We start from the raw sequence: 54,328 nt of genomic DNA, 5'->3' as shown, positions 1-54,328 counted from the left end.
TTATCTGAAAATAAAACACAATTAAAATTATTTAATTATTTAAGAATCCATTTTTAATATAATTTGTAGTTAGTTAATAATATGAAATATTTATATTAATTTATAAAATAGTATAAAATTAATTGAGTTATAAACACATTATAAGATATTATAAATATAAAATATATAATTTAATGAGCGATTAATTTTTTCATTACAGATGTAACTACTCATTTTTATAAAATATTTCTTATCTTATTTTAATTATTTTTTATTCACAAAAATTTAGCTTTATAATTTTCTTTTGAATATGTCCACTTCCCCTCAAGAATTTACAGACATACCAATTTTTTCCTTAGTAAGAGCCATTAAGATGATAAAATAAAGGTTTAATGTCTCAATAGGTCCCTATTTTCGTCCAGAATTTCAAATAGGTTTCTTTATTTTTTGACGTCTCAATTGGGTTCTTATTTTTGTTAATTTGATGCAAATAAATCCTTTCTGTCAATTTCATCAAACGGCGTTAATGATTGTGTGACGTGACCTGGTGACCTGCATTTTTAATACACGTGTCTACCTTCTTCTCCTAAGTTTGCAACCATGGTATCTACCCTCCGTTTGTTATCCAAAGAACTTACATTTGAAGATGGTAAATTCGCTGTTTGTTTCCCAGGGACTGCACATCTTGAACATTTCCAAGCACACCACTGTGGAATTTAACCTTGCCAAACTTGTAATTTTCAGCTTCTCTAGAATCACCAAGCAACTTGACGCCACAAAAGGGAGATTGAGGTCTTCGAGAGGGAGATATACCAGTAGCAGCTGCTCTTGAGCGACGGAAGGGAGAGAGTCTACCTGGAAGTAATTCACCAGAATAGGTAAATCTATTTGATTCACTAGCCAATTTCTTTTTACCCTCTTGCTTGTCAGGTGACGGTGCCTTGGAGCTTGATTTGTTCCTATGAATTGCATCCCAAGCCTGCAGAAAATATTCATGATTGTAAGTAAATATGTCAAAAAAAACCACTTGAACTTGCTGATTCAGGGTTGAAGGGTGAAAAATTGGTCCATTTTTCTCACCTTCTTTACATCTGGAATTGGGCTAAAAGATCTAATATGAGAAGTTTTGTTAAGTTTCACAACCTCACTGGCTGAAGGCAAGGAAACCTGGTTTTTCATTTTCATCGCAGCCACAGGATTCATTAAGCACAATGAGTTCCTGATATGTAATATAGGTAATAACCCACAGCCTTTAGCTGCAATATTAGAAGAGTTTTCATATTTGTTACCATCACCTTCGTCTTCACTTTCTTCCTCTTGATTTCCCAGTTGCAGAGAAAATGGATGTTCCAACAAAAATAATAATATCATTTTCCATCGTTGCCCTTTCTTTAATTAATTTCAGCAAAAATTATAATATTGACACGTGTATTAGAAATGCAGTGTCACCAGGCCACGTCACACACTCATTAACGCCGTTTGATGAAATTGACGGAAAGAATTTATTTGTATCAAATTAACAAAAATAAGGACCCAATTGAGACGTCAAAAAATAAAGGGACCTATTTGAAATTCTGGACGAAAATAGGAACATATTGACACATTAAACCATAAAATAAATGTTTCTTTGAAATACGTTGGTAATATGAGTTTGAAGGTGTTTTTTTTGACAAACCGTCTTAAAAAAATAGAAGAAAACAAACAAAATAAAATTATTTTTTTATACATAACCTATTTTATATATTTTTAATCTTTAAATTTTTTATTTTTAAATTATATTTAAGTTAATTTTAACTCGTGGAAAATTTATTTTTGTATACTTTTCTCTACAAACCTTATGAAAAAGTTTGTCAAAAATAATTGATATTTTAAATAATGAATTATTAGATAATTTTGTAAACTTTTTAGAAAATGATGATTACAATATTTCTTATATAAAATAAGTATGTTCTAAAACTGTAATATGTTCGAAAGTTTAAAAAAGTGCTTTGTATTTATTTGCTATTTTTATCAATAACTAAAAACATTATTTATATTTTAAAAAAAGTGTACACATTATAGTGAAAATACTTAAAAAGTTTAATTTTTTTACCTATAGAACTCATTATTTACCAGATTTGAGTTTTATAAAGATAAAATTAAAATAAATAAATAATATAAAATACGTAAATAAAAGATAAATATTTATTCTTTAATTCATTGATTATTTTCTTTTCTATAATTAATTTTTTCTACATTTTCTTTGAAGCTTACAGAAAAATATCATTTTTGTTACTTTATTATATTGTATTTCTATTAGATGTTCTTAAAGTACTAACGAAAGCTTAAGCTTATATGCATGTTAAATCAAATATAATAGTGGATTGTGTAATAGAATTTTCTAAAATTTATTCAATATAACTCCAAAGATTCCTATAGATATATGAAACCGCAACATTATTAAACTTATTCATTGTAAATTAAAATATTTTATTTTCTATTTTTATAAATGACTTTATTTATTTTTTCTTAATTTGGCGCCAACCATGGTAATGAATTTGGATTAAATAACACCCTTTTATTTACGTAATTTATTTAATCGATTAAAAATTGCTATTTTGTTGTAACTATTCTGATATAGGTTTTTATTCGCTCTTATTCCTTTCATTGGTAATTTTTTTGTTTTAAAGTCTCTATTATATATTTTTCCAATGTAAGAATTAAAATGAAAATATACATTGAAAAGACTAAAAATAATAATAATAACTAAAAAGAGAATTTGACAAAGACAACATTTTGCATCAAATTTTATGATAAAATATTTTCGTTTAGAAAATAAAAAATATAGAGAAGCTTTCATTTAAAAGATAGTTTAATTAAACACACATAATACCTGGAGAAAAAATGGTGAAATATAAGCACGTGTGAGGACTTAGATGAAATGACAAAATTGGGTATAACACTTGGACAGCTCAGTACCACACATAACGCTACTTAACGCTCACGTGTTATAAGTGTGTCCATGATATGTGAACCCCGTGAAATGACGTCTACTATATCGTTTTCTTTCCAATTTAAACAGAAAACTCACTTCTTTCATACGCGCTTCTACGATACTGCTAAGTCACATTTTAAGGTTGAATACAAGTTTTTTTTCTTTTAAAAAAGACAGGACATATTAATTTATGATGATGTCACTAAGGCTTATTTTACTTAAATAAATTTAGGAAGAGTGATTGAAGAGATTTGAGAAAAAGTAAATTTTGTTGTTGTTTATTTGAATGAATTTGAAAATAAATAAAAGTGAATATGAAAGTAAATTTTATTAATCTGTCACATCAATCAAATCTTATATTAGTTTTTACAATTTTTACTTCCAAATTCACTCTTACTTACCTTCAAATCCATTCAAATAAACAATAACAAAATTTACCTTTAATTTATCTTAAATCTCTTAAATCACTCTCCTTTAAATGCATTCAAGTGAACAAATGACAAGTGAACGAGAAAATGATAAAAATCATACATTTAATAAAAATAATCTTATCCTTGAGAGTATTTTCCGGCTTTCAAGACTTCTTTTATTTTCTTCTCTCGTACATTTCTTATTATTAAAACATTTGTTAAAAAAATCAAAATCTTTTAGGTGGAGAAAAGGGTATTAAAGTTTTCAAACTGAAAAAATCATAATAAAGGTGAATTTGAGAGGGAGAAAATTAATGGATTTGAGTAAATATAAAAATAAATTAAGTGTTGTCTTTTTAAAAAATTTGAAAATGATTTAAATTTAAAAATAAAATTTATGAAAATTTGTGTAAGATTTTAGTGATGTGGTAAATTTAAAAAATGTTTTAATAAATAATGAAAATTATCAAATTATTAGTAATATAAAATTATTTTTGAATTAGTTAGAATTATTTTTTAAGAAAATGCTACTGAATAGTTATGAAAAAAAAATTATTGTAATAGAAAAATAATACAATTTATTTGATATAAAAATAAATATTAAATAAATATTAAATATTTATGTAAGTAAAATCCATAAATTATTCTTCTCCAACAAAAGTTATAAATTATTTTTCTCTAACAAAAATAATATAATTTGGTTAAAAAATTATCTTAAAACCACTTGAAACAAAAGCAAAATCAAAGTTATATAAGTAAATATGGGTTCATTTTTCGCAAATCTCTAATATCAATTGAGATTATACCAAATAACAATTCCGCTAATCTAACTTTTCTTTCCAAATAGTTCCATATAAATACAAACAATCAATTCAAAATCATTTTCTCATTTTTGTTTTAACAGTAAAGGACTGAATTGAATGTGAACACATTTGGAAGGTGCACAGAAGCCATGGGAGTCTTTTTCTTTCCTTTTCTTATCATATTTTTATTAATTTTCTTTTTCAACTTTATTTTTTTAATTTTGTGTGATTGACACTTAGCAAAAATTACTTTTTATTTCTTTATCTTTATATCTTTTTTTCATCTTAAATATGAACTTTTCATTTCCTTGCTTTCTACCCATACGTGCAAATCTATTCATGAAACAAACCAGGTCCATAAGGATGAAAGATAATGAAAGCTTTTCGACCTTTAGTAAAAAGGATTATAAAAAATATAATCAATAACATTGATTAAATTAAAATATCTTAAAAGTTTTTAATAAAAGGCAATTTCTTAAAAATGTTATTGATAAAACATGAAAATAACATAAAGATTTTTCCATTCCTTTTTCCTTCTTTCATAAATTAGTCTTTCTAAATTTCTTTCTTATTCTAAATATGATTTTTAATATATCAATTTTCAATTACAGTGTCGCTTTGATATGAAGAATTTTTTTAGACAGATTTGACATGTAGTAAAAAAAAATGTACTCTTTTATCTTGGTCAAATTTATACAAATTTTCTTTTGAATATTTTATTTTGAGTCTCAATAATTTAAGTAATTTTATTGTTTTAATCGAGTTTGAGGAATTACATGTAAGAAAAACTATTTATGTTTTTTTTATATTACTTCATGATATATGTTATGAGTGTGAATAACTATTTATGTTTTTTTATATTACCTCATGATATATATGTTATGAGGTTGAATGTGACTTAATCATAATATGAGTTTGAATGTTTGGAATTGAGTGAAGATGTCATTTCAGTTTATGGTTAATATATGATTGTTTTCAAAAACTTTAAACTTTATACTATTGTTAAGATAGATATCCACACTAAGATTAAAGTTTCTTAAACTAAATTTTAAATATCATTCTAATGACGTTTATGATAATGAGTTTAATGTGAATGAAAATCATATATTGAACTTTCATATTGTTAAATTGGTTTTGGGTAAAACATTGGAAATAAGTTTGGTCTTCTCCATGAAGTAGATTTTCATTTTCTTTTATTTAAGCAAAAATAAAGCGAAATTCAACATTTTAGTTTTAAACTATTAAAATAAGATGGTACAATTATTTTCTTTTATCCTTTAAGAATCTTTACTATATTTTATTTTTAACATATTTATGTCTTAGTATTTAGATCCAAATTAACATTTCCATAATCATTTAAGTCATTTTCATTTACGTGTTTCATCTTGTTAAATTTACATACATTATTTACATTTATTTCTCTTTTATTTCAATTGATTTTTATCATTTTAGCAACTACCTTAGTTTTTTTTTTCTCATTTAATACTCGCTTTTCTCTAATTCCTAAAGTTTTTATTATCAAAATACAAAATAAACAAAAATGACTACATTTTATTTATATAGTCATAATAAAATATATGTTATCAAGTTAAATCTACAAAAATGAAAAAAGAAATAGATAAAATATATACTATAGAAATCAATCATATACTTAAGCTAAGAAGGTGAAAACGATTCAAAAGGTGTAACATCCCAAAAATACAGCAATAAACTATATAATAGAATAATTACATTAATAATAATCCAGATCAGTCTTACATTAGAGTCGAGTGTACGCTCATGGCCGAACGGCCTTACAGAAGGAGTTACAAATTTAAGCCGTTCAAGATAAGCAACTCTGACCGAACGGTTTATAAAAGAAAATACCGAACGATCATACTTAAATAAAAGGAAGGTGATCGAACGATCACCTTACTATAATTAGACAATGGACCGAACGTTCTACTGTTCGATCTTTGCTTCAACTTCTTCCAAATTTTCTTCTTCCAGCGCCTCTTCCAGTCGCTCGTCTCCTTCTGCTCACATCCACACGGATGATCATTGCAATGACAAGGACGGACGTACAAAACCAGACACGACAGGAAACGCAGGGTAAGCTTATGTAATTTAATTCAAGTATAAACATACATTTCTCACATTCAAACACATAAGATACATTTCAACATATGTTTCAATCAAATCCTATTACTAGACTGACTGTCCGGACTGTATGAAATCTGTGTAGCTACAGGCGTTCGTGCACCCGGGTGATGTAGTAACTAGAATACTCTCATCAGCTGCCACCCGAGGTTAGTCCTATTCATCCAAAGTACCCATAAGGACGGGACCTCCTGCCGTTTCCACACATGACCTACCCTCCTCTATGTGAGGACGAGTACCCACGAAACATCAGGATGAACTGCCAGCATTAGCGTTCCCACAGTCATACCTTACAAATTCAATATTCACTCATGAGTCGTTCCTCCCCGGAACGCTCGTTCATAATTCCAACACATTTCATTCATATCATATTCTCCTCATCTTCCATTATCAATCATTTTAGTCTCATCTTTCATTATCAATCATTTTAGTTTCATCTTTCATTATCAATCATTTCAATTTCCTCTTTGATCAAAGATTTATAAGAGACACCAAATACCGAACGTTCAATCCTCACTCAGAACGAGGACGAACACTTGGAACGAGACATAGAGGTCTCCAGTTCCAGAATAGAATAAGACCGAGAGGGTTACTATCGGATTACGAAAGAATCCGAGGTCAGTTGCATACCGCAAAAAGGACTAGAACGGACGTTACTTACAAAGTGAGTCAATTAGATGAATTGATCCTTGAGAGTTCTAACCGAACGCAGAAAGAACTAGGCCAAATACTAAAGCTCTAAGTCGGAACCAAATGGACGTATACACTTCAAGACTTTCAGAGAAGAATACTTTAGAAGGATTCACCTGAAGAAACCGAACGCTTAAGAATATTTAGCTTATTTGAATTTACATCAAGAAATCCGAATGTCAGTCAATGACCGAGCACGGTAGAGAAGAAAATTCTATTGAAGTTAGACGAACGATATTTTTCATCAAAATAGATTACATAAGGAAATGAACACGAGCGCTTGGTGTAAGACCGAGCACTACTCAGTACGAGCGCATGGTGTAAGACCGAGCACTAAAAAACTTATAATAAAGGCTTGATAAATATAAAAAGATACTATCGAAGTAGTGTTTATGAACAATGAAAATATACCATTACATATATATATATATATATATATATATATATATATAAATTTAGTTTATCACAGGATACCCAGATACAACTGTGCTTGGCCGAACGCTCAAGCATAGTATTACCACACGAGGACGCTCGTCTTCAACTAGGATTCTCTCCAAATGAAAAATCCCATTTCAAGTATGTTTAACAGAAGAACCGAACGGTCGAAGACCGTTCAGTAACGAACATACACTTTTATATGAGAAATTTCATATTCATAATTCATTTATATCGGTCTCATTTCTAAACATATAGTTTCATAACTTTATACATTCATATTATAATCGACTTTCATACTTCATACAATCCATATCATATAAGTTTCATATATTTCATACATTATAACATAACTCAGCCATATTTCATTTCCACTCATTAAATAAACGAACGTTCATTCAATCCAATCATATCAGCCATCATGCATCAAAATCATTCAGTCAACTAAACGAACGTTCATACAGTACAACAACATACTAATTAAATTAAATAAGCTTCCCTTACCTCTGAGCGTGACCGAACGTTCCCAGACGCAGAAATACAATTTCACCACTACAGGTTCTTCTACCGTCAACGCTCGACAATTCAAACTACATCAAGTGACAACCCGACACTATTCAGAACCACTCATTTTAAGAATGGTGATCAACACACGAACCCAGAACTGGGTTTGCATGTTTAGGAAAACAAACGACAGAGCGAAGAGAAAGACTTACCAGCCCAGCTTCACAAACTGAACGGTTTATCTGGAAGCTCTTGACGCCGGAAGTGCTTCTACGGTGCCAGAATAGTGATCGGAAGAGAGAAAGTGAGTGTTTTCTCAGAGAGAAGATGAAGAGGATGTAGAGAGAAGGAGGAGAGAATGAGATTCTTCAGAAATCTGAAAAGAGGGTGCATGCAGAGAGTGGGATAGATTTTCTGAAAATCCAAGTTTTGCTTCACACGTCAAAACGAACGTCCCCTCTTCAGTCGACACCTGCTTTCCACTAACTGATTTTCGGATCATCTTCGCTTGACACCTGGCGTCCATCATCTGAGTGTCGAGCCTCCCTCTTGACACGTGAATTTCACTAAACAATACGTGCATGGATTTTATTGGTTCTGACAAAAGGTATTACTATTGTAAGAAATATAATATATTTGACTTGACATTTGACGTTTCAAAACCCAAAACCCTAAACCCTAAACATTTGACGTTTCAAAACCCACAATTTAGATGTGAACAAAAGAAACTATTTAAAATTGTTTTACCAACTTTTGCACTTTTAGCAGGTAAACAAACCTTTTCAGGACATTAACATATGTCATTCAGGATAATATACTTTTATATTATAATATATAATAACCATGCGAATAAAATATTTATACATTGTCAAATATTTCGTTGAGCTAATCAAGTGAAAATTAAATAACAGTGATCTTACTGTATGTATTTATTGTGAAAATTAAATAACAGTTATGGCACTATCTGATTTTAATGTGAAAAAGAAAAGACTTAACTAAATTTGTAGTTTTTAACATGGAGGACAAAAATGAGATTTCAAAGTAAATCACTCTAAATCTCTGCGTGTTAGCGGGTGACCACTTTTATAGATATCTTGCAAATTTACTCTTCTTAGTCGTCGAAAATCTGATCAAACGAACATAATGCATCCCACAAATCTATATTCATTTTCTCGTAAATATTGCTTATAGTTATAAACTATATTTCAATAACTTTTACTTCTTCCTGTATGCCTAGACCTTATGTTTTTAATAATTAAAAATGTATATTTTTTATAATTTAATATTATTTTCATCTTAATATTTTCATTTTTAGTAATTTAATATTCTTTCGATCTCAGTATTTGTATTTTTCCGATTTTTCTTTATATCTTAATATTTATTAGCAGAAATTAACGCGATCCATTTTAGTATATCAATGTTGTTATTAGAAGATGATATCTTAATATACTGATATGAACACCTTTATTCTTACACAATAACAAAATGTTTCACTCTCTACGACTACATTGAGATCACAGAAAAATTAAAAAAAATAATAATAATTACATAAATATTAAGAAACAAATATTAAACTTTTTAAAAAATTATTTTATGTATTCCGAAGATAATCTTTCAAATTCTCTAATTAAATTACTCTTAAAGAATTATATATTAATATATCCTTAATATCTTAAAAGTTGGTAACAAAAGGCATACTTCGTGCAAAAATTGAAATGTGAAATTTTACTTTTTAATCTTTTTATATATTTCAGTTCAAACCTTTACTAATTTTCTGATGATATGGTACAGACGCATAAAAATCTCAACTTAGTAGAATTCATGTGTAAGCGAAAAGGGTGTCTGAAATTCAAAAAGTGGAAGATAGGTGTGTGATGCAGATTGGATGATCGGTTTTGACGGTAGGAGTAAAATTTAAACTTTCAAATTTTCGTGCCACTTCTCTGCATGCACCATTCATCTTCAACCTTCTGAATCTCCTCTTTCTCTCTACCATCTCCACTTTCTCTCTAAGAAAATCTCATCTTTTCTTCTTCCGATCACCTTTCAGGTACCGTTTGAACTCTCCCTGCGTCAAGGGCTTTTGTTTAAACCGATCGAGTTGTGGTTCTAAGTCGGTGAGTTACTTTCTCCTTAGCACGTTCGTTTCTTTTCACATGCAAACCCAGATTTCTTGTTGCATGAGTGGATCATCTTATTTTGAGTATTTTTGGTATTCTGTTTGATTTAGTTTCTTAAAGCGTGACTATCGAACGCTAAGGTCTTTGGTAGTGGTGAACTATATTCTGCATCTGTGAGCGTTCGATTACGTTTAGAGGTAAGGGAAACTTATATAATTTGATTAAGATTCTTGTTTTGAATGGTTATATGTTTGTATGATACTTTGTTTGATTTTTTATGAATATGAAATATTCGTGTTACTGCATGTTTGGATGTGTGGATGAATGATTGATAAATGATGTTTGAAAGTTTAAGTTTTACTCCTACCATCAAAATCGATCGTTCAATCTGTATCACATATCTGTCTTCCACTTTCTGAATTTCAGACACCCCTTTTAATTACATATGTACTCCACTAAATTAGAGTTTTTATATAAACATATGGTTCCACAAGTATATAAAGATTAGAAGTAACCTTGTAGGTCTAATTTGATCTGTTTAGTTAGGCTTTCGGCCTACAAAACATACGGACCCGCATTCTTAAAGAATATTTTGAATTGTAATGCTACAAACTTGACGTATTTGAAATGTTTTCATCATCACTAACTCATGCATGTTAATTTAATTTCTCATGTTTTAAAGTTATATGATTTAGTCTTTTTTTTATCCAAATGTTGTTAATATATTTTAAATAGTTAAAGTTATCCAAATATTATCATAAAATATTTAAACGTTAATAAAATTAAATTAAAATAATTAAATCTACATATTTTTTAAATTGAGAAACTAAATTAAATTAAAATTGAGACTAATTTTAATTTATTAAAAATTATATAATGATACTTTGACAACATTTTAACATTATCTACGTGTCATTATGTAATTGGTATAAAATTATTCCACAATCAATAATAATAATCATAAATACTAATATGAACTAATCACATGTTAAAATGTTGCCAAAATCATTATTTTTAAAAATTAAATGACGAAAAATATATTTAACTATTTTTTAAATAATTTAAAGTTATAATTGAAAAAAATGTTATAAAGTTAGGATTAAACATATAACATGCAAGAGGGCTTAAAATTTCAAAGAACGACAACTTTACTGGCCACCAATTATTAACTTGTGATTGTAATAGTACGCATTCTGGTATAGCTATAATCATTCACTACTGCAACACACCATACACGAAGAACCTTGCAACGTACAATTGGTTGAATGGTAGGCATGCTATTAACTTGAATCATTGGTATTTTCCGACCTACCAACATACATTTTTCATTTTGTGACCACCATACAAATGAAAGAGACTCAAAGCAGAAATACAAGTCAGGACAATCATACCAATGAGCGCCATCCATTCTCTCACTTGGTTGCAGAATTTTCCATAAAAAAATAAAATTTTAAAAAATAAATTATGAGAATCAGACTTCATTCAAATATTTTTTAAAGACTTTATCAAATTTCAAAATTTGATAAAAAATAAAAAAATATTTATCAAATTTTGAAGAATTAAAATTCAATAAAAAAATCTTTCATTAAATTTTGAAAATCGATAAAATTTTAAAAAATCCTTTATCAAATTTTAAAATTCAATAAATTTTTTTTATCAAATTTTGAAATCTAATAAAAAGAAAATATAAATTTTTTAATTATAAAGATAATTTTAAAATTTTAAAATAATTTGGAGATATGAGATAAAATGATTCCAGATAGATGAAACAACCAAATATCAGTCCTTATCGCATTTTTCTAGTGATTTTAAGGGTTTATATGCTTGGCCCGTCTCGATTTACTTCTTCTAATAAAGATTAAATTATATTTAAATGAATAAACTATAAAAATTTATCTGAAGTAAAAATATAAAAATTTATCTGAAGTAAAAATATAAAAATTGTTTTGAAGTATTTTATCGTGAAATTATGTGTATAAACAATTATTATTCCCACAAAAGAAAGTTAACCATATTCCCATGTTTATGTTAGAAGAATGATTGAAAATATTAACTCAAACTAAATGGAGAAGGTGGTTAAAGCTGAAAGGGTAAAATTGGAAGAAAAGTTAAATACCCCTAGCTTAATACAGTGGAGACCATATTAAATCAGAAAAATTTGGCTGGATTTAAAAATAAAGAGTAACAATAATAATTCAAATGCTTTTAGTTTCAAAAAATTATTACACGATGAAGAGAAAAATATGTTCAACAAAGATAATTTTTCAATTTTTGTTTAAATTTTAAAATCCACATATGGATTGGAAAAAACAGACTTTGAATGAAAAGTAATCTATTGCAGAAAATAATTGTAACTTTAATACTATCAAATAGTTTTTCTCTGTCGAAGAAATTTTATAATCTATTCTAGAAACATGTCAGAAATAAATACATAGATTTTATGTGAACAGATAAATTTAAATATAAATCTACCACTTAAAATTAATTTAAATATATGCAATGATAAAATAAATTATTTTGAAAAGGAAAAAATAGTTCCATGAAATGGAAGTAGAGATTTTATTTCATCCCTGGCGGGTACCAGAGCGAGTAGAGAGTAGACGCGAAAAAGGCGCGTGGAAAACTGGAAAAGGGTCCTAGAAACGCTTTCACAATCGGAAGTAGAAATGCACGTTCTTCAACCCTTCTATTTCATTTTCATTCCGAGATTATTAAATAAAACAATAATAATAATAATAATAATAATTATTATTTATTATTTTGCATTTCTTCCTTCTATATATAGTCCACTCGCTGAGTTGCGTTATAATCACCACGAATTGGAGGTAGCGTTGCTTGGTGTATGAATCGAAGCAGCACAATGGCGCGAGTGGATCTGGACGGTAACCCCATCAAGCCTATCACGATCTGCATGATCGGTGCCGGTGGGTTCATCGGCTCGCACCTCTGCGAGAAACTCATGCACGAAACCCCTCACACGGTTTTCGCCTTGGACGTTTACAATGACAAGATCAAGCACCTTCTGGAACCCGATTCTCTGCCTTGGGCCGGTCGCATCACCTTCCACCGCCTCAACATCAAACACGATTCTCGTCTCGAAGGTCTCATCAAGATGGCAGATCTCGTAATTCCACAACCACTTCTATTTCCTTTCGTTTTATCTTTCTTTTTCCACTTTTGTTTCTGTTCAATTTCTTTACTCCTTGCTTTCTGTTCCAGACCATTAATCTCGCTGCGATTTGCACCCCTGCGGATTACAACACGCGCCCGCTGGACACCATTTACAGCAATTTCATTGACGCGCTCCCCGTGGTACTCCTCTGCTTCCTGTTACGTTTCAATTCAAAATCGAATCTTAAAGATTTGGTTTCGATTCGACGTCGTTTCGTTCTTTGTAGGTGAAATACTGTTCGGAGAATAACAAGCGCCTTATCCACTTCTCCACTTGCGAAGTGTACGGGAAAACGATTGGAGCCTTTCTCCCCAAAGATAGTCTTCTTCGTAAGGTAATCTTTCTTTTTCTCTTTAACCGTTTTCTTGTACGACCGTTCCAGATCTGTGCATTGTGAATTGTGCTTTTTTCTTAATTTGGAATTTGTCGGTGATTTGGATTTATTGAAGTGACGTGGCTAATTGTTTTTTACGTTTTGTTTAGGTTGTTACTAGTGTATGATTATTGTCTTTTTATCATGTGATTTTGACTATGTACTTTTGAGGTTAAGGTAATGTGGATTTTCTTGATGGATTTGCCTTTGGATTTTGCATGTACTTCTTCACATGCATTCCGGTTTTTAATTCAGTTACATGAAGCTGACGTATTGTGAGTTTTGATTAATTATCGTTATGGTTTTTGTTTGTTCTTTAGGATAACAGATTAGTGTTGGTTTTTTCAATTTTGCAGAATTCTTCACTATATGTTTTTCTGGTTTTGGATTGGCTGCAAGACTTGGTATTTTGTTGTTTCTTGCGATGAGATTAGATTATATGTGTTTGTTATGTTGTGTTAGGATCCGGCGTACTTTGTCCTTAAAGAAGACGAATCTCCTTGCATTTTTGGTTCTATTGAAAAGCAGAGGTGGTCTTACGCCTGTGCTAAACAGTTGATTGAGAGGCTGATTTATGGTGAGATTTATTTTATTTTTTGTTTTAATGTAGTGTTTCTTTTTAAATAATCCAATGATGAGTGTTGATTGTTCTCACTTATGTGATTGTTGGCAGCTGAGGGTGCTGAAAATGGTTTGGAATTCACCATTGTTAGGCCTTTTAACTGGATTGGACCTAGAATGGATTTCATTCCTGGCATCGATGGTCCAAGTGAGGGTGTTCCTCGGGTTCTTGCATGCTTTAGCAATGTCAGTTACTTACTTTTGCTGAATTTTGTTCTGAGTTTTAAAAAAATTGTTCAAAATTCCTCAATTTTTCTTTTACTGCAGAATCTTCTTAGAGGAGAGCCCCTCAAGCTTGTAGACGGGGGACAGTCTCAAAGAACCTTTGTTTACATTAAAGATGCTATTGAAGCTGTCTTGTTGATGATTGTAGGTTCTTGTCTATTTTTTCGTTATTTTTGGGACTACTTGTTTTCTAAACACAGGCCATGTGATTTTGTTCATCTTAAATTATTGGTTCACTGAGTGTCATGTCTTGTTTTACAGGAAAATCCTGCCAGAGCTAATGGTCATATATTTAATGTCGGTAACCCAAACAACGAGGTTACTGTTAGGCAGCTCGCTGAAATAATGATTCAGGTGAAGTGATCTAGTTTTTAATTATTCGACCTACTGTTAGAATTTAAGCCTATTGTTTCTGAAATTCAATAATGAATTGTTATTCTATTTCGTTCTAAAGGTTTACTCAAAGGTGAGTGGAGAAAAAACTCCTGAAACCCCAACCATTGATGTGAGCTCAAAAGAATTTTATGGTGAGGGATATGATGACAGTGATAAGAGAATTCCTGACATGACCATAATAAACAAGCAGCTTGGTAAATTTCGTCACTTTCTCACTCTATTTGACCTTCTAAGAATGTATCTTACTTGACCTTATTGATAATTTGCCAGGTTGGAATCCTAAGACTTCGCTCTTCGACCTGCTGGAATCCACTCTGACCTATCAGCACAGGACATATGCTGAAGCCATCAAGAAAGTAATTGCAAAACCCGTTGCAAGTTAAGCTTTTAGAGGGATGGTGATTTGCTATCTTGGATAAGGGTGTGGTTGCCTAAGTTTTCTGCCATATTTCACTGGTTGATTTTATATAAATGGTAAATTTTCTTCCTTTTGGTTTCCTTAGCCAGTAGGCAATAGCTCACATAAGTCATTGCCTTAATGTATGTTCTGGAGAAGTAGGAATTTATATATAGGGCAATCTGTGCTGCTATGTAATTTTAATGTAGACTTTGCGTTACTAAACATGTTGAGGCATTTTATAATATTAGAGAAGATGTTTTTTATGTGTTTCTAGGGATCTCTCCAACATTGTTTTGTTGTCTTTCCGGGTCAGCTGTAAGTTGTATCATTCTGTATTGACCCTCTTAAGAGCCATGTCTTCTTAATATTAATTTATTCTATGGTTATTTTTTGTTACTTTTTCTCTCTTTCTATTATCTATTATCACATATTTTGACATCTGGACATTCTTAGTAGTTTTTAATGTTTTTGTTAATTACATTATAGTTATTTAATAAATTATGGTCAATATTTATAATCATTGTTCTCACGACATTCTTAGCAAAACTCAATTAAGATGTGGTCACCGCGGCTTAGTGGGATAGTAAATTAGCATCGTCACAGAAATTTCTGTTACGACACATTTTCTATAAAAGGAGGACGGTGAAATAATTTTTTAAAAATATGTTTGACATTTTTTATAATAAAAAAGGTGTATGGATTATTTTGCCAAATAATCTAAATTTTAAAGAAAGAAGTTAATTAAAAGGACATGTCTAAGTTGGTCTCTAGAACATCATTAAATTTAGAGGTCAAAAGGTTCGATTCATTTCATTTTGTGGCAAAAGGAGTGAAGCTCTAGCTGGAAGAAGGTAACTAAAACCAAAGTCATTAATCGCTCATAGATTTGGCAAAGATGTTGAAGAAACTTAAGAGAGTTACTTTTTTATCAACCAAAAAGAGAAGAAAACATCTTTAGCAACATGAGAGGGGGAACATTTGATTGATCTTTATGCTGTAGCTATCATTGTTAGTTGAGAAGATTAGATAAGACTTGTTGTAAAAGTATATTTAGTTACAAATTTAAGTTCGTCTTAATTGTTATAATTTAATTTATCAAATTACATAATATTATAAGTTTTATTTGAATGTAAGATCACTTTAATAATTTATTTACTAGACTAAATAATATTTAAAATTAAAAATATTTTTTTAATTCTAAAATTGAGTTTTAAAATTTTAATTATATGACATTTCATATCAACCAAAATTATGCTTTACACATTGGACTTGCCATAAGTGTTCTTCTCTGAATAATCACAATTGGGACCCACAATAGCTATATGTCTCCATGCATAGGACAGTGACAATGGGGTTCCAGCTCCTATAACCGTCCCATGTGACAATCGGTGAAACCACCTAGTATGGATGAGCGGGTGCATTGAAAAAAAAATTGAACCACAATAATTGTGTGGACCTAACTAATGTGTATTTGGATAGGGTTGGAAATTTTGATTTATAGATGAAAAAATGTGAACAAATGTTAATTTTACACCGGAATGGTTATGTTTTTATGTAATTTATTTTCACAATTTAACAAGGAACTGGACACATCATTTTTTAAAAGGATGATTCCGATAATTTATATATGGAAAACGTCCATTTAAACATAAATATTTTATCATCATTTGAAGTTATACAGGGTTTTTAAATAAAGATCATTATTGTGTTTGTGTAAAAAGAAGACATGTTAATCTCTAGTTAAATACGGAATATGATGCGTAGAAGGAACGACGGAACACAAGAATTCAAATGTGAATTGAAAGTTTCACTTTTAACAAACAAAAAATGAGAAAATTACGTTGTATATTAAAAAAAAGATATACAAATATTGAATTTTAAGATTTTGTGTTGAATAAGGTGTACGGTGATTTATATAAATAACTCATATCAGATAGAAAATTTTTAACGTTTATGTTTGAATTCGAAAATTAATTTGAGAGAATAAAAATGGGTGAATTTGAAGATAAATGAATATAAAAGTAAAGTTGTTTGGATTAGAAAAAGATAAGAAGAAATGAAATGAAAATTTGTGAATAATTTGATTAGTGTAGATGATACAAATTTTAAAGATTAAAATTAAGTAAAAAATAATTTCAAAAATTAAATTAAATATAACAAAATATTTAAAAATATCAACTCAAGCTAAAATACATTAAAATAAAATATGAAACTTTAAATAAACTAATTTTATTTTATATAATATTTTAGTATTAATTATTTAATTGATTAAAATGATTATAATATCTTTAAAGGTGTGTTCACTTATAAGGATGAATTTGGGGAAGAAGAAGTAAATTAAGTGTTGTTTTTTTTAAAGGATTTTGAAGTGAGTTAGAGTGGATTTGGAAGTAAAGTTTATAAAAATTAGTGTAATATTTGACGGATGTTAGATAAAAAAATGTTTAAATTGATAAAAAATAAAAAATACTAAAATATCCTTAGTGATAAAAATAATAAAAATATTTATTAATAATATATTTATTGATAAAAAATATTATAAAAAAAAATTAAAATTATTTTTTAAATAAACTAAGTAAAACAATATCTTTTTTAGGATTATTACTATTATTATTATTAACATGCACTTGCTTCGTTATCTATTATTCACATTTCTAATATTTTTTATATTCACCTTAAAGAAACATAGTATCATTAATAACAAAAGCTATTTTGCAATTTTATTTTCCATCCCTCAAATCTTCACCCACAAATCTACACAAATCAGATGAAATGAACAACATGAATCTATTTTTTTTTTCTTTTTCCTTCTTCACCAACCGTACATTCCTTCAAAGTAAACACATCATAAGAGTTTGCGGTGAAAGTTTAAAACAAAAAAAAAATTAGCATTGAAATTCTCCCTTGTAAAGCATTTCTGCACCTTTTATCTTTTCATCTCTTGAAAGAAAGATAAGTTTAAAGTTTATAGTTTCTCTTTATATTCCACTTAGATAGACTATAAAAATACATGTCATGTGCTAAAAACCTAACATAAGTTAATATAGAGAAAATGCATTGAAATAAATAGGTAGAATAAGTATCTCATATTAAATCCATAATAAAATTTAATTCACAATTGAAAAAATATATTAGAAATCTAAGTATAAATTAAAATTCCCACATTAATTGAAAAAAAAATATATGAGAAAATTAAGTTATTTTATTTTAAAACTCTACAATACTCTTAAAAATTTACATTTCAATTGTAGTTTAATGTGACGCTTGTAATTATTATGAATTGAGGATAAAAACTACTTATTAAGACAAGGAAATTAAATCAAAACTAAATCAACTCTTCAATTCTTGTTTTATATTATAATATTATGTTATTTTCCTAATGAGTGGTTTATAAATAACTATAATAAGATTACATTATTTCAAAATATTTTGTTTACTATTGATTGGAGAAAGATTGGCTGTGGACGTTTAATTTATTGTTAGGTCATCACATACACAAATATAAATATAGGTGTTCCATATGATGCGAAAAAAAAAGGGATAAAAAAAATGTTTCATTTAAATGAAAGTGTTACATATCATTGCTCTCGTATCATAGTTATTGTTATTAAGAACCTTTACAAAATTAAAATTACTTAAAATATTAATGATATTATAAGACAAGTTAAATACGCGGTAATTTTATCATTAAGAGTTAGATAATATAATTACTTAATTAATAAGCTATGATAAATTATTTATGATTAAAAAATATGGGCAATGTATACTTGATAATCTATATCACACTCTAAAATTATCATGATAATGTCCACCATTTATATACATATATATTTATAACTTGTAATGTGTGGCTTCAATTAACAATGTCGCTTTGGCCGAGTGGTTAAGGCGTGTGCCTGCTAAGTACATGGGGTTTCCCCGCGAGAGTTCGAATCTCTCAGGCGACGTTTTTTATCCTTTTTTTCATATTATGAAAGAAGTGTTTAGGAACATACAAAATTTTAATGAAATTTCAGGTACTATTATTATATTTTCTCATCGCATTTATTTATTTTTTTCAAAATTTATAAACAATAAAACTAATTATTTTGAATTTTACAATGTTCAAATTATATTTCACCATCTACAAATTAGATCCTTGGAAAAATACAAATCGAGACTTTAAAATTATGGAAAAAAATCATTCACGTATACAATGATTAAAATAACATTTTTATGATTTTATTTTTCCAAAATAAACCTATAGTGTAGGGTCGTTCGGTCAGTCACAAATCGAACAATTAGTTACAAATCGGATGATTAACTTTTATTTGAATATGTACTAGTCATTCTTATGACCGGACGGTCACGAAAGTGAACCGGTCGGTCATGAATCAAAATAATTAACTTTAATGCTGATAAACTTGGAGGTAAAATATGATTACATACAATTGGTCGATAATTAAGTCGATACTAATAAAAAACTAGCTCTAACCTATAAATAACGTTTGAGGTAAGAAAATAGGTGATTTATATTTACTGTGCTATTAATATTTGAACTGCCAACGCTGAATTGACTTTGACATCAGAGTGTCTTCTATAAGTATCCTCTGAGCTGTTTGGATAGCGGTTACGAGAGAACTTGGACTTCAAGACAACTTTTGGATCCTAGACGACTTACCTAACTTTGGACCATTGAACTTGATCCTACATTCTGAAACAAAACCTTTTAAACTTTTAAACTAACCAATACCAGTTTAGGACAAATTCAACAAAGATGAAAGTTCCATAAATATTTTTAAAATGGTTTCATGTTACAAAAATCATTCGCAAAAATGATGAATTTTACACTACCAATTTTAAAATTATATAAAGGAATGGGAAGATTTCAAGGTATACAAGTTACATAAAGCTAAAGCTTTGTTTGACCTAAAATAAACACCAATAGTATTGTTCAATTATATATACTCTAACTTCTTGAAGAAAAGGTTTAAAAATAACTAAGCAAATAGCTTGAGAACCAAGAAACACTTCTTTCTTTAATAAAAATTCATCCTTTATTTGACTTTATTCTCTCAAAAAATTATTTTCCTACCTCTAATCTCTTATTCAACTTTAATCATTTTGAAGATTTAACACAACTAGAGTAATCTACTCGAGGAACTCTACCAAAAATCCCAGATAATTTATTGTATTGGTAAGTTCAATTTTCTGTTCATTCTCTATAGAACCATATGCTTTCTCTTACATGAAGTTTCTTTTTACTTTGCATGTTGCCTTTTCTTTGTCCTTAATGAAATTTCCTGTGGTTGACACACTAAATTTGTGTCTTGATCGTTATTTGGGTCTTTGGTTGTGTAGTTTGAGTGATTCAAGGTGTAGAGCTGTTTTGGGAGAAAAAAGTAGTGCTAGAAAAGTCTGCAAGGTAAGAAAAACTAATAATTTATAAGTCTTTCTTAACATATGATTTGAATGAGTTGTAAAAGTTTTGAAACATTGGGTAATTTTTGTTGAAATAAATTTGGGAATTTTGTATTTTAGAGTGTGGTAGGATAGGGTATGGGGTGGATTGATTCAATGAAATTGAAAATATGGTAATGTTATATGCTTGTTGTGTTAATTTGTGAATGTTATGAAATTGTGATGTGTTTAGGTTGTAGGTGAACGAGAGAAATGAAAATGAATCATAGTAAAGACAGGGAAAGGTTATGAATGAGTTGTATCATGACTCGTACTTGTGAGGTTGTGAATGAGCTGTATCATGACTCATACCTGTGAGACAGAATGATTTATGATGAAATATTTGTGAAAGGATGTTATAATGCAAAAATTAGATGGTAAGATGAGAACTAATGTGTTGTTGTATAAATGTAGGTTGTTGTATTTTTCCCGTTTAATGTTTGATTGAGTTTGTAGAGATGACAGGAAAATGAATAGAAATTATGTAGTTGAAATTGGAGAACATGATAACTAATTTAGTCTGAGTTTTAAGATGATGGAAGATAATAATTGATTTATGTTATGTTGATATAGATTTCTACGTGTTACTTTTGAATGTATAATTACTAAATGTGGTATATATTTGATGAGATGAGAAAATTATTGAGAATTAGTGCAATAGAAAATATAAAGGATTTAGAAATATAGAAGAGTGATTGTCTTAGGTGCTAAAATATTAGATCTGCATTGATGTTTTTCTTGAGAGTGAGCAAAAATGTTTAAAATTTTTGTTAGAGAACTCTAGTGAAGGTGGCATCTAGATGGCACTAGGTGCAACATGACAGTGAGTCACTATCTCAGTTATGCTAGGTGACACATCGGTACACTTTGGCGCAAAAGCCTTACAGGAAGCTAGTAGAAAACTTTTCACTGAGTGGAATTCTTAACTTAAATTTTTTGAAAATAAGTAATCCTAAAACCTTGTTGGAAGTATTAATGTGTGGTTGAGTTCCAAAAGTTATTTTCATTGAACAAAAATACTACTATATAGGATGTCAAAGTGTATTGAAGAGGACTTTAGGGGTTAGACTCTCCTATTTCAACTACTATCTTACTCACATAAAGTCTAATATCTTGGTGGTGTGAGTCAAAGGAGACTTCACATGACAAATAGTATGATATGAAAGAGGATGATACTTTAAGAGCTAGTGGGGTTAATCCTGTCATAATTTAGTTAGAGACATTGGTCCTAAGTATTCGAACATCATTTAAGAGTTTGGTAGTAAACATCATAGGTTTAGAGTTTTTGAAACATTTTGTCAGAAGTAATATGTGTACATATATTATGTATGTATGTATGTGTATGTGTGTATGTATGTGTATGTGTGTATGTATGTTTGTATCTATGTATGTTGTATATATGTACATATGTATGTATGTACGTGATAACACTCTAGATTTGCATATTTTTCTAGGTTGAAAATCTTTTCTTAGGGTTCTTTAGCTTTTAATTTTTTTTAGAAATAGAATAGTTTAGTGTAAAAAGGTAAAAATAGGCTTTTAATAAAAATTATGTTAATTTTCTCTTTTTAGGTAATTAAAATTAGTTTTTAAAGAATTAGATTCTTTTTCCTTTTAGAAAACAAAATAAAAATATATTCTTTTAGGTTATTCTTTTTGTTTTAACTCTTCTTTAATACATTTTTTTCCAGATTTTTGGGCTTGGTCAATGGTCAACTGTGCAGGGTTGATGGGCTGGTTTGATGAATTAGGCCGTGTCTAAATCTATTGAGCTGAAAGGTTGAATCAATTGAGAAGAGTTGGGTCGCTGTACTGCTGCAATTGAAGTTGAGCTACACATGGAATAAGGTCGTTGATGGGTTGAAGACCACTTAATCAAAATGCTGCAGCTAAATTGGATTTGGATTCATTATGGTTTTGATGAACTGAGTGATGATCATTGATTCTTAAGTTCTGAAAATGAACTTTAAGACCCTATAATGGGCTTATTTTCACATGATGTCTTCCTGAAATGTGATCAACCACCCTGTGCATTGAATATATATGAATTCGACTCTAGTTTTTGTTCTAACCAATTTTCCTTGTTCTCATTCTTTAAATTTTGGTTCCGATATGTGCATAAATAATTTCTTTTTCATTCTTTGTTCATGGTTTAAATTTGTTTCCATATCCAGCTGCTTTTAATTTTCTTGCGTTGTTAATTTTTAGCATTCATATGTTAGAATAGTTATTCTTTTGAATTGTATGCTTAGTTAGATCCAATTGCTTCATTACTTTAGTTTAGATTTTAGTTCTTTACATTTTATATCTTTATTTTCCTTTTAAACAAATTCCTTTTCTTTACTATTTTCTTTCTGATTTCTTTGTTTTCAATTAAATTTCATTTTCCCCACCTTGCAATAGTAAATAATTAATAAATAAATAATTACTAAATAAATAACACAAGATTTAACAAAGCACTCCAAAACTTAATTGTACCGAGTCTAAGGATTGATACCTAGGTTATCCTTATACTTCATTAGTGGGGAATCTAGCTTTGTTCTAATTTTGTGAGACCAAAACCAGTTTAACAGTACATATGTACGTATGTACGTGGGTATGTACGTATGTACGTGGGTAAGTACGTACGTATGTATGTATGTATGTATGTATGTATGTATGTATGTATGTATGTATGTACGTAGATACATATGTATGTATTTACGTATGTACGTATGTACATATGTATGTCGTATTTATGTATAACGACGTTTTTAATAAGGCCAAAAGTGATATTTAATGCTTATATTTTATACTAAACATGCCCATGCAATTGGTACTTATATTTTCAATTTTTTGGCAGAATATGATAACTCATTTAGCCCGCGATTTAGGTGGAGGAGAAGCTGAAAAATTTGTCCTTGAACGGTCAACTTTTCCTGAAAAAAAAAAGCATAGAGTGGTAAAAGTTTAGAGTAGTACTACTAGCATATACATAAATTATTGATCACAAATATAGCCAGTGTATTTTCTAACTGTGTTATCATGTTCTTGATAAGAGTACTTGAATGTTATGACTAACCACGATTTTCATTGTTTTAATTATGCGAATTTGGTAGATATGATATAATAGTAAATGCAATATATAATGCGCCTACCAGGTACCTGATCAATGGTTGATGTGAGGAGAAAGATCTTTTTTCACTATGGCTAATGATGTTTTGCTTAACAGGAAAAATTATTCTAAATTTGTTACTTTTTCCATTTGACTTTCTTTATCATTGTGTTAGGTTTTGTTTCTCATAATTTTTATGATAAAATGTATATGAAAAAAAGCAAGGGTCGCTTTTATATACATATGTATATCTGTATGTACGTATGTATGTATTTAGGTATGTATGTACGTAGGTATATAGGTACGTATTTACGTATGTATGTACGTATTTACGTATGTATGTACGTATGTATGTAAGTATGTACGTATGTACCTATGTACCTAGATCACGACGTTCTTAATAGGGTCAAAGTGATATTTAATGTTTATATGTTATATTGAACATGCCCATGCAATTGGTACCTATATTTTCAATTTTTGGCAACATATGATAGCTCATTTAGCCTGCGATTTAGGTGGAGGAAAAACTAAAAAGTTTGTCCTTGATGGGTCAACTTTTCCTGAAAAAAAGCAGTGGTAAGAGTTAGAGTAATACTACTAGCATTTACATAAATTATTGATCACAGGTGTAGCCTGTCTATTTCCTAGCTGTATCTTATTATTTAACATTTATGGTAAAAATAAAAATGACATTACCATTTAGGGTGTTGTGTTATCATGTTCTTGATAAGAGTGCTTGAATTTTATGACTAACCATGTTTATTTTTTGTTTTAATTATGCGAATTTGGTATATATGATATAATAGTAAATGCAACCGCTCTTTCCAGCTACCTGATCAATGATTGATGTAAGGATAAAAGCTTTTTTCCACTATGACTAATGATGTTTTGATTAGCAGGAAAAATTATTCTAAATTTATTACTTCTTTCAGTTGACTTTCTTCATCATTATGTTAGGTTTTATTTCTCATAAATTTTATGATAAAATGTACATCAAAAACGGCAAGGGTCACTTTTATGTATGTATGTATGTACGTATCTATGTATGTATGTACGTATTACGTATGTATGTATGTACGTATGTATGTAGGTACGTATGTATATATGTATGTATGTACGTATGTATCTTTATATATAGGTACATATGTACGTATATATGTATGTATGTACGTATGTATGTATCACGACATTCTTTGGTAGGATATGATAGCTCATGCAATTGGTACCTATATTTTCAATTTTTTGGTAGGATATGATAGCTCATTTACCCTGCGATTTAAGTGGAGGAAGAACTGAAAAATTTGTCCTTGATAGGTCAACTTTTCGTGAAAAAAGAACATAGAGTGGTAAAAGTTTAGAGTAGTACTACTAGCAGATACATAAATTATTGATCATGGATGTAGCTTATGTATTTTCTAGTTGTATCCTATTATTTAACATGTATGGTGAAAATAAAAATGGCTTTACTATTTGGGTGTTGTGTTATCATGTTCTTGATAATAATGCTTGAATGTTATGATTAACCATGTTTTTCTTTGTTTTAATTATGCAAATTTGGTAGATATGATATAATAGTAGATGCAACAGATAATGTTCCTACCAGGTACCTGATCAATAATTGATGTGAGAAACCTGATCAATGATTGATGTGAGGAGCCTGATGAATGATTGATGTGAGGAGAAAGGTCTTTTTCCACTATGGCAAATGATGCTTTGATTAACAGAAAAAGTTATTCTAAATTTGTTACTTTTTCTAGTTGACTTTCTTTACCATTGTGTTAGTTTTTGTTTCTCACAATTTTTATGATAAAATATACATTAAAGAAAGCAAGAGTCACTTTTAGCCATCTAATAAAGATTTTCTTTGTTTGATATTATGATAGGGTGTTTATGGAGACAACTGTTCTTATATGTATCATCACGGTCATCGTTATGTGTAATCACAAATATATCCTTAATATCTGATAGACAGTCCAAACATGGAGCCAAGGTTGGTTTATCTTCATCAATGGCCCCTGACAAAGATTTTTTTTCTAAAAGGAATCAAGACTTCTTCAGCAACTTCTACCTTTTGCGATATGTTGGAATGAAGGTCCTTCTTGAATGTGATTTTCCTAAGTGGCCTTTGATTAATTGGGTTCTTTTTTTTTCGTTAAAAGCATAAAAACCTTTAACCCAAGCCTTTGTGATGTGTGTATTTTAAGTATGGACATTAAGTCACATTAAAGTGCTTCTTGTAGAGAGTTGAGATAAAAAAATTATGCATTGTTAAGAGTTGAGATAGAAAATTATGCATAGTTGAAAGGGATTTACCTTGAACTGCATTTCAAGCTCAGGTTGTAAAATTGCATGTTTGTTGAATGAAATGGAAATAATAATGGAGGTAAGGGAACCTTAAGTGTCAGAATATGCACTATGTGTATTTGTTGCAGTCTTAAGTATCGCAATACAACTCTTGCATTTCAATATTGGATGATGATTAATGTTTCCATAAAATAAAATCTCGCTTTGTTTTCTCCACCGTTTTAAGAGAACATTGCATTAAAACCTGAATTTTATGTTTGCTATACAGGGGTGTATGATTTGCTTAACACTTGCTCTTGGTTGGGCCTATGCTGCTTATGTGAGGTAGTCATTGAGCACTCTTATAAAGTCAATTTTTCTGCTATATTATACTTATTGTTACTTTAAAATCAAGTTGATCCATTCATTGCTCTCGTAGGTGTCTTTTCATCTCATCATGCTAAAAGATAAAACTAGAATTGAAGGGAAAGATCAGATCAAGTGTGCCTTATATGGTGCCTAGATTAAATTTGTTCACATTTTAATGCAGATGACAGAAGTTGTGAATGTAATTTCCAACTGACATTAACTATGTTTGATTTTAGGTTTAGTGAAATATTTGAGACCAACATCCCGAGTTGTCCTTGTGTGATGCTGATCAAGCCTGAGGGCACTTTCAAATGTAAAGTTGCTTCAAAATCAGATTCCAATAGTCACTCTTTTGGTAACCAGAATTAAGCAACTGTTGAGATGCAACAACAACACCTTCAAAGTTAAACTCATGCGGTCTTGTTAGCGAGAATCTTGAGTGTTGGCTCTTCTTTAGGTTTGAGATGAATTTCTTTATCGTTTTGGAGCGTTCTGGTTATTATGTTGGCCATCGTTACTTTTCCAAGTCTCGTGAAAGGATTCAACATCGTGTTACCAAGAGGATGCTATGAAGTGGTTTCAAATGAAATATGAAGGTGTTATCCTCAACAAGTTAGAGGCAATTGTTTAATTAATTTAACTAGTTATATTAAGGAATTCACAACTTTTATGATTTAAAATTTGATGCTTTATCATTTGAATAAATTGAATTATGGAATATTAATGTATGATAACCTGAGCTGATTACAAGTACATGTTTTTGGCATTCATATTAATGCACCTTTGATCCTTAAGTGGATGTTTCTTTATTGTCTTTCCTATAAACCATTTTGTTTGAAGAACATATTCATTCACAGGTACTATTGTTTTGTCAAGCTTATATAAAAGAATTGTAGTAAAATATAAATTAGATGATCAATGTTAGAAATCATATATTAATAAAACTAATAAACATATTATTGTTGAGATAAACTTAAATTTTAGGATTTTATTAATAATTTTTTTTAAATCTCATTTTATTAGTTTTTGGATCTAATAATATTTAATTTGATTTGATAAAGATAAAATAGGGATGCATAGTTATGATTTTCGGTTTATCTAGGTACAATATTATTTTATGATAGATTAAACAGATTTTATTTTTAAGATAGTTGATATTTTATTTTCAGATTTTATTTTTATTCCCGTAATATTGTAAGTGTGACGACTATTTAAAGCGTTCAATTATTAATGAATATCAAGACTCAATTTCAGGAAAATATCTGAGTGTGTTTCGTGAGATTTTCTTAACAGTGGTATCAGAGCTTTATGCTTTGAGTACCGAGAGAGAGGAGAGAGTCAAACATCGTGAGAGAAAAAATGAGTGCTTGATTTTTTTTTTGTGAGAGAGATGACAAAAGTTGTTAATGATATGAGTTTTCCACAATTGACGAGAAAAACTAATTATGATAATTGGTGCGTACAGATGAAGGCGTTATTGAGATCCCAAGACATTTGAGATATGGTGGAAGACGAGTACGTTGAACTTGATGAAGATGAACATCAGGCGGTACATATAACCGCATTAAAGAAATCACGTGCAAGAGATGAGTCAGCATTGTATTTCCTCTACAATGCAGTAGATGAGTCGGGATTCGAAAAAATAGCGAATGCTAAATCAGCAAAGGAAGCCTGAGAGATATCAGAGGTTGTGTATAAAGGTGACAATCCTGTTAGACAAGTCCGAATACAAGCTCTTAGAGGAGAGTTTGAACAATTGAAGATGGAGCCCAAATAGCATATAACCGAGTACATAACTCGGGTGGAGAAGGTGGCCAACCAACTCGGTAGGAATGGAGAACAAATGCCATCTAGTCGGGTTGTGGGAAAAAAAATTGAGATCCCTTACAAAAGATTTCGAAAGTACCCTAGCTCATTGAGTGCTCTACCTCAGGCCATTGACATCATACGCTCTATTGAGATAGATTTCGCGAAAAACCAGCTATCTCCGATCTTGGATGGCCTTTCACCCCTAGCCACAAGTCATCCTCGTATTTTGCCACATACGTGGGTTCGGTCCTCCAAGGCCTGTTAGAGCTCTCTTCAACCTGCTCATGGCTAGATCGATCGGTTTCGGGTCAAATAGGAAGAACTAGAAGATTCCACCTCTGAAAGGCGCCTACACCTAATGGTTTAAGCTGCTGTTCCCATTTTCTCGCTGACCCATCATGCAAAAGGTACGCCGTTAGAGTGAGTGCGCTTTACTAAATCTCAAGTAAAGGCTCTAAGCTCCTTCGACTGATTGTTCGCATCGGATCTCAGGTTCTTTATTGCACTCCCTAAATAGGGTTCTTTTCACCTTTCCCTTACAGTACTTGTACGCTATCGGTCATTGAGGAATACTTAGGCTTATAGGGTGGTCCCCCTTTCTCGCGTAAAAGCGATCAAAATTCGAACACGCCGCATTTTACTGGGAAGGATCGAACCATGGGAACAAATCTACAAGGCTATCACCTTCTTTGGCCAGATCTTCCAACCTTTTCATAATTACAGTTCATTGTGCCCTTTCAATGAAAGGGGCTTGCTGGTTTTTCCATCATCCAATCGAATGAAACCAGGCGAAAAAGAAGTGAACACTTTGCTGCTGAGGGATTTATCATACTCGAAAGAGAAACGAAGCTTCGTGTTTGTTTTTCTTCAAACCCCAATCCGCTCTCGCTCGCCGCTACTAACGGGGTCTCAGTTGATTTCCCTTCCTTTAGCTACTAAGATGTTTCAGTTCGCTAGGTTTTCAAAGTCCAAAGAGCGCAGACTAGCCGCGGAGCTTGGATACGGTTTCCTGATCCGAGATCCATGGATCACAGACGATATCTCCCCATGGCCTTTCGCCTCTGAAAGCGTCCTTCCTTCTCAATGCCTGGGCATCCATCCAATGCATTCTTTTCGATCTTGTACCCAAAACAAACGAATGCGCGAACGCCGCTTTCGCCTCAATCCCTTGCTTGTTCGCTTCGCATAGGCTACACAAGCGGTACACTGAAGACCAACCCAATCTCGATGAGAATCAGTACACGCAACTACATCTCCAGATTCAAAGGGCCAGTGAGCGGACGCTTTGTCATTAGAGTGTTATAACCTTACCTTAAATAAAAAGAAATAACGAGATCTTTTTTTTTACTCAACTCGTAAAGGCAAACAAAAAAGGGATCTGCCTCGAATCAAAACGATTTATCTTCTCCCAGCAAGAGGATGCGCGCCTTCACTTCAAAGAGCTAACACGCTTGACTTTCCCAAGGCTTTCTCAGGGGCTTGTTAGTCGTTGTTTGGGTCGAGCTCAAACCTTAGCACAAGCACTATGTAAGCCCGTGAAGGAAAGGCATTTCTTTTCTACGCTACGATCTTTCTTCTCTTATGAAATTTATAGTTACAGAAATCGATCATTTCTAAACCGAAATCTTAGGATACCACCACTAGTAGATAGAAGGACAAGGACCGGAGACTTGAACACCATATAGGCATTCACCAACAAAGACTAGCACATCGCTTACTGATGAAAGACCATCTGCTGGATACACCATTCCAACTACTGCTGAATTGAACAAAATTGCGATTCTGATCCAAATTCTTTTTTTTAGGAGTTGGGGAATCTAGGCCTAATCTATTAGAATAGGTCTAGGCTTATTTGGCAGGTCGAAGCCTAAAGACTTTCAAGGTCAAAACCATTCCGCTCGAAAACCAGCCTTCAAAGAAAGTCAAAGAATGGCTTGTGTGCACCATCAAAGAATCGAAGGACTTGTCGGTTCTCATAGTGGATGAACTTGCTGGGTCAGTAGAAGCCCACGAGCAAAGGAGAAGGAGTTGGGATGATCAGGTTGAACCCGACGATCAAGCATTACATGTACAATTTAACTCAAATAAAACTCGGATTACTCAGAGCCGAGGTCCTGGCGGTAGAGGGGGAGGAGGTCGAGGATGAAGTGGACGTGGCCGAGGTAATTTTGAGAATGATAGAGAAGAGCAAACCGGTCAACATAATTGACGTGGCCGAGAACAAGGGAAAGACCGAGGAGATCGGTCAGGAGTTGAATGTTTTAAGTGTGGCAAGTATGACCACTATGCAAACGAGTGTAGATCAAGCAAGTGTTACAACTGTGGCAAGGCTGGCCATATTACAAAGTATTGCAAGACCGAGATAAAGGGAGAGACTAATCTCGTTACTGAAGATGCAAAATAAGAGTTTGGAATTTTTTTAATGGCGAAGAGCTCGAATGCAGTGGACATGGAGAGCCCAATCCCAACAATGAGTGAAGTAATCTCGGTAAAGGATGCAACAATTGTGGGGAACGAAATCCTGGAGAAAGAACTCAAACACAAAGATGAAGAGATTCGGTGGATAGGGAGGCTTCTAGATGAAGCTAATGAGATTATGAATAAACAAAGGGTTGAGCTTGAGGAGCTGAAGAAGGCGGATGTTGGACCCTACTTGAAATCAAAGACTGATGAGATTTCTACCAACTCGGTATGTTATCTAGATACTAGGGCAAGCAATCATATGTGTGGGAATAAGAAATTTTTTGATAAACTCACCAAGGTGGAGGCCAAATTTGTGTCTTTCGGAGATGACTCCAAGGTGGCCGTGAAAGGGCGTGGAACAATCCGACATATGAGAAGAATGGACGAGTTGGAGAGATTAAAGATGTTTACTATGTTTTGGAGCTGAAGATCAATATTTTAAGCATGAGTTAGATAATTGAAAAAGGTAATTCAATTTTTATGAAGGATCATGTACTATATTTAAAGGATAAGCATGGTCGTCTAGCAACCTAAGCAAAAACGAAGAAAAATTGGTTGTATGAGCTAGAGCTGAAAATCTTGGAGAGAAGATGTTTGAAGCAAAGTATGACTAGCAAGAACTTGGATAACTTCAACTCAAATCTGATTGAAAGAAGCAAACCTGGTGTGGGATAATGCACATGGAAAGCCAAATGAAGGAAGGAAGGAAGAATTTAAGTTTATGTGGGAGTTTGTTGGGATAAACTTAAATTTTAGGGTTTTATTAATTATTTTGTTTAAATCTCATTTTATTAGTTTTTGGGTCTAATAATATTTAATTTGATTTGATAGAGATAAAATAGGAATACATAGTTATGATTTTCGGTTTATATAGGTACAATATTATTTTATGATAGATTAAATAAATTTTATTTTTAAGATAGTTGATATTTTATTTTCAGATTTTATTTTTATTCCCGTAATATTGTAAGTGTCACGGCTATTTAAAGCCTTCAATTATCAATGAATAACAAGACTCAATTTCAGGAAAATATCTGAGTGTGTGTCGTAAGATTTTCTTAACAATTACATACAAACATTACCTGCGAATTTATCCGTATGTAAATTACATACAGATATATCCGTATGTAACTTACATACGGATATATCCGTATGTAACTTACCTACGACCATTTTATATATAGATTTTTGTCCGTATGTAATCCGTATGTAACACTATTTTACATAAAAATTTTGGACCTCACATACGGATTTTGGCCGTATGTAAGGGAAATGAATGTACGGTGAAATTTGTTTGATTAAATTACTGATTTAGTACATGTTTGATATTTAAATTATTTTCGAGACTTTCTCATTTTGGTTTTATTCTTTCTCTTCTCTTTTAAAAACATTAGCTCATCTTGATATTTTGGTTGGTATGTTGTTTTGTTCTTTCATTGTAATGATCGTATTATCTAGGGATGACAAAAATACTTGGGTTCACGAGTATCTACAGATAAAATCTGTGAAGGATAGTTGGTATCTATAGAGTATTTATTACTCACGGGAAATAAGTATTTTAATAACCATTTATAAACGGATCGAGTGCGAGTATCATTCTACCTGTAACCATGAGTATCCATTACCGCAACAAATTAAAATTAAAATTTAATTTATATTTTATTAAGTTAAGTTGATAAAAATTAAAATTAATTTATATTTTCTATTAAATTTAATTAAAATTAAATATTAATTTATATTTAATTTAATTAATATTATATTATATATCTGTTTTTTGTAATTTTATTTATATTTTATTTTAAACAGTTATAATTTTTTTTAATTATTCGTGAGTATTTACATGTATCCATGATTTTTAAAATACTAATTAATATTTTTTAAACAGATATCCAACAAGGATTAGGTAACATGTGATTTTTTTTATTGTAGATGTGGTAGTGGGTAGAGAATGTTCATACCCAAATATTAATACACATAACGAGTCATAAGTGTATATGAAACTAATAGTTCTAAAACTCAGTCAAAGACTTTGAAAACTAAATAATATTTGTTTAATTAGGATTCTTGATGAACATTTGAAATGAACATAGTTATGAAAAACTTTATTTTTAAAATATTCTAAACTGCTAATGTATTTGATTAGTAATTATCTTGAATGATGAGTCTGATTATATATATATATATATATATATTTCAAAAAATATCTATAGATTAAGTATACTTATTTTTGATTAATGAAATTCTGAATGTTGTTACAAATCTTCTTTATAAAAAGAAACATGGAAGGTGGTGGAGAAATTTCTTAAAATAACCTTTGTTTTTTGTTTTTATTTATTATTTTTGGAATCTTCATTGCTGTGATTTTATTTTGATTTTAATCCCAATAACCATCGTTAAAGTATCTCAACATGCTAACAAAGTGTTTGTGAAAATAGATGTTGCAACAGGTTAGTTGTCATCCTTAAGATTTGAATCAAATAACGTTATGTTTTTCGAAGATGGATTGTAGTATTACTAATATAGATGAATTTGGAATGTAATTGAAGTACATTAGAATACTATAGTAGGTGAATCGGTATCCTTTGGATGGACCAAAGAAGATAAACATTTATTCAACCTTGAAAGTAATGAATTTACAAAAACAGACTAACAATGTTAATGGATGGAGATCATTTGAAATTTTTTGTAGAGTTTACATTATATTTTTTTTTGTATTTTTTTTCTCGTACATCCTTAAGTGTAAAATTTGATGCCATAAAACCATTAGAAGATATTTATAATTCAAGACAATCATGGACTAGCAATTCATTATGGAAGATAAAAATATTAGCTTGAATCATGCTTCAATCATAAAATATTAACAAATTGTAAGACATTCAATGCTAAATCAATCCCACACTCATGAACTAATAGAACAGTTTTAAGAAAATGAATTATATTAATTTATTTTTAAACAAAATTTAGATAAAATCAAGACATTTAGAAATAATAAAATAATGAATAGATAAAGAAAGAAATTATTTATCTTTTTTTCTATCAAGAATGATTTTCAATTTATTTCATATTTAAACAACATTGTCATCAATAATGGTCTTGAATCATTTAATTAAAATACTCAAATTACAGATAACATCACGATAATTCTCTTCATATTTTAAGTTTAGTGGAACACGATAATTATAAGATAAACATAAGTATAATGTGATCGAATATGATAAAATATCCTCACTATTCTTTAAATAAGTTATAATAAAGTAATATTTTATTGCGTTATTTTTAAGTAGACACTGAGTATTGGAACACAATTGACAGAGGATTTAATTCCAGACAAATAAGTCCAAGATCAATAGAAAAAAAAAGTTTTAACAAGAGAAAAAGATAAAAAAAAAATTATAAGCTAAGTTATTTTATTTTAAGTAGTAATTAAATTAAAATTATTCTTCATTTATGCTTAACTAATATATTTCACATTCAATGGTTGGAAATTATTTATTTCCTTAAATAAATCTTATTTTTTTTATAACTTTTTCCTATATGCAATAACTTGTGATCAAACTTTAATAATAGAATTATGACAAATTAGTGTAATAGAAATGATAAGAATATTGTATTATACTGAGTTTGAAATAGAAATTCGATATTGTGTAATTTTTTGTCTATGATCCCGGCAAGATATTATATCCTTAACAAAGTGATCAAAGATAATTAATCAGAAAATTAATAATCAATCATTAATTGATATATTTGTTCTGTTAAGTAAAATCATCATTAGGTGAGGGAAAAATAATGATAATGAAGCAAAATTGCAGGTGCTACAGTAATAGTAATAATGTGTTATTACTCACTCCATTCCTTCCCATTTTGTTCTTTCTCTCTGTCTCTCTTGGCATTTTCCTTTCATAATGGGAGCTGAATCAGAATCTCATCAAACTTCATTTTCTTTGGCAGATCCACGGCCTCCGGGGGACGTGTTCACCGGAGATGAGGGAGACGGCGGCGTTCCCGTCTATCTCGGTGGTGGATCTGATCGTAGATGGTGTTGTCTGGCATGAGAGGGCTCTCCGTCTTTATCGGAGACATTCGTATTTGACAGAAACCTTCATGTTGGCTAAACTCGGCAACTTCCTAACGCGTTTTATAAACGATTAGGTTAGGGTTTCTGTACCGCATTTTCGACTTAACGAATCCTGCGTTTGATTGTTTTTTCGCGGAGTTGGAACTTGATTCTCCGAGTTTGTGATGTCAGTGCGTCTCGTCGTGCGGGGAATTGTTGTTAATGTTTGTTTTGCAATGTTTGGCAACATGTATGCATGAATTGAATAGTATTTGGTGCTGGTGTGAGATAAACGTCATTGTGTCTCTTGGAGTAAGTAGACAGATCAGCAATTTCTCTCATCCTTCCATGTGTCAATTGTTGTATTGTTTGGTCCGTGATTAGTTGAATATCAGTTTATCTTGCTGCTTAATCCAACATGATATGGAATGCTAGTATAGATTACTTACAATGTGAGTTTGTGCTTGGGTTTTAGGATCCCTTTGAAATAGTTTATTTAATGCTTAGTTGGACTTATCTTATGGCATATGCACTAGTTGAAGTGTATGGAAGAGCTTATGAAAATGGTTTATATTGATATGTCCCTGAGCAATTTTTATCTTATTTCAAAATAAGTTCTGATGAAAACAAGTTAACCAAATCTCCTCTTGGATTATTAAAGCATTTTATACTCATGTGTCTACATGATAAGTACTTATCCAATAAGTGCCGAAGAAAGTCGTTCCAAATGGAACCTTGGTGTAGTTGACATTGACTGCTGGATTTGGTTCCTAAAACTCTGAAAGTAGAGGGTCAATGATTCTAGTTTCCTCAGATTCCGTTAAATCCTTTTCAAGCAGTGACAGTTACTTTTTTGTGCTTACTTCAAGTGATCATTCTGACTGCTTAAGGCTGATTGATAAACTTTACGTTTTTTACTTGTTTTGGGGCTTTTTATCTCATGGTGGGAGGGGATTGTGAATGTCATATGACAAACTATCGGGCTTTACTGACAACTTTTAGGTATTTTAACGTTTCAGGTGAAATTGCTATTTTTTTATAACGTTTCAAGTCTCAGTAAATGTGTATTAATTTTCTACTTTTCCTCTTTACATATATATGTTTGGCTGTGATGTGGATTTTTGTCACATGGAAGCTGTTTCTCTAGTATCTACTCCCAAGTATTCAAAAAAGCTGGTAAATTTTACCCTTTCATGACAAACATTCTATAATGACTTGTTGCTACCCCGAGAATAATCTTGAAATGCCAGATAATACAATGGAGGTGATTGAATGCCAAATTTGCAACAGCTGGCTGCAAGTTGGGTACATCCTAACATCACTTTTGGTCAATGAAAATCATTACTTTCTGAGATTGGCAATAAATACTCTCTGCAGTGATATTATTAGTTAAAATGAAACGTACCAGTGCCATAGGGAAAATATGTCAATCTTTTCTGGGACTTGGCCTTGTGGTCATGTAATAGCATTTATTATTTGTACCACTCTCCCTCATGTAGTATCTTAATGTTAGCCGTATTGAAAGGAGAACTTGTCCCTTTGTATATTACCATTCTTTTGTTTTTGCATCTGAAACTTTTACTTTGACGTATGGCCATGCAATATGATGTTTAACTAGAAGTAGGCAAATATTCACTCTGTAATTTAATTTAGGGTAAAATGTCTCTTTAGACCCTGAAAGTATTAAAATTGAAAACAGGATTATGAAGTAATTTTTGTCCTGTCATTAAAAGCCCTCTACCTGATACACTTACAATCATTTTAGTTGCTGAATTTTAGCGTTTACTGTTATTTTAGTCCTTAAACACTCTCGTTTATTAACATTCTTTTACTATCATTTTATTCCTTAAATTTAATCACTTACTGTCATTTTAGTCTTTGTATTTAACCATATATTTTCATTTTAGTCCCTAAGTTTAACCACTTGCTGCCCTTGTAGGACTAATTGGATATTTCAAAAGAGCTTTTGTGAACTAAATGATAGTAAATGATCAATTTTAAGCACTAAAATGGTTAAATTCAGAGACTAAAATGATAGTAGGCCAATGTTCAGGGAACAAAATTACAGTAAGTGTATCAGGTAAGGGTTCTAAGAACGATACTGAAGTGATAGAGAAAGAGAAATTACTCTTTCAGGGAACCAAGTAATGGTGCATTAGCTTTTAGGACTAAATTCACTGTTTACCCTTTTATTTGGTTATTTGCGATTATGGTCACAACATTATTTTAAGCTAGGCTCAAGGTTGCTGTAGATATCTGGTGTTCTTAGTGTTTTCTACATTTATGTATTTGCAACAGATTGATGTTAAAGCAGAGTGGAGGGCTCATTATGTAGTACTCTGACTTTTGCTTTCTATTTTTGTTTAAATTTTTCCTTTGGTTGCTTGACTTCTCCATTTGAAACAATATGGTACATAATTTAAAACTGTGTTTTATGTTCCTAGCATGACAAATAATGGATTTTTTCCCTCTAACCGAATTGATGGCCAACACATTTAACATATAAAACACATTATCTTGAGACATCTCATGATGACTAGCATGTAATCTGATCTTTTATCGTATTGATTTGCTTGAAGGTCTTGTCGGTGTTTTAGTGCAATGCAATTTTTGTTGACAGAAAATTGTTATTTTGTTATTCTGATCATTGTTGCTGAGGAAATTTAAATATCACAAATATTGTAATATAAGATTTAAAATTTCAATTTACATGCAACAATAATGAACCCCCGGGGTTCAAAATGTGACTTCATTCTCACCTGTTTCCTTTTGACTAGGTCAAAAACCCTCGTCTTCCATCTGCCTAAGTAAGCTTCTTCAGACCATATCTATATCTACTGAAATGTTTTCCCCTGATGAGGTCCCTTTCTGGACCATCTTTTAAAGCTTCAACAAGTGGTATGTCTCTGCTTTAAGTTTGTATTCAGCTATACTAATTTTGAGTGAGTTAATTAAATGTTGCATATTTTGTTGATTTTGCCCGTTAGAGAAGTTATACCCCTTCCACTGCCTGAACAGGCGAACATATTCAACAGCTACTACCATTTGACATAAAAAGCACATTTATGTATTCCCATTTTTTTTCCTGCTATCTATCTGCACAGTACTTTTCTGTAAGCATGCAGACAAGGATGTGAGATACGAGACTGTTTTCCTTTGAGCAGAGGCTGTTTTTTGCTAATTGATTGTCATCGTATTGGTTTTACAAGATGAACATCCAATGGGTCAACAATCCAGCACTCCTTGAGCAATGCGGGCTAGTTATATGGCTAAATTGAGGTGAACTGATGTTAGTTTCGCAAACCACAGCGTAATTCAACAAGTACGGTCTTCAAGCCAGTGATTGTACAAGCAGTGGTCATTTTCTTATATGGCTCTTTTACTGAATTATTCGTGGTACAGCTTGTAAAAGATAGTTTCGTAGTACAAATTGTAACATCAGTATTGTCATTCTCTTAAAAATTAGTTTCATTAGGATAGTAGGGAGTGCAGAATACATATTTATTTGCTTTAAAATGCTTTTAAAGTCATCGGCTTCATAACAGACGAACAAAAAACTTGTACGCGCAGTGACAGTAAAAAGCACAACTATCCCAAGTCTGACGCAATGCTAGTTCTCTATTACAGGTCTCGTTCGGCAATGAACACCCAAAAGCACTTCATAATGCTGACAAGCGCACTCCATTTACATGTTAATATCAATCCTAAGCAATTCACGGAAGTGAATGTGAACGCATTATAAAAGCTTCGCTTTAAATTGGGTACAAGTTCCTAACTTGACCGAACTCCAAAAAAATGAGAATTTTAATTTTTAATCTATACAAATAATGTATCAGAGAAGCATGTAAAAAAAATTGCTTATCTCTGAGTTCAGGGCAATTTCCTGTGGACTGAAATGGGAAAGGCATTCCCTGTAACTCGGGAACAAAATCCGCCGAAATACCAACAACGAAAACCATCGAGTGCAGGCTGAAAAACACACCTCTGATCATATGCCCTTGTTAGGTCGCAGAGCTAAGCATTCTACCAGCTTACATGATTGTCACAAAATTACTTCTCAATTTGTCGGCGTCGCCGCCAAGCGAACTATCAAAAATCAAAAGATCAGTTATTACCATATTCCCGGCAATGGCCACACCTCCAACTTCCAAGCGATGGTAATTCAACCCAAGGTGAACATTGGCTGTGAATCAAAATCCCACAAATCTCGCAACAGAGATCAGGGGCTGGTTCCATTTGTGAACATTGCATACAACTATGGCCGGTGTAAGTCGTAGGTGCTGATTTATCGGCCAAACTAGCATCGCACGATTCAGGAATAAGGGTGGTGGTGCTAGAATTTTCCATATATCCTGACAAGTCCTCAGACATGTCAACACCCTCAAACTGACCACCATCATCTGACTGCAACAATTCTGTTACAGAGAAGTAGGTATGGGGTTCGAAATCCATGTAATCATCGTAATTTACATTTTCAGAGTCATTCGGCAGCTTGTTGTCTAAGTCAACACCAGAGGTGTATTCTAAAGGTATAGATTCCTCCGCAGGATTGGACAGATTACCCGTCTCACCATCGTATGTAGAGAATTCAGCATCCAAAGGTACACCACCTTCAAAAGAAACATCATCACCCTCGTTCTTAACATTCCTTCTCACTGGTAGTTTCTGAAGCCCTGGCACAGAGACACCATTCCACTCCATATCTCCTTCTATCTTGGGTTCTGTTACCAGTTCAACACTTGTGAGAGAGAAAAAAAGAGGATCATCCTCAACAGGAAAGACGGGAGTAGGATCCTCATCAGGAAAGACATAACTAGGATCCTCCGCAGAATAGGTGGGAGTATCATCATATACAGGAAAGACGGGAGTAGCAGCTTCAGACTCTCTCATATCAGAGATTGCTCCAGAATCAGTATCTGCTCCAGAATGTTCTTTCTTTGCTTTTGTGCGTGACCTTTTGCCCTCTTGTTTCTTGGGCTTCAAATCAGAGTAAGGACAAACAGGTGATTTTATCCTTCGACACTTGCAACATTTGAAGCTCAACACACTAGAAAGTTTGGATTCTTCAAGTTCAACAGCTTCAGCATGATACCAATCTGAAAAGCAGAACATATCAGATAAAAGAGTATAATCACCATTAACATTTCATAAATTATTTACTACAGAAAAACTTACTTTGGCATGTCTCACAGCAAATATACATCAGATCAGACGTATATGGCTTGCGACACAAGTGACAAACAGGTTTTAGTCCTGGTATGTTTGAGCTCCCTTTTAAAAGTATGTTCCTGAGCATGAAATCGTCTGAATCTTCATTATGTTTCTTTTTCCATATAATGCCCCAAGAACAATTTTTGCGATGGCGTTTTGCAGCTGAAGTTTCCACAGAAGCAACTTGTTGCATGTCAAGATGATTATCATTTATCCCAGTAGTTGGTTCTTGTTCAGAACGTTTAGCCTTTGTTTTTTTCAAACTCGTCGCAGAAGTAACTTGTTTCATGGGATTATTAGCCTTTGTTTTGGAAGATTTCGGTACTTGATCAAGAGTTCTAGGCCTTGATCTCTTCAAAACTGTTCCAGAGTTATTTTCTCGTCCTCGTAGGAGTAATGGACTGGTAGGAGATTCATTACTATTTTCTTTCTGAGCAAGTAATCTGGCATGGTAACATTGGTTGCACGTGGTCAAGTACTCAACTTCGTTTGCAGAGACTATTTGACTTGTGGAACAACCCTCATGACAATAACCTAGCACCCCCATAAGGAAAAATCATCAATATAAAGTTTTGTTTATGTCTAACTGTTAAGTACCATAACATAAGCTTAACTTAAACAAGAGATGCGAAAGAATATCAGAAATTATCACATCTCTCTCTCTCTCTCTCTCTATGTATTCAAGGATAAAACAATAACGCACTATCTTGAAAACAGAAAATTCAACAACTACGAGAACATTAAAAGAGACTATTTTTTTTCCCCAATTTCTACAGCATTTTAAAAAGGAAAATGGAATATGTATACCATTTGATTTTTCTATACCTATCCAACACTTTAAAAAGTCTAATTCTTCCTAAACTGTTTTATATTTGAAATTAAAAATGTAATTTTATTAGTGTTAAGTACATTTAAAAAAAAAACATGGAGTGTCCATGTATCATTACCCTTTTAAAAAAAGGATGGTGGAGGATATGGGATGATTGAAAAGGGGAGGGGAGACAAACTCCCTTAAATACCAATTAATACAAAGACTATCAATTGAACCCACCAATGAGGTGCTTTCCTTAACAATTCTCCACCTTGAAGATTTTGATTGAGTTAATCAAGTCTAGACACTAACTTTATTTCTTGTCATCTAAGTTGCTTACATTTTGTGTTTTGTTCTATAGTGAAAAACAAAATTTCTTACAAATGCTAGACATAACTGACACAACACAGTAATCTTCTACTCCGTGTGCTCGAGTTTCTCCATTAACCATTGAATCTAGGTAACTTCCGTGCATGTATGGCTAACTTTATTTCTTGTCACTTAGTTTTCTTAATTTTTTTTAGCATGCAAAACTACAATATCTTATAACTTGGATAGCCAACTCTTAGCGCCCCTATTGCAACTGTACTCAAACACTTAATATTTTTCTAAGTTTCAAGCTGCACTTGTTCTTCAAACTCCTTGAATGATAGAAACATATTAAAATTCTTCTTAAAAGGGTACACCCAAAATCTCTTAGAGTAATCACCAATGATTAATACAAAATATTTTGCTCCTCCTAGAGACACTTATGGTGATTCTCGTACATCATAATGGATCTAGTCCAGAGTGGGTTTGCTTCTAATAATTGCTTTAGCAAACTACTGCATCTTGTAATGCATCTCCCAAAAACATGTATAGATTGATCATAATGTTATATGCTTTTCATCATTACCAAATTCCTCTCGCACCACCTTTAAGATCTCACATTCAATATGGATCTTCCACCTAAGGTTGTCTAATTGCCTAACGGACAATATATTCTTCGCATGTCATACCCCTTGAACTTTGCAAAAATATTTTTTTCTTCAGGCCCTTCATAATGAAGTTTGTTTTATGCCTTTAGAAATTATTGCCAATTTACTAACCAAAATATCTTCATCTCCCAAGGAACAAACAACCGAACCATGTGAGATTGTTTCTTCAGAGTTCTTTCCTTCATTCTTCCCGTGCTACTAATATTGCTTTGCATGCCCTCTCATGTCACGATTGTAACATTTGAGATTCTTCCTTCCTAAAGACATTGATCTACCATGATTTTGACTCTCACTAGACCCAATGTTCCATAGATCAACCTCTGCCTGCATTGAACTAGAAGATCCACACGTTCATATTTCACTAAGTTCAAATCTATTGTTGAAAGCTAGACAAATAAACTAACTTGGACTCATTCATTTGAAGAGCATAGAATTTTCTCTTTAAAGCAATTATTGTAAGTGACATAATTGGAACAATTTGATGAGGGTATTTCCTTCAAGCTGCTTTTTCACAACATTGGCAAAACCAAATCTGCCATTGCTAAGTGTACACTGACAACAACATTGTCACCAATCTCTTTCCACATTTCATCTACAATATTCAAAGGTTCAATAGCACCTAAACAATTGCCTTTTCTAAAAACTACCCTTATCTTCAATTTTAAGAAGGATAAAATATTCTCATTCAACTTTTCTGTCATATTTTGCTATCATGGTGTTTGATAGGTTTCTGAACAAGAAACCTAAGCAAAGGACACCCTCCACACACTCTCACACCAGCATAAGGGAAAGAATGAGAGAAAACTTGTATTATTCACAGAAAAGAATGTTTGTACAGTCAAGATACAGGGGCATAATCCCCTTCCCAGGTCTAAGGGCCTGTCAACAATCAAAGTTCCAAAAGCCCCTTCTAACTAAACAAACAAACTATTTATACAACCTCTTTTCCCGCCCTTCCAAAAGACCCTTTTAACTAAACAAACAAACTATTTATACAACCTCTTTTCCCGCCCTTCCTAACTGTTATAAACAGTTAGGTTATAGATGCAAATGTTAAGTATTCTTCTTCCTTCTTTCGTACAATGTTGTATGGCCAGGACTAAGGCCATCAAGTAGGGCCTCCAACCTCTTCCTGAAGGCCCACCATGAAGTAACCCAGGAGTTGCTCTTCGGGAATTCGGGTCGTCTGTCCTACCAGAACTTCAAAGTCCCGAATGTACTCTTGCACCATCCCCGCTTGCTTAATGGCCGCTATCCTCTCAAAAACTGACCCTCGATTCCCCCCTCCGAATCGAATCACCATCGCCCTTTTTAATCCTTCCCAAGAATTGTTCTTGGTTTTCTCCCTCCAAAAACGGAACCGATGTCCCGCATACCCCTCCATGCTAATGAAAGCCAGGCTCAACTTCTCTTCTTCGTCCACCCTCTGGACTTCGAAAAAAATTTTCCGCCCTATTGATCCAATTCAAAGGATCACCTCCTTCAAACACGAGTAACTCAACCCGTTCCCTCCAATTGGATTGCCTTTCTTGATTCCCATCACCTCTTCTTCCCCTCTCTTCGTCTCGTCTACCCCCGTTATCATTAACAGACGACTGACTTCCCTCAATGTGCTGGTCGTCCTGGTGGCGATTACGATCCCCCAACATTTTTAAGATCGCCTGGAGATCCTGGCGCATCGCCGCAGAATCTTGCCTCAACGCCCCCGTCTCATGTCGCAGAACCCCAGTATCTGCCTTCATTTCTGCCATCGCAATCTCTACGGCTTCCAACTGTCCTTCTATCACCAATCTTCCCTCCATCATGTGTGACTTCCCCCTCTCAATTGGGGATCCGGTAGGTTGGACCAAATTGATAGGTTTCTGAACAAGAAACCTAAGCAAAGGACACCCTCCACACACTCTCACACCAATATAAGGGAAAGAATGAGAGAAAACTTGTATTATTCAAAGAAAAGAATAGTCTGTACAATCAAGATACAGATGCATAATCCCCTTCACAGGTCTAAGGGTCTGTCAACAATCAAAGTTCCAAAAGCCCCTTCTAACTAAACAAACAAACTATTTATACAATCTCTTTTCCCGCCCTTCCTAACTGTTATAAACAGTTAGGTTATAAAAGCAAATGTTAAGTATTCTTCTTCCTTCTTTCGTACACCCTCCATTGCCTATCAGTGTCAAACAAAATGTTTAAATTAAATAGACTTATTCAATTTCCACTATGAATAGTTTTGTCTATTTGAACAATGGTACATTCAATGAGTTCCCAAGAAAGAGATGGATCACTAATGGACACTTAAATACCAAATTTTTCCTTGTTTTAACTTTCTTATAAACGTACTTTCGCACTACCAAACTTTATATCTAATAATAAGAATTATTTTCTTATGTAGGAGATCATATTAATTGCAACCAAAAGGCATATTAAGATCCCAAGGAAAAAGAGATGAATCACCAGTGGACACATTTCAATACCAAATTTCACCTTGTCTTAACTTTCCTAGACATGCCCACTTTCATATGACGACACTTTATATCTAGTAACAAGAATAATTTTCTTATGTGGAAGATCATACTAATTGCAACCAAAAGGCATACTAAGACCCCAGGAAAGAGAGATGGAAGATCACACTAATTGATACCACAGTATGGTAAGAATTTTCTCCACTTTGAATAGTATTGTCTATTGAAAGAACTTTCTCCACTGTGAATAGTATTGTCTATTTAAACTATTTAAACAATTGTGATAGACCATGAACTAATGAAGTTTTTTCCTTGTCGTAATTTTCCTAGAAGTGTCACACAGTACTAGGGTGACACCACTTCTGTTACGTACTAGAGTGACAGAATATTAACTCACGACAAGAGAGATGAGAAAGAATAACACAACTTACATCAGTCAAAATTGAAATTCCATTAAATGGAAAAAAGTAGAACACCTCTATAAATTGAAGGGGAGAGCAATACCACATTCTCTTTAATAAAAAATAGAAGAATACAATAACTTAGACAATATCTGTCTATAAATTAAAGCAAGAGCAATAGCATACTCTCTCTTAAACTAAAAATAGAATATTAAATCTCTTAATTTTTTTCAAAATTTCAAACACATTCAAAATGGGAGGAAGAGATTTAAGATGATTGAAAAGAGGAGACAACTCCCTTATATAGCAATTGGTAGCAGGCTACCAATTGATCCCACCAACGTGGGGCTTTTGTTAGCAGTAACTATTATGTCAATAATATAGAAATGGATGTATAATTATATTTATATAGAAGTTATTAAATAATAAATTTCACAACAATCCCATATCAAGATTATCTTGGAAATTTAGAACAGCAAAATAGAGTAAGGATGGATCATTCACAGGTACCTTGGCATGCATTACACTTGGTAGCATCCCTGAATCAAAGTACATAGGAATTAGGATCTTTAGCCGAAACAGGTTTAAAGAGCAAAATGGGAAGAGGAAAGAATATATGAATGAAAAGAGGATTATTACCTAATTAAAACACCCATCTGACATACAGAACATGACTCCACATCCAAGTTATCTCTCTTGCATGTAAGGTAAAAAAATATGTCCTTGCAGATAGTTTTTAGCCGCTTTCTGTGCAACCCAGATGCAGTATTCAAGTGCTGCTCTTCATTATATGCCATGTTTCCCTTACCTTCTTCATACTCTTTCACCAAATATAAAGGAATTCGTGCTTCAGAAAACCAATACTTCTCCTTTCCTTTTGGATCTTGCTCTATTTCAAAAACATTTTTCATCACCCGAGAAGGAAGATGTTTCTGACTCCCAAAAACTATCCCATAACAATTTTTCCCCTCTACCAGTTTAGTGTCACAAATATTTGCATTTCTGAAAGCAGAAGCTTCGGTCTCTTGACCTTTTCCATCCTGGATATTCTGCTCAGGACGAATCAGATCACTCCATCTGAGATAAAAATCCAGATATCTGACCTGATGCAAATAATAAAATATTCACTAGGTCAACAAGCTTGCAACCCAAACAAAGTTAGAGCCAATGCTTGACATATAATTAAATGAAAATAAGGAAACCTGAAGTGCCAGCTGTGATGCATTCCTACTCATTTGTACAGCAGCTCTCCAAACAAGTTGTCTACTTCTTTTGGGGATTTCAATGCCATCAGCATAAGAAATGGCAGAAATTTTTCTTGAGCCACCTGTCCCCCATAATAAAGAAAACATGTTATTCACTAATAATAAAAATAAAGGGGGGGGGGGGGGGGGGGGGGGGGGGGGATGGGAATTCACAAATACGAGTCCAGGAAAGCAGAAGAGACAATCAAATTGTAAAATTCAATAAGCTTTGTAGGCTGACTCGACCTAACTTGATCTGAATTTTGACAATATAGGGAGGGTATTGTATGTTGAACAATATTCAGCTTGAAAGCTCACTAGTCATCTCAACTAACATATAAAGGTAATGTGATATTTTAATTAAAAAATATATGTTAAGATATAATTTATAATAATTAGTTCATAACAATAAATTAAAAAGTCAGGCCAAGCTGATCTTTCAGCTTGGTTCAACAGCTTAAAAGATTCACCTCAATACAGCTCAATCTCAGACCACACCCAACCCCAAAAAGTGAATTTGGAAAAAGGATGTTAGAAGGAAGTATTAGAAAGATAATCCCTTGTGCCCATTGCTGAACCCAGTTCTGATGCTTAACAAGCAAGTTGATCAATTAGTTGAGAATCTATCAATTATAACAGTTTGTTAATTGTACACGGAACAAGCGATTGGCCTGTATAAAAGGGAATAGAGGGCCAAGGGGAAGTAAGGGGGAGAGTGAGGACTCACAAAATTCCAGGGCAAAGAGACATATTCTATACTTTCAGCTTCAGTTTATTTCCCGGACTCTTGTTAATTCTAGTTAGAAGGGAGCATCTAATTCTGTTATTCAATTGAAGTTCCATCTCTACTTCATTGCTATTATATATATCCTATATCCTGGTATATTGTGTGGTTAAAAATAAAATACCTTCTCGTGCTGCTTTTCTAACCATGGATTTTGGCAAGATAGCTTTCTGGAATATAAATTTGGTGAATTTGCCACCACGCCACCACACAAAGTTTTCAGGGCGACCCTCAGTTGTAGCTTCGTCAATAGCTGACCGCTTCTTGTAACGCCTCCCACTTGGTGCACGCTTCTGTGCTGTTCCAAGAGTGGATGTGGCACTTTGTACCATGGAAAATTCAACCAACCAGTCATCCATCAGCTTAACCCAGTCCCCACAGAAAGAAATTGACCGAATGTTCTCCTCAAGCTGAAAATAAAATATTAACAAAATTGCTCAGATGGCACGAGCAAGAAATGTCATGATGAGATATTCCTAATATAGGCATGATAATACACAACTCTGGAAAAGGGTCACATTGACAGGCAGCAACATCAGCATCTAAACTATTTAAAGCAGTCAAGTAGACAGGGCAAACCCAAAGGTATAAAAAGTGATGGAAAACTAATACATCGTATCACTCATCAACACAACCACCATAATATGTAAGCCCACATGTATTAGTTAAATAAAGCCACAAATACGCTATACAAAATCTACTCAAGTAAATAAAGTTACTTAAAGCAGCAAGGCAATCAAAGGCTAGGCATCCTTAAATAACTACTTTACAAGAAATTTAGTTCCTGCTGCCAGGGCTGAATTTCATAACAGAAGAAATAGTGAGCTGTATAAAGCTGTGAATTCATAAAACAAAGAAAAGAAGTCACAGAGACGTCTAATTTAGTTGAGTGAGATCATTGTCAATTTCTTCTTTATCATATCTATGTCATTCAGCATCTTTTGGCCCATCTGAATCATCAACAACTGTTGCAGGAAGTATAACTTATATGGGAAATTAGATAGGCCAAAACAAATCCAAAACTAACTAAATTCCTAACATGTGACTTAATCAACAATGAATGACTATTAGAAAAACCCAAAAATATAACATTAAAACAAATTAAATTTTTAACAATCACTTACTTCAAGTAAAAGTGGTTTGATAGCACTAAATGTTGAGGCCTGTTCCACTCGCGTACGCCATTGCCTTCTGTAGATTGAACTTAGGAAGGGCCCAACTACTAAACCACGTAAACATTCCTCCATGTACATAATGTAGGTTGCAATACTAGGGAGTACTCCCTCCGCACTTTTTATAGGAGAAAAACCAGCAAGCACTTTTGTAGCACTCTTTGTGGCACTTAGAGCAGCATGATTTAACATGCATCCTCTCTTGCTTGAAGCAGGGGCTTTACAAGAAATGCACCAGCCACACCTTTCTCTTGGAACCTCCACAGGCTTCTTCTCAGAACTTGGCCAAAAGAATCGTGAGGCAGTTAATGAGAATGCTTTTGCTTGCAAGTAAGTGTTTCCAGATGCCAATTTCCTCTGATTGTCTGACACATGGCCCTCTGACCTAGATTCCTCTGAGGAAAGAAGGGCAAATTTAGCAGCCGCTGATGCAGCAAATTCACCATGTATATAGTAATTCATGTACGAAAAAGGCTTATAGGAGAAACCCATGTAGGCAAAACCATTGGTTACATTGCGTTCACACTTTTCAAAACTGGCTTGAGTGTTTTCTTTGGTTTGGAAAGAAATATTTATGGGAAACCCTGTATGGTTTGCATGGCCATAATAACTAAATTGACCATGTACTGAAGAGCACTTGCCAGGATCTACCTCTGTTGGCCTACCATCAAAATTTCCATGCTTGATGTTGGAATGATGACTAACAGAAACAGAAGCAGAATCAGCTGAGAGGATGGACTCGATCCTACTGCTCTCAGGAAGCTTTGTAGTCACAACAGGGTACTCACTACTGCTACCATTTCCATTACACTGAAGAGCAGAACTTGGGGTGGAAACTGATGAAGCATCAAGAGATGGCACCAAATTGTCACAGTAAGCTGTACTAGCAGAGGTTAATGGATACTCTTCCTTCATCAAATTGCCTTCACCCACAGGAGGAAGTAAAAAAGGAGAAGGCTTAGTCTCTTCCTTTATATTTGCTGAGTTCACATTTGCTCCACTTGAAACAGAATGAAACAACAAACTTTCTGGAACACTCCAATATTGAAGCACTGCCATGCAAATATCATGGTATATTGGTCTGTACTGCAAGGATGCATAAAGCACTTGGAGAACCTTGGGGATGTCATTCTGATTGTAGTACCTAAGACAGGATTCAGCATTGCCAATATTCAGCCTGCAATAAGGCAAGTTACAAGATCATAAGTATATGACATCAGAAATCGAAGTGCGTAAAAAAAATTAAGAAAAGTTTCAAGTCTAAAGATTTTAGAACCGAACTTCAAATCTCATTAATGTCAGAAATACCACCTACTGATAGCATAACAAAACAAACAAAATTCAAGCACAAAGATGTTGAGCATACACAAGTAGATGTTCGCAAGTTCCCATGAAGAGTTGCCCATACAAATCCTTTCCAAATATTTCAGCCCCTCGAAGTGATGTTCCCTTTGCAATGGTTGGCCCCAACATATTTATTTTGCACTCTGGACAATACCATGGCCCTTCTGGTATATGATTTTTCAACACACCAATACACCTTGAATGATAAGCAGAGGGACACCCATCACAACAAAGCAGGATCCCATCCATGCCACAGAGGCGACATTCATCTCCATTTCTATCTACATCACCATCTTCAGTGCTTTCTGTACCTCTGGAATATGAAATAACGCTTCCAGGTTGGTTCACAGCATTTGAAGCGGAAACAAGCTTTGTAGCTTCTTTATCCTCAGACGCTGAAGTAAAGGTGTATCTTGGCTCGACTCTTCTAAGCCCAACTTCTGTAGGAAGGATATCTTCTCCATCATCATCAATCCCAACCTCTGATTCTCTCCGAATGTTCATTTCATTTAAAATATCCTCAGATTCCAAAACATCATCACAGAGAATTTGCAATATCATCAGCTTCCTACTGACCGGCAGTACATAATATTCCACAGTGGACACCTCTTGGTAAAATGTTTTCCACTCATGAGAATATGTGCGTCCACTGACTACCAAATATTGTATAAGGAAGACTGGCCATGTCACTGGATCCAGCAAGCTCCATTCATTGCACCTGCAAATACATCAAACAAAATATCTTTTCAAACATAAGGATTTTGCCAAATAAAATAGAGTCAATAACAGACTGTAGTGATGCCATTGCAATGTAGCAGAGAGTAACTTTAGACAGTTGCTATGGAATTCAAATCAAACAGCAGAGTGGTATTCAATAGCAGTCATCGCAGCTGCAATAGTGGCTTACTGCGTGCTTTAACAGCACTACCATCATATAGTCTCGCATAGACTCCAAAAACCCATTCTTAGCCCTTAAACAATGTTGTTTTATTTATTTAGTTCATATTATATAGCAGAAAGTAGCAGAAAGCCAATAATCCACTATATCAATTATATATGACATATATAATTGAAATATATGGTTTAGATATATGTAAATGTTAGGTTGCATGGAACTAAAACTAAAAATAGACAAAAGTTCGCATAATATCGATTCAAAACTTCAATTGGCCAGAGACTTGACAGAGATAACAAGAATAGCAGATTCAAAGAACTCCACCACGTAAAGGCACTATATCAGCTATCTAACAACTCTATCACTATCCTGCTAAAGTGTTCGAAGTGTTAGCAACTACATCCCCCTTCCAAATCTAAAATTGATAACTGTGATATAAGCGTAAGCAAACTATTCATGCTAACAATCACATAGCAGTAGACGAATAGGTATACTACCTTAGGCATCTTGATGCTCGCTCTGAGCCCTCTGATGAGCGGAATTCAAGGTGCTGCCTCAAAACTCTCATCAGCGACAGATGAATTGCGTCAAATAGTGAATTCGTGACCTGGTAATTCAGGGCACCGATGAATTCGTCCAGAGTAAACGGCTGTAGGAACAACCGTATACTAAAGGATCTCAGGAATCCATATACAGAGAATACCAGTGAGACACATTGTTCAGGAACCCCAATGGTACCTGATGACACCGGCAACTCAGGTGGTGGTGGCAGGGTCTCAGCCTCAGAACCAGAATCCATTCCCAGGCCAGTGCCAGAATCACTCAAAGAATTGACATCCTCATCATCATCCTCCTCATCTTTTTCAATCATCAATCCACCATCGTTCAATTCACACACTCCGGCCTTAGATTCCTCCTTAATGGATTCAACTGGTCCCTTCTGTGAACCAATTCCGATCTTTCCTCCATTCTTTGACACCAATTCTTCTAACTTCTCCTTCCTCCCCGCCAAATCACCATTAATTCCACCCTCTTTTACTAGTATAGAGCGGACCTCGCCACTGTCAAGGTCTTCTGAATCGCCATCCTCGTAACAAACTCTATAAAGACCGCTTTCATAGTACACTACTTTTCCCAGGAACACTCCATTCCTGGGAAAATTTTTCAAAACGAACCTTCCTAACAAAGCCACAGGAGGTCGTGTCCCCATGGACGCCAGTTTCTTTGCTTCGTTCTCATTCTCCTCATCATTTCTTCTCCTCTTCCTCGGACGCCCCCTCGGTCTCGCTACGGGCGCTTCCATCCTAGGAAAATTAGAACCCTAAGATAGATTTTCCTTTGATTTAGGCTTTCTAGCACAAAATTGATTCAAAAGCTAGGGTTCAATCAGATCCTGAAGAGACATATGCAGCCAGCAACAGTTGAAGATAAGTGAGAGTGAAGACGAAAATCGAAGTTCAGATTGAAGAGAAATTGGGAAAATGGAGAAAGGAATTCAGAGAGATTGGAAATGGAGAAGAAGAAGTAGATAGGGTTCGAAAATCGAGCGAAGAGTTGAAGATGAATGGTGGAGAGTGTAGTTGTAAGGACTATAAGGTGTGAGAGAAGTAGAAATGGAAGGGATAACCCTACCCTAGTGAAGAAAATGCACACTGGAAAACAATGAATTTGATTTGGTTTGTTCTAGACTCAGTGGCCGAGTTCGGGTTTGGTTATTCTTTCTAGAACGAGTCGTAAGTGTGTTGACTCGTTGAGTCCGAGTTGGACACCAACACACATGAGTCAGCTCCATTTCACAAGGTATATGTAATAGAAAAACGTACTCATTTGACGCGCTAATGTGCTTACATGCTGCTGACTCAACTCACCATCCTATGAAATGAAATTTTAATTTGAATGAAAAAATAAATAAAAAACTGTAACCATTTTGCCGGGAAAGCATTAGATTTAAAAGGTATATTTCTTGTAGTTTTTTCTCTCCTCATTTTATCAACCATTGATAATTAAGGGTGAAAATGACCAAGGTGTCTGTGGCTTTTAATTTCTGAGTTTTAAGGTAATTTATTTTACACTTCTTATGGAGTTTTATTTTTGAAGTGAGTATGATATTTACATGTAATAATTGTCTACTACAAGCAATTGTTGTTTAAAAAAAATCATTTGAAAGATAATGTTTAATTGAAATAGCCTTACAACTCACAATAACTAATGACTAATGCAACTGATATCTAAAGTAAAATAAACTAAATTCAACCTATTGTTTTCAAATTATAGGATTTTTATTAGGTTAATATTACTTTGGTTGGTTAAGAAAGGTAATTATTTAAACTAGATTAACCTTTAATTGAATTGTGGATTTAGATATTTATAATTTTGGTGTTGTTTGATCTTTTTCACTATTGTTTGGACTTCAAATCACTTTTGAGTAAAGAAAACTATTTTTGATAAATTATTATTAATGAATTAGATTTGAAAATTTAGTTGAAACTAAATATAAATAATTATGTTCAAGCATGTGCAAAACTAAGAAGAAAAGTTGAGAGTATTTTTGTGAATGATTTTATAATAGTAAATTGTTATAGTTTGAGTTTTGAACATGAACTAATTTAGTAGATATAGTTTTATTTAAGTGAGATGTGTATTTAGTTGAGTCATTAAGTAATTTGAGTTCAATATTAACGGATGTTATTTAGTAGAATTTATAAATATTTTTTATCTATTGCATGTAATTTATATTTTGGTTTACTTTCTTCTCAAGCAAACTTAAAAAAGAGATCTTAATTTTTGCTTTATCAAGTGATAATGATCTCGTTTCAAGTGATATAATTTTACTTAAGTGAGAATGGAAAAAAAACACCTATTTATTTTATATTTAAATCTTACTCAAGAGACATTGTGTCACTCAAGTGACAATACAAGTGTTAATTTATACTTAAGGAATAAAATATGGATTTGAACTATGTTAATTGATTTAATTGTTATTTGAATATTATGGATAATAACCATGTGACATTATATGAGTTGATGCTACAAACATAGGTTTAAATGTGAACACTTATAATTGTGTATGTATTAAGTACACAAATATATGTTAACCACTATGTTCTAACTATGTTGAGTGTTTAACTGAGTAGATTAAAAGTTCTTAATGTGGTGAGAAGTTGAAAGAGTGGCATATTTAATACAAGCTTTCTTGAAAGAACAATTATATATCATTTGTTGTATGTATGTAATCTATGTGTTGATTTTAGTTGATGAATTAACATTTTAAGTATAAGTTAATTATTTTGATATGTGAGCTAAAGTTAAAGTATTATTATACATATTTTTTATCATTTATTCTTTATTTATTATGTATATGAAATTTTATTGTACTCAATACATGTATAAATGCATGTTTTGGTCTAAGAGTTGAACTTGGAAGAGAGTACTATAAAGTCTTTTTAGTACCTTTTAAAGTGAATGTATATATACTTTGGTTCAATGTGCATATATTATGTATATAATTATTTTTTAAGTACTTTTAGTTTTGTAAACTTTTTATTAGATTTAAGTAGTCCACATCCTTTATGTAGTTGAATGCTTTAACTAGTTAAGGAAATATTTAGAAATTTCAATGAGTTTCTAATATAATTTATGTTTGGCATTTAGAATGAGGTACATAACCTATCATTCCTCATACTTTAGCATATAAACCTCATACTATTATGACAATAGAAATCATAGCCACAATCTTACAACATGAGAATGTTATTGTGACACAACAACATCATATTATTTCACACTAGTTAGAGACTCAAAATAGCAACGAAGGCATCTCAAACTCTTTATCAACCTTCTTTTATGAGTTTGAAAGATTTCATGAACATAGTCATCTTAAGTACAATTAAAAGGTCAATTTAGAAAAAATGGATGATTGGATGAATGATATTGAATGAATCTTTAAATCTAGATAAACATACAAGGTGTTTAACACCTATAATTTATACTCAATGATATATTACTTTAGTAATCAATCAAAGAGTCATGTCAAACAACTCCACCTTTTATTTTAATTTATCATGTGTGAATCAAGATAGGTATGAAGTTATTTTATTGATCAAATTATCAAAATTAAAAGGAAAACAACAAAAACAATGGCTAACTCAGACAAAATATCACAAATCAAAATAAGAACAATTAAATATGAAAAGCATACACATATATAACATTTATTATATATCATTCATTTATAGTCAATGATGGTTCACTTACTTGTAATTGGATAAGTCATTT

General features: G+C 32.4%; 2 protein-coding genes, 1 long non-coding RNA gene and 1 other non-coding gene across 4 annotated transcripts; 3 read left to right on the top strand and 1 right to left on the bottom strand.

Annotated features, from left to right (window-relative positions):
- The first annotated feature begins 12,854 nt into the window (after positions 1-12,854).
- LOC108340810 (UDP-D-apiose/UDP-D-xylose synthase 2) lies at positions 12,855-15,637 on the top strand. Its single transcript, XM_017578398.2, has 9 exons — positions 12,855-13,178; positions 13,274-13,366; positions 13,453-13,560; positions 14,062-14,176; positions 14,273-14,406; positions 14,488-14,589; positions 14,707-14,799; positions 14,900-15,035; positions 15,112-15,637. Exons 1-9 carry the CDS (start codon positions 12,897-12,899, stop codon positions 15,222-15,224), a joined length of 1,176 nt encoding a protein of 391 aa, XP_017433887.1. The 5' UTR covers positions 12,855-12,896; the 3' UTR covers positions 15,225-15,637.
- Positions 15,638-19,106: 3,469 nt separating this feature from the next.
- On the top strand, positions 19,107-19,188 carry TRNAS-GCU (transfer RNA serine (anticodon GCU)). The gene has a single exon. It is a non-coding gene; the product is annotated as a tRNA-Ser (tRNA).
- A 15,360-nt stretch (positions 19,189-34,548) lies between these two features.
- On the top strand, positions 34,549-38,231 carry LOC108340211 (uncharacterized). The gene is made up of 3 exons (XR_001833182.2): positions 34,549-34,847; positions 37,530-37,650; positions 37,962-38,231. It is a non-coding gene; the product is annotated as an uncharacterized LOC108340211 (long non-coding RNA).
- Positions 38,232-38,393: 162 nt separating this feature from the next.
- LOC108340210 (DDT domain-containing protein PTM) lies at positions 38,394-51,852 on the bottom strand. Its single transcript, XM_017577423.2, has 9 exons — positions 50,551-51,852; positions 49,181-49,876; positions 47,767-48,991; positions 46,767-47,052; positions 45,817-45,941; positions 45,254-45,717; positions 45,125-45,153; positions 39,928-40,497; positions 38,394-39,848 (listed from the first exon to the last, which is right to left on the bottom strand). The coding sequence occupies exons 1-9, from the start codon at positions 51,354-51,356 to the stop codon at positions 38,857-38,859; spliced, it is 5,193 nt and encodes a 1,730-aa protein (XP_017432912.1). The 5' UTR covers positions 51,357-51,852; the 3' UTR covers positions 38,394-38,856.
- Positions 51,853-54,328: the final 2,476 nt, after the last annotated feature.

Source organism: Vigna angularis, chromosome 5 (genome assembly GCF_016808095.1).
Source record: "Vigna angularis cultivar LongXiaoDou No.4 chromosome 5, ASM1680809v1, whole genome shotgun sequence".
In the NCBI taxonomy this organism is placed as follows: domain Eukaryota; kingdom Viridiplantae; phylum Streptophyta; class Magnoliopsida; order Fabales; family Fabaceae; genus Vigna; species Vigna angularis.
Note: the sequence above shows the minus strand (reverse complement) of the source record. Positions and strands in the feature narration are given on the sequence as shown.

Bases quoted from the DNA above. Each gene is read 5' to 3' on its own strand.
- LOC108340210 (XM_017577423.2), bottom strand. From the start codon at position 51,356: ATGGAAGCGCCCGTAGCGAGACCGAGGGGGCGTCCGAGGAAGAGGAGA. The intron at 49,877-50,550 runs GTAGTATACCTA...ATGTATTTGCAG, and splicing joins CGAGCATCAAGATGCCTAAG to GTGCAATGAATGGAGCTTGC. The intron at 45,718-45,816 runs GTTTCCTTATTT...TATTTGCATCAG, and splicing joins CATCACAGCTGGCACTTCAG to GTCAGATATCTGGATTTTTA.
- LOC108340810 (XM_017578398.2), top strand. From the start codon at position 12,897: ATGAATCGAAGCAGCACAATGGCGCGAGTGGATCTGGACGGTAACCCC. The intron at 13,561-14,061 runs GTAATCTTTCTT...ATGTTGTGTTAG, and splicing joins AAGATAGTCTTCTTCGTAAG to GATCCGGCGTACTTTGTCCT. The intron at 15,036-15,111 runs GTAAATTTCGTC...ATAATTTGCCAG, and splicing joins CATAATAAACAAGCAGCTTG to GTTGGAATCCTAAGACTTCG.